Genomic DNA, 57,220 nt, shown 5'->3' on the forward strand with positions numbered 1-57,220 from the left:
ACCATACTTTTCACTCTTTAGTAATAAGGTACACAGCAATGATTTCCCAGAATGCAATTTCTCTGTGTCAGCGGGCTGTGTTCCCGTGGGAAACGCTGGTGACTGACTGAGAATGTGTTGCACATTCCTTAAGCTCAGGACTTATGGGTAGTGTAGTTTTGTGGATCTTGGTATAAGGTAGTCTTGTTTCCCAGAAGCCAGGAACATGAGGTTAGCTAGGTTATAAGGTAAAGGAAGTTGTAGCCTAAATGTTCCCCTTGTAGAGTTTAACATAGGGCAAGCTGTCTAGGAGGGCCTCTTGGAAAATGGCCCACTACATGCTCTGTGCTCAGACAAGATGTATGGATGACTTTATCATCTACATGGTCAATCAGTCAACAGATCAATGATCATGGCTCTGTCTCCCTCAACTAGTTAGTCTGGGGGGCGGGGGGTGTTAAAGTGCTGTTTAAAGAGAAACCTTATAATAATAATACCTATCCCTTTACTTCACTCCCCCTTTAGAAGCTAAAGCATGTTTGTATGGATATATCGTGGGATATATGGACGTCTCATGTTTGTGAAATGGCTGCAGTTTGGGCCGACAGGAAAGGGCGGAGTCACATAGTGTTTACTGATCAATGATTGGGAGAACATAGGAAGTGACCTCATTGACTGCCCTCTTGCAACCTATCGGCTACTCTTTAGTTAGTTTTAACCCCAGTTTTAGAGCATTTACTCCCTGTTGTCTGCTGTGTTGTGAAGGCACCAGATGAACTAAGACCACTGGACCAAAACACACTGAGGCTGGAATTTAACTTTGATTGAATTCCACCCAGAGGGTCCAAACACGACTGTTTCATATACAAGTGGTCAGGTTGTGTACAGGTCAGTGTGTCTGTGAGTGGGAGCAGGATGCAGTTGTCCCTATACTCTGATCTAGGGTCAGTTGTGTCTTTCCCCCCTAATGGCTAAAGTTAAGATTTGGAGAGCATAAGCTGATCCTAGATCTGTACCAAAGGGCAACTTCTACTCAGAGTGTGAGAGTATGTAGCATGTACATAGATGATCCGTCAGTCTGTATATAGGCAGTGTACAGGTTGGATACGGCAGCAGACTCAGTCAGGCTCTGCCGGTAACCTTATTTTGAAAACCAGAGCAATATTTCTGTATTAATAATAGGACCAAGGCTGTATGATAATATAGTACGTGTATCTATCAGGAGGGAATTAGAGGAGCCTGCTAAAAAACACAGACTAATGATCAAATGGTAGAGTTCCGGACAGATTCATCCCTTTTTCAGTGACGTAATAAAGTCAGGCGAGTAAATGGAGAGTATCACGCTCAGCCTCCCTATCACTGTCTTACTGTGGTGTGGTGGCATGTAGTGGTCACACAACATCTTCACTGTTTCCCCACACAGTTTAAGGGGAGTGGAGTGTGTGTGATGTGACGCGAGTGTGTGAGCTTACGAAGAGGTTCTGTGTGTGTGCATCACAGAGCTCGCGCAATGATGGGTGAAATAGTTGTGAACACTAAATAAAAATACTTAGTTTGATGGAGTGTTTTTCTCATGAAATACTTTAAATAATTTGTCTTCCTTTGAAGCCTTGATACAGTAAGTGTGTGTGGTTTATTACAACCTCCCAGTTGTCCTTTTGACGGGGCCTGTCTTTGTGGAGGATTACAGGACATGGGATCACACTCCTGTACCAATACTACTGACAGCATCACCATGAAACACAAGGATTTCCAACAACAGCCATGGAGTCCAGTGGAGGCTGCTGAGGGGAGGACGGCTCATAGTAATGGCTGGAATGGAGTCAATGGAATGGCATCAAACACATCAAAGACGTGGTTTCCATGTGATTGTTACCATTCCATTGACTCCATTCCAGCCATATTTATGAGCTGTCCTCCCCACAGCAGTCTCCACTGATGGTGTCCTTGTTTGTTGTAATTCTGCCAATGTCTCTTAACAGAATGACATGCGGAGGTCACTAAGGGCCTGATTCAAACTTGAGATAAGTAGACTTAACATGGACTTAAGTCAATATATTGTTTTACTTAAGTGCATGTTCATTCAACTTACATTATCTCAAAGGGCATTGTAAATGAGCCAGGGATACTTATTACAAGTACTATTTTCAGATACCTGGGTTAAATGCATGGGAGTGTATTTGAGTATTTTCAAATACTTTCCAAGTGTATTTCCAAATATATAAAAATATTAAACTACTTGTCTTTTTAAAAAAAACAATATCTTAATACTTACTTTGAATGTATGTGAAAGTAATGGAGATATTTGAAATAGTATTTGAACCCAGGTCTGCAGGTATCCATGGTGATGCTGAACAGTACTATGTTATGCCTGTTGGACCAGTTACCCCATTCGTGTTTGTTACCCCTTGACACTGATCTAAGGTTAGTTTTGCAGTTTCCCCCGATGGTTAACGTTAGGGGTTCAGGAAGCTGCGCTTGCTGATCCTAGATCTGTGCATAAGGGGGATCTGCCAGTCAACGCAATGTGTTACTCTTGACCTTACAGTGAAAAATAAAACCTGTTCTCTGAAGGAGTCTGAGTGTTGGGACACTTCCCTGGTCTTTTCTCCTGAGTCTGCATGGAAGGCCACAGCCCTGGTCTGCCCGGACCAAATACACATCCTCATTCATATCCCAGTTATTTTCCTCCATTACTTTACTCATCAACGGTCTCTGGAGCTAGTCCTCTTGACCCTCTGGACATCAACACCTAGCCCTTCCACCCGCCTGCACGCTATGGACATGTTTATACTGTATGAAAGGACTGAATAGATATAAGCAATAGTGAATTATCTCCACCTCGCCCTCCAACAGGCTAAAACAATGTCTTATACCTATACAATCCTTTCAGGTCTACATAGGGCATGTACGCACAGGAGGCTGCTGAGGGGAGGACGGCTCATAATAATGGCCGGAACCGAGCACATGGAATGGTGTACTTGATAACATTCCACCAATACCACTCCAGTCATTACCACGAGCCCGTTCTCCCCAGTTAAGGTGCCACCAACCTCCATATAGTGTACTTCTCATGGATGTCTGCCCTTAGGAATGTGCATTGGTTTGGATAGTGTGGCCCCCTGGTGTCAGAGACAAAACATTACACGTGATCCACTTTTCTTTTCTCCGTACATTTGTACATTACTGCTACTAATAAACAAGTCTGGAAATTGATGTCATTCACTTTGGTCTCCCTCGTGTATAATTGACAGACCTGTGATGAAATGGAAGTAATTGTTTGTGGTTCATGACGCTGGAAATGGTGATCATGCTGATCATGCTGGCGAGATGTAGAGGAGGATGCAGGTGATGATGACTTCTGCTGTCTGTCTTACCACGGATCCATCCTGGTTACAGGCAGTTTCCTAAAGACAGAGAGCCGTCCTAAGCCATAGTAGATCTGTTAATGTTCATTTTCAAGCGTTATTTGTACAAGGAAGTGTCATTGAGATGAATCAATCTCCATTCCAAGGAAAACCTCCATAGGTAAAATATATATTTCAAATCAAAATCAAATCATATTTTATTGGTCACATGCGCCGAATACAACAGGTGCAGACATTACAGTGAAATGCTTACTTACAGCCCTTAACCAACAGTGCATTTATTTTTTACAAAAAAAGTAAAAATAAAACAACAACAAAAAAAGTGTTGAGAGAAAAAAGAGCAGAAGTAAAATAAAGTGACAGTAGGGAGGCTATATATACAGGGGGGTACCGTTGCAGAGTCAATGTGCGGGGGCACTGGCTAGTTGAGGTAATATGTACATGTGGGTAAAGTTAAAGTGACTATGCATAAATCATTAACAGAGTAGCAGCAGCGTAAAAAGGATGGGGTGGGGGGGCAGTGCAAATAGTCCGGGTAGCCATGATTAGCTGTTCAGGAGTCTTATGGCTTGGGGGTAGAAGCTGTTGAGAAGTCTTTTGGACCTAGACTTGGCACTCCGGTACCGCTTGCCGTGCGGTAGCAGAGAGAACAGTCTATGACTAGGGTGGCTGGAGTCTTTGACAATTTTGAGGGCCTTCCTCTGACACCGCCTGGTATAGAGGTCCTGGATGGCAGGAAGCTTGGCCCCAGTGATGTACTGGGCCGTACGCACTACCCTCTGTAGTGCCTTGCGGTCGGAGGCCAAGCAGTTGCCATACCAGGCGTCTGATGCAACCAGTCAGGATGCTCTCGATGGTGCAGCTGTATAATTTTTTGAGGATCTGAGGACCCATGCCAAATCTTTTCAGTCTCCTGAGGGGGAATAGGCTTTGTCGTGCCCTCTTCACGACTGTCTTGGTGTGTTTGGACCATGATAGTTCGTTGGTGATGTGGACACCAAGGAACTTGAAGCTCTCAACCTGTTCCACTACAGCCCCGTCGATGAGAATGGGGGCGTGCTCAGTCCTCTTTTTTTCCCTGTAGTCCACAATCATCTCCTTTGTCTTGGTCACGTTGAGGGAGAGGTTGTTGTCCTGGCACCACACGGCCAGGACAACAACCTTATAGTAGGTTCATTCTAATGCGATGTTGTCGCAATCATTGTTTAACCTTTTTACCATTATCATACTTCCACACCACTGTAAATATTGGTACAAGCCCTTGTACTCTGACCCATGAAATAGGTCCAGATAAACAGTTTTTTGATGGAAATAAAATACAGACAACCAATCTAAAAAGCTGGCTGATATCAGACCAAGTGGTACAACGGGAGCTGTGGACCCAAGAAAAACAACAGGTGCAGATGCTCATATCATCTGGCCATACAATTTCAGACTAAGGGGTCAAAAATAAGATGTAGCTTCAGGATGCTCTGGACATACGGTATATTATAAATTGCGTGATTCCAGCCCTCAATGCTGATTGGCTGACAGCCGTGGTATGTCAGACCGTATACTAGGTGTATGACAAAACATTCATGTTTACTGCTCAAATTACGTTGGTAATCAGTTTATAATAGCAATAAGGACCGAGGGGGTGTGGTATATTGCCAATATACCATGGCTAAGGGCTGTTTTCAGGTACTCTGCGTTGCGTCGTGCATAAGAACAGCCCTTAGATGTGGTATATTGGCCATATACCACACCCCCTCGGGCCTTATTGCTTAATCATACCCTGTAGTTCTGTTATGAGAATTTTGTTATCTCAATGGTTGAAGTCAACTACTTCTTAAGTCTTTGAATAATTCCCAAGAGGTTGTAAATCTATTGGTTTAAATAAATTAAACAAAGACTCAATCCTGCAATGGTCAGTAGGTTTATTCATTGAGAGCACTCAATGAAAATCATACAATGCACAATGTTTTTATACCTTTACTACGCCCCTAAATGGGCCAATGAACAAGCTCCTAGTCCATATATAGGCAACTATCACATTTCTCTATAAGCTTGATGAAGCAACCTAGTCGTCTTTTCCTGTGTCTATTTCACACTTCTTCTTTTTAAGACCCAAATAGTCTGTTGCTGAGCAAATATGTATCTTACACAGACACCTAAAATGGGGACATGTTCTTCAGTGTCTAGTTTCAAATCCTGTTTCCTGCTAGCATAGATATGAAAATAAGCCAAAGCCCTTGTTTTTCTTCTAACTAACTTAACACATTATCAGATTGTAGTTTTATGATTCTATTACATTCCTATAATTTTCAGGGTGTAATACTTTGGGGCTCCTGAGTGGCGCAGTGGTCTAAGGCATTGCATCGCTGTGCTAACTGTGCCACTAGAGATCCTGGTTCGAATCCAGGCTCTGTCGCAGCCGGCCGCGACCGGGAGACTCATGGGCGGCGCACAATTGGCCCAGCGTTGTCCAGGGTAGGGGAGGGAATGGCCGGCAGGGATGTAGCTCAGTTGATAGAGCATGGTGTTTGCAATGCCAGGGTTGTGGGTTTGATTCCCACGGGGGGCCAGTATAAAAAAAAAAATATGTATTCACTAACTGTAAGTCGCTCTGGATAAGAGCGTCTGCTAAATGACTAAAAATGTAAATGTAAAAATGTAGTCACATTAACAAATTCCTCTATCAAGTTCTCAGTATCCACTCTCTAATGCCTGACATACTGAGACATGGAGAGACATGGTGAGACATGGAGAGACATGGTGAGACAAGAGGGAGCATGCAGAGTCACACGGTATGTCCCAATAATATCTCCTTCCACCTGAAGTGTGCACTGGTTCACTTACTTACTTAGGCCTTTGTATTCCTTGAGGTACACAGGCCATCGATTTTCAGGCCATCGATGAATCGCCTCCATCCCTTTCGGTCTTGTGCTTTCCGCTCCAGGCGTTGCCATGTCAGACCCTCTGCCTTCATCTCCTGCTCTGTGCTTTGTCTCCAGGTGGGTCTTCCTCTTTTGCGTTTGCCTTGTGGGTTCCATGTTAGATCCTGTTTTGCGACCGATTTATTGTTTTTTTCTGAGTGTGTGATCTGTGTGTGTGTGTCGTTCACTACAAAATGTAAGCGCATTGGATTGGTGTAGGCATGGGCTAGAGGGAGTTTCCACCATATTTCTTATACCAGTCATTTTCTTTTAAGTCAGTGAAGGGAAGTGAACTAGTGCATACTTTGGGAGGAAGGAGAGATAATTGGGACGTAGCCACAGTCTTGATACCTGAGAACTAGAGGCAGTTGTGTCACCTCCAGACTTGTAGCTAGATTCTCAGTCCAGTGCAATGTGGCGGACTGACGACAGGACTGAATATCATTGACTGAAAGCATGACACTAAATTTACAAGTCAATATAAGATTAACATGAAACAATAATTGACAGATGTTTTCCTGTTTTTGAACAGTAGATAAGTGTCACGCCCTGACCTGGAGAGACTGTTATTATTTGGGTAGTTTGGTCAGGGTGTGAAAATCTATGTTTTGTAGTTCTATGTTTGGCCGGGTGTGATTCCCAATCAGAGGCAGCTGTCGCTCGTTGTCTCTAATTGGGGATCATACTTAGGCAGCCAGTTTGCCTGCCTGGGTTGTGGGATCTTGTTTGTGTTTCGGTGTGTTTGGCTTGTTTGTTGTATAGCCTTCCGACGTCACGTTACCTTTTGTTGTTTTGTCAGTGTTTATTGTTTTAATAAACATGTATGCATTCCACGCTGCGCCTTGGTCTAATCCGTCTCTCAACGATCGTGACAATAAGATACGATTTTGTGGAAATCATGTTGAAGTTTTCTCTTGTAGATTATGTGTTATATGTGTTTGTACAGAGGGCGGGAATAGTCACAGTTAAGACTATGTCACGCCCTGGCTCTAGGGACTCTTTTAAGTTGAGCCAGGGTGTGTAGAGTTTATGTTTTGTGCTCATTGTGTCTAGTCTAGTTTTTGTATATCTATGTTGGCCAGAGTGGTTCTCAATCAGAGGCAACGAGTATCAGCTGTTGCTGGTTGTCTCTGATTGGGAACCATATTTAGTCAGGTGGTTTTCCCACAGTGTTTGTGGGATCTTGTTCCTGTGTAGGTTTGTGTTTTGCACCTTTGGACGTCACGTATCGATTTTGTTATTTTGTTAGTGTAATCATTAAATAAAAAAAGCATGTTCGCAAATAACGCTGCGCATTGGTCCTCTGTTCCCGACGATCGTGACAGAAGATCCCACCATAACTGGACCAAGCAGCGTGAAGAGTAGGGAGGTTGGACGTTGGAGCAGTGGAGTAAGAGTCTCGACTGGGCCAAGCCAAGTGAAGAGCAGAGAGGTTGGACTCTGAAGCAGTGGAGTGAGTGTCTGGCTAGAGACATGGAGGCCTGGTCCAAGAGGAGAGCCGCCCAGAAAATTTTTAGGGTGGGGCTCACGCCGTGGACGACGGGGCAGCAGGAGGCTGCGATAGAGCGGTCCAGCGGGTTGGCAGAGGAGGCCGCCAGGTTACGGGGGCCACTGGTATTAAAGGGGAAGGAAAGTGTAGAGGCACGGCGAGAGGTACTGGGGTGTGTTACCAGTCCGGTCCGGCCCGTTCCTGATCCCCGCGTAGGGCCAGTGGTGTGTGTCCCCAGTACGGTCCGGCTTGTTCCTGTCCCTCGCACCAAGCCTATGGTGCGCGTCGCCAGCCCGGCCCGGCCTGTTCCTGCTCCCCGCACCAAGCCAATGGTGCGCGTCGCCAGCCCGGCCCGGCCCGTTCCTGCTCCCCGCACCAAACCTGTGGTGCGCATCGCCAGCCCGGTCCGGCCTGTTCCTGCTCCCCGCACCAAGCTAGTGGTGCGCGTCGCCAGCCCGGCCCGGCCTGTTCCTGCTCCCCGCACCAAGCCAATGGTGCGCGTCGCCAGCCTGGTCCGGCCTGTTCCTGCTCCCCGCACCAAACCTGTGGTGCGCATCGCCAGCCCGTGCCCGTTTCACCGGTGCCTGGTCAGGTACCGGTCAGCTGCACCACACCGGAGCCTGAGCAATCCGCTCCACCGAAGTCCAGTCCAGCTCCAGCCAGTGGGGCTGGACCAGACCAGGGGCACTACGGGGGGGTTAGTAGAGGGTGGTGGTCAAGCCCGGAGCCGGAACCGCCTCCGAGGAGGAATGCCCACCCAGCCCTCCCCTGTTCGGTGATGTTTAGGCGCGGTCGCAGTCCGCGCCTTTAGGGGGGGGGGGTACTGTCACGCCCTGGCTCTAGGGACTCTTTTAAGTTGAGCCAGGGTGTGTAGAGTTTATGTTTTGTGCTCGTTGTGTCTAGTCTAGTTTTTGTATATCTATGTTGGCCAGAGTGGTTCTCAATCAGAGGCAACGAGTATCAGCTGTTGCTGGTTGTCTCTGATTGGGAACCATATTTAGTCAGGTGGTTTTCCCACAGTGTTTGTGGGATCTTGTTCCTGTGTAGGTTTGTGTTTTGCACCTTTGGACGTCACGTATCGATTTTGTTCGTGTAATCATTAAATAAAAAAAGCATGTTCGCAAATAACGCTGCGCATTGGTCCTCTGTTCCCGACGATCGTGACAGACTATTGACAAACCATTATTTATTAATGTCCAATGTCCACGCTCAACATACACCCAATAAGTCCTTTACTATGGTCACATGTGCCCTGACCTCATCCTTTATAAACAGTGCCTCAGAGCTAACCAACTCCACAGACGCTTGCAGGTCCAGATGAAGACAATGACGAAGATGACGTTGCTTCCTCTCCAGCTGATTGTGATCGTCTGTCTGTCTTATGGACAGACAGATGATTCTGCCAATAAGCAATCCATCAACAGCGGTGACCCTTCCTCTACCCTTTTCTCTGACCTGTCTGCCGAGGTGGCGAAACTGAGGAGGGAGGTTGAGGACCTGAGAAAGTCACACAACTGTAAGTCTCTTCAGATTTGTATATATTTTACAAATATCCGCTAACTTTAGCCGCTCACACTTTATTTGGATAGTCCGGATTTTTCATCTGTAGATGCTCTACAGATGGTCATACTATCAACAAATCTGTTGATAAGCAACTGCTTGCTAAGGATACGGTTAGGGTTAGGGTTAGCAGATAGTTACTGATAGTCTGTAGATAGTTCTGTAAATCATGGACTATCCAAATAAAGTGTTATCCTTTTGCCACTGTTAGTTCCAAATTAATGCGAGTGATAGGGGCAATTTTTAAAATGTCAAATCAACTGAAATCAACTCCATTATTTGTTTTGTTATACTCAGCTGTAGGCGTAGCCTTTTCAGCTGCACTGAGACCTCCTATCGTGGACACGGAGGGCTACGGCCAAACCGGGCCCTTCCAGGCAGACACCAACCTGGTCCACACTCACGTCATCACCAACGTCGGTAACGCCTACAGCCCCAGGACAGGTCAGCCTTACATACTGTATGCCTCATTGAAATATTATTGCGATTTACATAGACAAATCTCACTGTATCCAAATCTTAACATATAATTCTTTCTTTGTCTGGCTGAAACAGTCCCAGGTAACATATTGGCTTTATAAGCACTACATATAAATGGGTCACAAATCATCTATAACCGTATTTCATGCTCTATAAAGGATTAATAAATGTGAACAAATAAATTGATGGTTATGTAACAGAGTTATGCCACATTATGAATCTTTATAGAGCATGATATATGGTTATAGATTTGTGAGGCATCTATGTAGTGCTTATGAAGCCTATATGAAGGCTTTATGAAGCCTTCATAAGATACACTTCAAATAAAGCGGGACCACTTTAGGGTAGGCTAACTTGTCGTTATAAATTGTTATAAATGCTTTATAAATGAGACATTTGTATGAATGGTAATGCTCATACATGCTTATTAATGTTTACAAATAATGAAGTTATTGTAATGATGAACTGTGTTACCTACTTGTTAATAGTTTAAATAAAAAACTAGTTGAATAATGCTTATTAATTACAATGGTACTCAAGTGGCATGCAGTAGGTTTTGATGCCATTTCCGAGTGGTGAAAAAGAATAATAGCCAGTGTATTTCCTCTGATACAGGTGTTCACTATTCTCTTAGAAAAAAAGGTGCTTTGGCTGTCCCCCTTTCCACGGAGGGTTCTACATGGAACCCAAAAGGGTTATTTTATGGGGGCAGCCGAAGAACCCTTTTGGAACCCTTTTTTCTAAGAGTGCACTTGTTTTTCCTTGTCCACCCATACAGGAGCATTCACAGCCCCAGTAAATGGAGTCTACTACTTCACCTTCACATCCTATACCTGGAAAAATGAGGCCAACATCGGGGTGGCCCTTTACAAGAACAATGAGCAGGTGGCGCTGGTCTATGAGTTTCAGGACAAGGGAGACAATGAAGACTTTGCGTCCAACGGAGCCACTCTGCAGCTGGCTGTAGGAGACGAGGTTTACATGGTCCTACCTTCTGGTTTCCAGGTGACCGGTAATGCTTTCAAAAACCTCAGCACCTTCAGTGGCTTTCTGATCTTCCACGTGTAAGGAGGAAGGAGGGTTCGGAAGGGTGCACCCCTTAACTTCCACACATTATATTCTCTTTTGCTGTTATTTACATGTGTGTGAGGCAATAAAAGCAATATTAAAAGCAGTAATCGTTTCTTTAGTGAATTTATGGTTTGCAGCAATTACTCCTTTTGATCATGTTATCAATTTAGATTAATTTAATTTAGATTAGATTAAACCGGGATATGGCATCAGGTGATTTAAATATATTTTTAGTAAATCAGATTAAGATTAGGAACCCGGATCCACCTAAAGCCCTCGTGACACTAATGATCTCCAAATATCATGGACTATACTTTTATTAGTATTCTTGAAACAGTTACAGACAAATATTGCACATAAAATTATATTTTATAACAACAACTTTACATTGTACAAAAAAATTGAAAGTTGCTGTCATTGGGGTGAGACTCGTGGGTTCTTGCTGACAGAGGACAGGGCTGTATCAGCTTCAGAGCCCACTGGTTCTGATGCCCAGGGGTTCCGACCACACAGCAGGAAAGGAACAGCACAGTCCCGGAACTGGAGAGAGAGATACACTGATACACAACACACTCAGAGGAACAACATGGACTACAGTAGCTAGATAATGCTAATTATTAAACAGTGCATAAAAAAATGCATATTTCATCTTTCAAATTCTGATTCTATGATGTATCTCTTATTCTCTATAGAGCACGCAATTGTACCTATGCTTACGAATATGAAGACGACAGGATCGTGTGTTTGTAATTATGTGTGTCTGTGCATGTTATACACAACTCTTAGCCTAGTGCTTAAGAGCGTTGGGCCAGTAACTGAGAGGTTGCTGGTTTGAATCCCCAAGGTGGAAAAAAATCTGTTTTCCCTTGAGCAAGGCAATTAAACAACAACTGCTCCCTGGGCGCTGACACATTTCAGTTGAATGCATTCAGTTGTGCAACTGACTAGGTATCCCCTTTCCTTGTGTACTGTATGTATGGACACTACCGTTCAAAAGTTTGGGGTCACTTTGAAATGTCCTTGTTTTTGAAAGAAAAGCATTTTTTTTGTCCATTAAAATAACATCAAATTGATCAGAAATACAGTGTAGACATTGTTAATGTTGTAAATGGCTATTGTAGCTGGAAACGGCTGATTTTTAATGGAATATCTACATAGGCGTACAGAGGCCCATTATCAGCAACCATCAGTCCTGTGTTCCAATGGCATGTTGTGTTTGCTAATCCAAGTGTATCATTTTAAAAGGCTAATTGATAATTAGAAAACCCTTTTGCAATTATGTTAGCACAGCTGAAAACTGTTGTGCTGATTAAAGAAGCAATAAAACTGGCCTTCTTGAGACTAGTTGAGTATCTGGAGCATCAGCAATTGTGGGTTCGATTACAGAATCAAAATGTCCAGAAACAAATAACTTTCTTCTGAAACTCGTCAGTCTATTCTTGTTCTGAGAAATGAAGGCTATTCCATGCGAGAAATTGCCAAGAAACTGAAGATCTCGTACAATGCTGTGTACTACTCCCTTCACAGAACAGCGCAAACTGGCTCTAACCAGAATAGAAAGAGGAGTGGGAGGCCCCGGTGCACAACTGAGCAAGAGGCCTAATACATTAGAGTGTCTAGTTTGAGAAACAGATGCCTCACAAGAGGCGACCCCTGGGATGCTGACCTTCTAGGCAGAGTTGCAAAGAAAAAGCCATATCTCAGACTGGCCAATAAAAATAAAAGATTAAGATGGGCAAAAGAACACAGACACTGGACAGAGAAAGATTGGAAAAAAGTGTTCTGGATAGACAAATCGAAGTTTGAGGTGTTCGGATCACAAAGAAGAACATTTGTGAGACGCAGACCAAATGAAAAGATGCTGGAGGAGTGCCTGATGCCATCTGTCAAGCATGGTGGAGGCAATGTGATGGTCTGGGGGTGCTTTGGTGGTGGTAAAGTGGGAGATTTGTACAGGGTAAAAGGGATCTTGAAGAAGGAAGGCTATCACTCCATTTTGCAACGCCATGCCATACCCTGTGGATGGCGCTTGATTGGAGCCAATTTCCTCCTACAACAGGACAATGACCCAAAGCACAGCTCCAAACTATGCAATAACTATTTAGGGAAGAAGCAGTCAGCTGGTATTCTGTCTATAATCGACTGGCCAGCACAGTCACCGGATCTCAACCCTATTGAGCTGTTGTGGGAGCAGCTTGACCGTATGGTACGTAAGAAGTGCCCATCAAGCCAATCCAACTTGTGGGAGGTGCTTCAGGAAGCATGGGGTGAAATCTCTTCAGATTACCTCAACAAATTGACAACTAGAATGCCAAAGGTCTGCAAGGCTGAAATTGCTGCAAATGGAGGATTATTTGACGAAAGCTAAGTTTGAAGGACACAATTATTATTTCAATTAAAAATCATTATTTCTAACCTTGTCAATGACTACATTTCCTATTCATTTTGCTATATTTCCTATTCAAACTCATTTAATGTATGTTTTCATGGAAAACAAGGAAATTTCTAGGTGACCCCAAACTTTTGAACGGTAGTGTATGTGTTGTCCCTCACCTGTCTGTTCATGAACACGTATATGATGGGGTTGTAGACAGTGCTGCTCTTGGCCAGGTACATGGGCACGGTGGCAATGAGCGGGTTGATGTGGAGGCTGGGGTCAAGGATCACGGAGAGGGCGAAGGCCGCGTAGGGCAACCAGCTGAGCAGGAAGGCCATCACCATGACTACCACCATACGCACGACCTGCATCTCCACACGGGTGGTGCTGCCGCCCTCCAACACCTTCAGCTTGGACACCTGGGACACACACACACATGGGTACACACACACACACAAACCCACACACACAGACAAATGTATAAACACACACACACAAACACACCCACACACACACACATCCCGTGCCCACCTGGCGTAGTGTGAAGAGGATGCGAGCGTAGGAGACCATGATGATGGAGAAAGGTATGGCGAAGCAGAGCAGGAAGTAGAGGATGATGTAAGACATGTTTCCTGGTTCCCTGCTGTACCAGTTTGGGGCGCAGGAGGTCCTAACCCCCTCCAGCTCAAAGCTGCCCCAGCCAAACAGAGGCGGGGTGTTCCATACAAACGACCATACCCAGGACAGGACCACCCCTCCCACTGCGTGCCTGTGTTACAGTAGAAATACATTACAGTTAACTTCATCACACATTTATCCTTACTTCTATGCAACTGCTATCTTCTCCCTCTGTTTATGCACAGTTACCAGAGTTAAATGGAATACTGTTGAACTCTACTTGACCTGGTCTGGAACATGACCGCCCCCATTGGTCGACACACCACCACATAACGGTCCACAGCTATCACGGCCACTGAACACAGACCTGCAATACCTGGGAAGGACAAAATCAAACACATACACTACATGTACATGCAATAACCCAGCAAACACATCCATTCAATTGACATCAATAGGCCTAGTGGATTTGACAAAAATAACTCTCCCTGTATAGCCAGACACTTCCATTTACTACCTCTAAACTGTTGTATTGAATTTAATTGAATTTATTTGGGTGAAAACATATACAACTAGACGTACAATGTATTCCCAGAGAATAGGATTTACAAGTATTTATTAAAACATGTGTTTCCAAAGTGGTCCTCGGTGGTAACTCACCAAAGAAAGAGTAACTCACCAAAGAAAGAGTAAATCACCAAAGAAAGAGTAACTCACCAAAGAAAGAGTAACTCACCAAAGAAAGAGTAACTCACCAAAGAAAGAGTAACTCACCAAAGAAAGAGTAACTCACCAAAGAAAGAGTAAATCACCAAAGAAAGAGTAAATCACCAAAGAAAGAGTAACTCATCAAAGAAAGAGTAAATCACCAAAGAAAGAGTAACTCACCAAAGAAAGAGTAACTCACCAAAGAAAGAGTAACTCACCAAAGAAAGAGTAACTCACCAAAGAAAGAATAAATCACCAAAGAAAGAGTAACTCACCAAAGAAAGTGTAACTCACCAAAGAAAGAGTAACTCACCAAAGAAAGCCACAGCAAAACCCTCCAGCACGCAGCCCAGCCGCCCCATGCTGAAGTAGCCCATAGCGTTGGTGACCATAGTGGGCAGTCCCCCGAACAGAGCACAGCCCAGATCTGCCACTGCCAGGTTGACTAGGGCGTAGTTCAGAGGCTGGCGCAGCCTCCGGTGTCTCACCGTCACCACGATGACCAGGACGTTCATACAGACCCCGGGCACTGAGAACGCACCAATGATCACAGCCAGGACTGTGTAGCCCGTCCTGGAGAGCAGCGCGTCATTGACCGAGCCCAGGGAGGAGGAGATGTTTCCATGGAGATCGGGGAGAAGCTGTCGGTGGTCCATTCTGTTCTGTTTGGGGCAGTGGAGTCGAGTGGTGAGGACTACCTACCTGGCCAGACACCTGTGTTATAAATATCTAAGAAACACACCGGAAGGGCATAGAGTTGGCTCTTAGCCCAATGGTATTCCTATAGCAAATCAATTAAAGCACAAAAGGAGTCCAATAGCAGATCTATAGTAGATCAAGCAGTCCAATAGCAGATCTATAGTAGATCAAGCAGTCCGATAGCAGATCTATAGTAGATCAAGCAGTCCAATAGAGGCCCTATATCAGTGTAGTATGGCAGCCTGGTAATGGCTCTATGGACTCAGAGACTCAGAAGCTGGACCGCTCTGTCCTTATAAAGCTACTCAGCAGAGAGAGGCTGTGGATGAAGAGATGAGACCAACTAAATCCCTAGATCCGGATTGAGGGGTCAATCATTCAGAGGGGCTAATTCCTTGAGGGATCTCTGTTTGCACTTTCTTTGATTCTGAGGGGCTAATTTCCTAAGGAATCTCTGATTGCACTTTCCTTGATTGCTTTGCTGCATAATCCACTGCTAACTAGAGGAGTGGGAGAGGGTCCGTTGTTCCCAAGGACCACCTGTCAGTCAAACTGGCTTTGTGTAACACTGTCTTTATGTGACATAAGTGGAACTTTCGATAACAATGGGACACTGGGATTGACTAGATATGCTTATGTCCCTTCATGGGTGAGTGGGGTTTTATCAAGGGTTTTATGATTTCACAGTAACTGAACCAATGATAGATTATAGAAATGTCCTAATGTAAACATGTGGTATCCAGAAAGAGGCAAAAGGGTTCTAGGAATTGAGTGTGTTTGTGTGTGCGTGTGCGTGTGCGTTGGTGTGTGTGTGTGTGCGTGTGCGTGTGTATGTGTGTGTGTGTGTGCACAGTATATGTCTACAGCTGACCTTAACCCCATATTCCTAACAGACGGAAGCAGCTCCAGATCATTTAACATGTTTATTGATATTGGATGAAAATGTGTTGCACTCTACAGACTTAGATTAAAGGTGTTGTTGCGAACAAGCTAGCTAACTGCGGCACGGTCCAAGGACACAACACTATACGCTAAATGCCATTCAGGCAGCCCAAGGTTATTGGGATACATACTGCCAGTGTTAAAAGAAACAGACAAACTCTAAATGTGCTAAAAAGAAAACCAACATAGAACAGATGACATTTTCATTCTATAATAGTAATAGGTGAGTCAGACAATGATACTCTCCTCTACATCACATTGTGTCCTCCCTCTGTGAGAATCTTAATGAAGGACATCAGTGAGTGTTACTGACTCATTTACACCATGTTAGTCACTGATTCAGACACCTTACCTGGTAACACCCCCAGAGGTGGGATAGTACAGAATAATGGAAAGACTCTCTCAGTGAAAGTGTGTGTGAATGTGTGTAGATGTGTGTTATTGACAGGGTCAGAGAATGACAGCTTTCCTCCTTCCCAGTCTAGCTGCACTCTGATCCTCTTGGTGTTCTGTCTCACTCTGAGGGGAGTGAATTGCTTATTTGGATCATGTGTTTTTATCTGTTGTGTCTAAAAAACACTATTTGTTCCCCCTTTAAGTCTGTGAACATTACTGTATTTACACATGAGATATTGTTTTTCAGCAGGAAAATAAAACAAATAGCTGCAGTGTGTCTTTAAAATAAATTACAGCCGTTTTCTTTACAACATCAAATACGTTTCAGTGTGTTTATCAAAAAGGAGATGGTACATTTACAGATGTGAAGTTTTAATAGGATTTCCAATAAGTAATGTTCACATATAGAACACAAAACATACAACACATAGCATCATATACAGTCATGTACAGTGGCTTGCGAAAGTATTCACCCCCCTTGGCATTCACCCCCCTTGGCAATTACATCTGCAAGTCTCTTGGGGTATGTCTCTATAAGCTTGGCACATCTAGGCACTGGGATTTTTGCCCATTCTTCAAGGTAAAACTGCTCCAGCTCCTTCAAGTTGGATGGGTTCCTCTGGTGTACAACAATCTTCAAGTAGTTGTCCATTCAATGAGTTGGTCTGATGTGTGTACTGTGATGTCATCGGCCTCCCCCCTTTGCTTGAGGAACAATAGAGGAGCAATAGAGGACAAAATAGGAAAGCCCCCCCACTTTTTCTGTATTGGAGAGTCATAGTGATGTCATGGTCTACACTATATAATACCTTATTATACCCCTTAAATACTTACTGTCCTGAGCTATTTCCTGCATCTTCTCCCACACTCTGAACTGTAGGTTGCCCAGGTGCTTTGCTACATCTATCAGCGCTCCTGAAACCCTCTCTGGATCTGGCAGTGTCCACTGGGTTCTGGAAGAACATTCCGGAGTCTGTGCTGCTGTGGGGTTGGGTACAGAACCCCAGAGAAGAGAGAGACATAATAAAGTCCCCTTACCTTTTCACTGTATCCTTGTAGTTCTGTAGGGAAACAAAATAACACATTAATAGATGTATTGATCATAGAAAATCAATCTAAAACATATGAATGTACTAATACAATGTTTATTTCATAATTGAAAGGGCAGTTGATTTATCAGAGGTAGATTAGTCCTTACCTGCAGGAATGAGATGTCCTCAGCTCCCAGCTCTTCCTCTATGGTTCTGATTGTGTCTGGAAGTGATGATATCTCTCTGCTCAACTCCTCAATCTTCTTCTTCATCATCTGACTTCTGCTCCTCTTCCTCCTTCAGTGCATCTATCCTGGCTCTCTCTTCCTCATGTAGAAACTAATGAAGATTCTCAAACCCCATCTTAATCAGTCTCTCTGTGTGCTGGGCCAGGCTCTGGAGACAGCAGAGAGGAATGTCAAAGATATCATCAATAATTGATCATCCATAATTCCACAGGGTTATGGTAAATGTGTAAAGTATCATTCCATCTCAGCTTCACTCTGTATTCTTACCTTGATGTGGTTGGCTGTTTGATCACAGGTCAGTTTAACTTCTCTAAAGACCTCCAGCTTCCCCTGTAAGGGCTTCAATTAAGTCTTGAGTTCCTTCTGGAATGAATCAACTTATAAAGATATACTGTGTGTAAAAGGAGTGGATTGGCACACAGATCTTTATTCAAATGTGACTGTATGCACATAAAAAAAAAAAAATTAGGTGGGTGCTAATATTCTTCCTATTTCACACATAGACAAGTGTGTTTTTTGCATATACCAACTCTAACTGAGACACCCTATGAGAGTGGGGCCAGGGTCTGCCACTATCAATAGCTAGGCTACCTGCCACCCACATACTGTAGGTCAACTAGTGTTAAACACATCTCCTTCCTTATGATCCTGTGCAGCTTCATCTATTGGGCAGCAGTCATGGCTTTTATGCATTTTTGAAGTTTGACACACAAAACAGATGGGCTGTTTATCCTCCTTACAGAAGAGCTTGAGTTTCTCACTGTGCTGACTGCAGAGCACCTCAGACCCTGCTGAAGCTCTCTGACTTCTATCCTGTAAGAAGGCGTCACACAGGTTCATTAAAACCAGGTTACGGGGGGGAATTCCATTGATGATTTTTTCCTGCAGACTGGACATTCCCGAGATGTCTTCTGTTTCCAGTATTCCTCCAGACAGGCTTTACAGAAGCTGTGGCTACAGAACAGGACCACTGGATTCTTGAAGATATCACAGCATACAGGACAGGAGAAATCATCCTCTGAGAGAGAAGCTTTAGATGCCATTTCTCACTACTTATCTCTCTGTTATGACTTTTGAACTGAAGGTTTACTTTTGAAATGTTGTCTGAACTTCTAAATCTATGTTTTGATGCCGGTGTTCCTTAGTCTTCAATTATTGTTTTGATTCTTGATTGTTTACAAAGATTATTGGTCCTACCACAAGACATTTAGCTGAATGCTGAATAGCTGCATGTTACAGTGCTGTTCTGTTGTGAGCTTTGCTCCTTCCTGTCAAGCAGGAGTAGGGCGGAGCTCTCAGCAGAAGTTGTCATTTATATCAGCTTGAGTCTGTGCAGGACATATCCACTAGATGTCAGTGTTTACTTAAATATAACTGGATTTTAACGCTTCAAAATGCTAGGCGTATGAAACTTACCAAAGAAACTGATCAACTTTTTCTCCTCATCTGACTTGACTTGACTGTTAGCTGAATTCTGACTATCTATGTCTCTGGTCAGTTCAACTCCATGGACAGCAACTGTATGGAAGTGCGAAGCAGTCAACTTCAGCATCTGAAACTCCTACATTGGACTAGCTTTTACATTCAGTCTGCCAAGAGCAAGATGGTGACTCCAACCCAACAAACCAACTCCCCAAACAAGCTCCCGGGATTCTCTGTGTGTGTCTATATTTGTATGTGTGTTTGTGTGTGTGTGTGCGTGTGTGTGTGTGTTTGTGTGTGTGTGTGTGTGTGTGTGTGTTTGTGTGTGTGTGTGCGCGTGCATGTGTGTGTGTGTTTGTGTGTGTGTGTGTGTGTGTGTGTGTGTGTAGACAGTATATGTGTGCAGCTGATCTTAATTTAACCCCATAATCCTAACACTGATGGAAGAAGCTCCAGATAATTTAACATTTTTATTGGATGAAAATTTGTTGCACTCTACAGACATATGTTACATGTGTTGGTGTTCACAAACTAGTTAACTGAATCTTGCTCCAAGGCCACAACACTATACGGCAAATATTTTTCAGGTAGCCCAAGTTGATTGGGATACATGCCAGTGTTAACATAACCAGAGACAAAATCAAAATGTGGTAAAAAGAAAACCCAAAAACGAACAGGTGACATTTCTATTCTATAATAGTGATGACTACCATAGTTTGACCAATCTCAGTTAACCCAGAACTAAAATATTGGATAATTTGGTCAGATGTTAGAGATTATTGTCTGACAGGTGAAAGTGTGAGATAAATAGTATTAATATCGATTATTGCATAGTAACAGTGATTATTGTAGTAATAATAGTGATTATTGTAGTAATAATAGTGATTATTGTAGTAATAATAATAATAATTGTAATAATAATAATATAATAATATGCCATTTAGCAAACACTTTTATCCAAAGCAACTTACAGTCATGTGTGCATACATTTTTACGTATGGGTGGTCCTGGGGATCGAACCCACTACCCTGGCGTTACAAGCACCATGCTCTACCAATTGAGCTACAGAGGACAATATTAACAGTGATGAATGTAATATAGTACCATAATAGTGGTGATTATCTGACAGGTGAAAGTGTTACAGCAGGAACGTTCTTAAAGGAGGAAGGTCCTCTATACTACATCACAGTGTGTCCTCCCTCTGTCAGAATCTTATTGAAGGACATCAGTGAGTGTTACTGACTCATTTACATCACATTAGTCCCTGATTTAGACAGAGACAGTATCCACTGATACAGAGACGTTACCTGGTAACACCCTCAGAGGGAGGGGAGAAAAGCCAGTGCAGATGAATGGAAAGACTCTCTCAGTGAAAGTGTGTGTGAATGTGTGTAGATGTGTGTTATTGACAGGGTCAGAGAATGACAGCTTTCCTCCTTCCCAGTCTAGCTGCACTCTGATCCTCTGGGGGTTCCGTCTCACTGTGAGGTGAGTGAGTGGCTGCTTTGGTAAATGTGTTTTATAATCCCCACCACCAAACAACACACCCCAGGATCCATGCCAATATCCACAGTATCCCTTCCTCTGGACAGACTCTGTGATCACACCCAGGTCCCAGACTTTATTCTTCCTAACATCAATGTCCCAGCTGTGTGTTCCTGAGTTAAAACCCTTAGAGCCCAGGACCATTATATGGCCATCAAACCTCTCTGGGTTGTCTGGAAGCTGCTGTTCCTCATCACTGTATCTCACACTGGTCAGATCATCAGACAGGATGAGATGTGGGTGGGCAGTGTTGGGGTCCAGAGTTACTGGAGCTGGATGGAGAGAAATCAAAAACATTAGATTAATTCAAATCAAGGGGGAATACATTCCTCTATATGATATATGATGTGTTTGTGTTTTGTGTTCTATATTTTCACATTACTTATTGGAAGATCTTCTGAAAACGTGCAAAGCAAATGTACATTATGAAGGTAATTCTAAATATCATTCACTGTCTATGTTTTCAGTTTTTGAGAGTTATAGTGGTGTTCCAATATACACAGTGCACAAAACATTAAGAACACCTTCCTAATATTTTTTGGCAATCAGAACAGCCTCAAATCGTCATGGCATGGACTCTAGAAAGTGTCGGATGCGTTCCACAGGGATGCTAGCCCATCTTGACTCCAATGCTTCCCACAGTTCTTTCAAGTTGGCTGGATGTCCTTTGGGTGGTGGCTCATGGGAAACTGTTAAGCGTGAAATCCCCATCCGCGTTGCAGCAGTTCTTGACAAAGACTGGTGCGCCTGGCACCGACTACTATACCCCGTTCAAAGGCAATTAAATATTTTGTCTTGCCTATTCACCCTCTGAATGGCACACATACACAATCCATGTCTCAACTGTCTCAAGGATTAAAAATACTTCTTAAATCTGTCTCCTCCCATTTATCTACACTGATTGAAGTGGATTTAACAAGTGACATCAATAAGGGATCATAGCTTTCACCTGGATTCACCTGGTCAGTCTATATCATTGAAAGAACAGGTGTTCTTAGTGTTTTGTACACTTAGTGTTTAATACCCATTATATCTAAAAGACCTACTCACTGTAGGGAACTCCTCCCTGCATCTTCTCCCAGACTCTGAACTGCAGGTTGCCCAGGTGCTTTTCCACGTCTATCAGCGCTCCTGAAACCCTCTCTGGATCTGGCAGTGTGCACTGGGCTCTGGAAAAACATTCAGGAGTCAGTGCTGCTGTAGCCTTACATTTATGACTTTTAGTTTGGCGTAATGTATTGAGGCACTGTTATTGTCACTAAGAACCGATGTGGATGTGGTGGAGGAGTCAGGCGCAGGACACAGAGGTTACGTCCAACAGACTTTAATAGTCCAACGTAAATGAGAAAACCCGACCTCGACTAAAACCAAGAGGCGAGGGAAAATTACGCAACACGCGTAAACACTAAACACAAAACAAAACAGAGTGCAAACACGTAGCTCCGACAAAGTGGCAGTCATAACAACACACAATCAGTCTAGTGCAAAACAAGGAACTTATAAGACAAGTAATCAACACACAAATGGACACAGGTGTAACAGACAGACAAAAGCAATCAAATAACGAAACATAGAGCGGTGGCAGCTAGTACTCCGGGGACGGCGAACGCCGAAGCCTGCCCGAACCAGGAGGAGGAGCAGTTTCGGCAGAATCCGTGACAGTTATTTTGTACCATGGGGACTTTTATTTTGAAAGCAATAGTATTCCCAGGGTCACCTGCTCATGTCGGGAGAGGGTGGAAGAAAAAAAAGACCAGAGTGAATCTTCATGACTGAGTAATAGTTTTCAGTTATAACCCTTGTTTGATTTTTTTCTGCTGAACACACAAGTCCTCCGGTGGAGATAGTGTTAATTACCTACAACAAGAAATAAGGGTTACAGACTGGTGGAATTGGACTGTGCCCTTGTTGTGTTCTAGACACAGTGCCCCACTCAGATGCAATGCTGTTACTTTAACTACCCTGTGCATCCCCGCCCTGTCCCAGATGAACATTATGAGCTTCAGTCAGTGTCCTCCACCTACGTATGTGACGTGGTGAGGTAGGACCCAGGAGCAGAGAAGAGAACCAGACGAAGAACCAGTGGTTTAGAATAAACGTAAATACTTGACTGGGAAAAAGTTCAACAGTAGGTACAAAGTAAAACTTGTGAAAATAACAAACACTATGACTCGATAACTCACTCAGGAGACAAACACACATGGCAAATGAATCAAACTTCTGCAAAGGGTAACAGAAAACACACCTCTCTAAAACAAAATCATAATTAGGAACTGAAAACAGTGTCATTATAGTCTCTAGGGCGGTCTCTGCTGCCCTCTGGTGACAGTTGGAACCATGACAACATAGGGCAACTTGAACCTGACCTTAGCAACATCCCAGACCTGTGTGTGGCATGTACTGTGTCCTCAGTCAAGAAAGGTGTCACATTCATCCGTGTATCTAACACCACCATTAATGACTGTCATATCCCAAGGGACACCTTGCTAGGAGAGTTTAATTCTCTTGTCAGTCAGGGAGATGAGGAATAGATTGTAGTCGAGACCACCTTGAACAATGTGCAGGCACAACCACAGGCTCTCCCAAAACTTCATCTCCAGCTCTCACCAGTGGACAGTGAGTAGCTCCAGCAGCTGGAGAACTGGACACACAGATCTCATCAAACACAATATCAACACAGGAGAGTCCCCGCCCATCCGTCAGCGTGCATATAGGACTGAGCCTAGGTGAGGAAAGAGCTGGACAGGCAAGTTGAAAAGTTGTTAGTTCACAACTTTATTGAGGAGAGCAGATTTTGCTTTGATTTCTGGAAGTTGAATGCAGTGACAGTGCGAGATGCATATCCCCTGCCACGGACATCAGATGCTTTGGACAGCTTATCAGGTGCATGCTGGATCAGTACAATGGACTTAACTAGTGGTTCCTGGCAGGTTGAACTAGCTGAGGAAGACAGAGAGAAAAGTGCCTTCATGACTGGCAAAGTGGTGCCGATGGGCCTCACAAATGCTCCTCCCACTTTTCAGAGATTAGTGGAGCTTGTACTCCGTAGCCTACATTGGAAAGTGTGCCTCATCTACCTTGATGATGTGTTGGTTTTCAACACGACCTTCATGGAACACCTACAGACTCTCAAAGAATTGTTCATGCAGTCCCAAAAGGCTGTCTTGAAGCTCAATCCAAGCGTCATCTTGCTTGCACCCAAGCCACGTTCCTTGGACATGTCATATCCAAGGATGGCCTGTAGCCCAACTCGAAGAACCTGGACAAGGTCAGGGACTGGCCCACACTCAGAGCGACTACTGAAGTGCGAGCCTTTACAGGCTTGTGCTCCTACTACAGAAGGTGTGTTAAGAAATGTTGATTCTGTTGTGGCTCCATATAATGCTCTGACAAAGAAAGGAATTAGATTCCACTGGAGCTCCGAGTGTGAGGAAGCAGTTCACACACAAAAAAACGCTCTCACTAACCCTCCCATTGTGGCACACCCAGTGTTCACAGAGCCGTTCCTACTTTACACTGACGCATCAAAGGCTGCCGTAGGGCAGTGCTTGCACATCGCCAAGACAACTGGGAGTGTATCATAGCATAAACCAGTCATACCCTCTCATCATCAGAAAGAAAGTGGGCCACCTATGACCATGAATTATGGGCTGTTGTATGGGCTGTCAGAAATGTTAAGCATTTCCTGTCCAGCAGTTCATTCACAGTTATAACAGACCACAAGCCTTTTGTCTGCCTCAAGAAATGTCCAGGGGATAGTAACCCCACAGGAAGGAGAGGAAGTTGGATCTTGGAATTGGATGTGTATGACTATGTTATGGTACACAGGGAAGGAAAACAACATGCAAACGCAGACGCCATGTCACGGAGACCTGAACACACAGAAATCAGCAAAGAGGTACAGTGTTTAATCACCCACCTTAGCCCTGTGTCTGCGCCTCCTTCTCTACCTCCTCGTCCTCCCCTATTCCTACGTTTGAGGCCCTACACAACGCTGCACACCTTGCTCCTATTTCAGACACTTCTGAGACACTAGCCATCAGTGGCGTGTATTCATGGATGCCAAGGCCAATTGACCAATATTTTTTTATATATATTTTTTTATGTATCTTTCGTCTCTCTGTGTTTCATAATTTTCCTTCAATTTGCAAGAGGCTGAATGTATCTCACAGGCGAAAGCATCTGAGCAAGCGAAACAGTGCCCCTCTGTCTGATGCTGTCTGGTCCAAACGAGAATGCAATGGCAAGCATTTCAGCCAGGTAGCCGAGGACAACAAAAAATAAAAGCGTGTACTGTATGACAGAGTGATAGACCGTTTCGTCAACATGAAAGAGAGTAGGATGGTATTAGCATTTCTCTACAAGTAGGGTGAGTCAACAACTTCTTCTACTTGCACAAACACGCACGCACACACACGCACACAGAAATCAGAACCATGGACAGCCACCTTATATTTAGCTTACGTTGATTGGACTAAATCGTTTTTGTTACTAAGCAAATGGTGCTGTAATAATAATAATAATAATAATAATAATAATAATAATAATAATAATAATATGCCATTTAGCAGACGCTTTTATCCAAAGCGACTTACAGTCATGCGTGCATACATTTTTACATAATAGTGGAGGGAGCTCCTGTTTTCTTTGTGACTTGCGGTAACTCTCTGTGGCTCTAAATCTAAATAGTTGTTTAGTGTTCCGAATATGTCGGAAACATTAACTTGCTTGACCATGCTGTAGGTCATGTCTGTACATGCAATATGCTTTGTGGACTTCACTGGACAGAGGTTGCTATCCGGTTTTGTGATAAAACAAGGTTGTGGTTGAATTTATTCTGCCACTGTGTCTTCTTATTGTCTCGGCCTTTAGGCCTATATATCACGGTCGCAAGGCATATGAATTAACTGAATTTATTGAGCAAATAACGCAATTATCACAACACAGAGGTTGTAATATGTGTTATGGCCATATTAAAACCTATGTGTTGTGATAATTGCGTTGTTTGCTCTATAACCTGTTAGTTCATATGCATTGACACAGTGATATATAGTCCCAAAGGCCGAGAAAATAAGAAGACACAGTTACAGAATAAATTCAACCACACCTTGGTTTCATCATAAAACCAGAGAGCAACATCTGTTCATTGAAGTCCACAAAACTTGGATGTAACAAACAGTTACATGACCTACAGCATGATCAAAGTTATCGCAATTCTCAAAGAAAATAGGCGCTGCCTCCACTATTTCAGCACCATTTTAACTTCAACATTTCAACATCATCTAATGCTTAGTATAATACGATGACAACTAAATGATACCAAAAACGATTTAGTCCAATCAACCTAAGCTAAATATGATGGGTCGGTCCATGCTACTGATTTCTGTGTGTGTGTGTGCGTGTGCGTGCAAGTAGAATAAAACCTGTTGACTCACCCTACTTGTAGAGAAATACCAATGCCATCCTCCTCTTTCATGTTGCCTGAACAGTCTATGACTCTGTCATACAGTACACGCTTTTAGTTTTTGTTGTCCTAGGCTACCTGGCTAAAATACTTGCTCGCTAGCCTAACTTCCATTCATCGGCAAGGATGCGCCAGGCCAGCTAGTTAACATTAGCCAGCCAACTACATCTAGCTACATGTTGAACTTCCATCCTGTCAGCCAGGAACACAAAGTATGGATTTGTGGATGGATCAGAAACGCTGTTATAATCATTGGCCAGTACAGAGATTTAAGTTCAAGTCCCTATTTCTTTCCAAGGCTAATTTAGGAAAGGGACAATTTGAGCTAGCTAGCTAGCCACCGGAGGACAACTACACAACGAGATGCAACAAGTCAAGTTTTCTGTCTGTGACGTTTGGCTTCTAATGTGATTTGATTGGTTTGAAGCCAAATCCAAACTGGCTTCATTTGACACTTTTTTTTGGTGTGCCAGGACCATTCACAGTTGAGCTCACTCAGTTTAGCTCAACGCTGATTGGCTATTTATCGTTTTATTTTTATCAAGGGAGGCCAAATTCTCCCTGGCTTCCCTTGCATTCAATGCTACGGGCAGCAACAATGTCATACTCTTTTTGACAAGTCAGGATAGATGGGCTATACATACAGAGACAGAGGGGCACTGTTTCGTTTGCTTGGATGCTTTCTCCGGTGAGATACATTCAGCCTCTTGCGAATTGAAGGACATTTATGAAACACAGAGAGACGAAAGATACATTATTTTGTATGGTTTTTCTTGGTCATGTTTGGTGGGAAGCCTGGCTTCCCTTGGCATCCATGAATACATGCCACTGCTTCCAGAGGCACTCATCCCAAAAGCAACTGACTCTCCTTCATGGAAATGTGTTCAGTGGACATTTAGGTGCTGAGCGTACTTTGCTGAGAGCTCGTAAACTGTGTTATTGGCCCTACATTCACAAAAATGGTGTCAGACCTCGTAAAACAATTATGCAAAGTACTGTGCATTGAAAAAACACGCACATCGCCATATCATGCTCAGTGCGTTGGCATGGTAGAGAGGCAGAACCGGACCCTGAAGGACCAGCTTACAAAGTACATCAGTCAGTACGGTGGGGAATGGGACAAATATATCCCTCAGGTGGAGCTGTACTTCAATTCAAGTGTGCACTTGAGTACAGGCTTCACCCCTTACTTTCAAGCTCATGGCAGAGAGCCTCGTCTGCCAGTGGATGTCCTGTTTAACGGTAACTCATCTCTCGCACAAACAGCCCCCTCAACACCCACTGCTTATGCCCAGGATCTGACCACATGACTCACACACGACCCCAAGGAGGCGGACCAGCAATCTACAATGGCAAAACTGCAACAGAAACATCATCATGATCGAAAGGTGTTTTTTTGCCCATACAAGGAATGGGACCTGGATTTCTTGGATGACTCAGCCCAGCGCATGAACAAACTTGCACAAAGATGGAAGCGTCCATACAAGGTGATGAAGAGGTCACATCAGGCCAGTAAGACATAGACCCACTCCCACCTCATTGTCCGGGACTCTGCCTTACCGCCCACCAGCCCGGGCGCCAGACTCTATCCCATTCCGTGTGCTAGTCCATGCCCCGGCCATTGCCGCTGGGGATCAGGAAATACCTCTAATAACTCCACCTGCCCAGGGTTACCCTAACCCCAGACATGATGCTGAACCAAACGGGCCACCTCCTGTAGTACAGGCCCCTGCCACAACAAGGTGTGGCCGTACAGTCAAAAGCCTTCCAGGTTAAAGGACTTTGTTACTTAGAATGATTAGCCTCAGCCCTCCTACAGTTGTTTTCTGTCAGGTTGACAGGGTGTTCTCAAGTTGTCATTGAAATGGGGACGTTTCCTTTTGTAGGGGGACACAACTGTAGCCTTACTTTTGCTATGATTTGTATTTTGGCATAATGTATTGAGGCACTGTTATTTTGTACCCTGGGGACTTTTATTTTGAAAGCAATAATATTCCCAAGGGCACCTGCTCATGTCAGGAGAGGGTGGAAGCAAAAAAAGAGGCAGAGTGAATCTTCATCACTGATTGGCTGCATCTCCTGGTCCAGGAGACATTAAACCACAAGTAATAGTTTTCAGTTGTTTTTTGGTGGTGGAGATAGTGTTAAATACCTACAACATGAATTAAGGGTTACACTAGTGTGGGGTTGGGTACAGAACCCCAGAGAAGAGAGAGACATAATAAAGTCCCCTTACCTTTTCACTGTATCCTTGTAGTTCTGTAGGGAAACAAAATAACACATTAATAGATGTATTGATCATAGAAAATCAATCTAAAACATATGAATATATTGCTACAATATTTATTTCATAATAGATAGGGCAGTTGATTTATCAGAGGTAGATTAGTCCTTACCTGCAGGAATGAGATGTCCTCAGCTCCCAGCTCTTCCTCTATGGTACTGATTGTGTCTGAAAGTGATGATATCTCTCTGCTCAACTCCTCAATCTTCTTCTTCATCATCTGACTCTTCTGCTCCTCTTCCTCCTTCAGTGCAACTATCCTGGCTCTCTCTTCCGCATATAGAAACTGATGAAGCTTCTTATACCCCATCTTAATCAGCCTCTCTGTGTGCTGGGCCTGGCTCTGGATACAGCAGAGAGGAATGTCAAATATATCATCAATAATTGATCATCCATAATTCCACAGAGTTATGGTAAATCTTTACAATATAATTATATCTCAGCTTCACTCTGTATTCTTACCTTGATGTGCTCTGCTGTTTGATCACAGGTCAGTTTAACTTCTCTAAAGACCTTCAGTTTCTCCTGTAAGGGCTCCAGTGCAATCTTGAGTTTCTCCTGGAATGAAACAACATTATAAACAGATGCTGTGTGTAAAAGGAGTGGATTGGCACACAGATCTTTATTCACATTTCACAATATGTGCAGTACATGCTGTAAGCCAAGTAGTGTTAAATACATCTCCTACCTTATGATCCTGTGCAGCTTCATCTATTGGGCAGAAGTCATGGCTTTTATGCATTTTTGAAGTTTGACACACAAAACAGATGGGCTGTTTATCCTCCAGACAGAAAAGCTTGAGTTTCTCACTGTGCTGACTGCAGAGCACCTCATACCCTGCTGAAGCTCTCTGACTTCTATCCTGTAAGAAGGCCTCACACAGGTTCATTAAAACCAGGTTACAGGGGGGGAATTCCATTGATGATTTCTTTCTGCAGACTGGACATTCCCGAGATGTCTTCTGTTTCCAGTATTCCTCCAGACAGGCTTTACAGAAGCTGTGGCTACAGAACAGGACCACTGGATTCTTGAAGATGTCACGACATACAGCACAGGAGAAATCATCCTCTGAGAGAAAAGCTTTAGATGCCATTTCTCACTGCTTATCTCTCTGTTATGGCTTTTGAACAGAAAGTTTAGTTTCACTTTTGAAAACTCTCTTGATGAAGGTTTACTTTTGAAAACTGAATTTAGAAATCTATGTTTTCCTGCTGGTGTTCCAACTGTTGTTTAGATTCTTGATTGTTTTAAAAGATTATTGGTCCCCCTATAAGACATAAATCAGTTTAGCTGAATGCTGAATAGCTGAATGTTACAGCGCTGTTCTGTTGTGAGCTTTGCTCCTTCCTGCTAAACAAGTAAGTCAGGGGTGGAGCTCTCTGCTTAGTTGTAATTTATATCAGCTTGAATCTGTGCAGGACACTTCCACTAGATGTCAGTGTTTGGTTAAATATAACTGTCTTTTAAAGGTCCAATGCAGCTGTTTTTATCTCAATATCAAATAATTTCTGTGTAACAATTTCAAAAAGAATCAAATATAGCTTGTTAGCAAAGAGCAATTTTTCATGCAATAATTTTGCTATGACTGTCTGGGAGTGGTCTGAGTGGGAAGGGGAAAAATGAAAACAAGCTGTTATTGGCAAAGAGGATTGGTACTCTATTTGTAATTGGTCTTATTGTCACCAGGCAGGCCAAAACTCCATCCCACTAAAACAGGCTGACATTTCAGGCGGTCTTTTCAAGCAGCTCTTACACTAAAAGGGCATTATCATAATGTCCACAATTTCGCAGTATTATTCTAACCACATAGCGTAGAAACATATATAAAACACAGGAAATTCATATTTTTGACTGCACTGGGCCTTTAATGCTGCAAAACCCTAAGTGTATCTATGGCTCTGGAAAATTCAAAACCATGGACAGCAACTGTATGGAAGTGCAAAGCAGTCAACTTCAGCATCTGAAACTCCTACATTGGACTAGCTTTTACATTCAGTCTGCCAAGAGCAAGATGGTGCCTCCACCCCAACAAACTCCACCCCAGATAATATTGATAATATTTTGACTAATTCTTTGAATAATGTGGATAAAACAGGTACACTTTATACTGACATTTCTGACCACTTTCCAATATTCCACTTCTTGAGGGCAGCTGGAAATGAACAGGTGGGAATGGAGAATATTTAACAAAAGTATTATGAGCATTTTAAGATGTTGAGTGATGATATTTCATGGGAAATATTTCTAATCATCCCAATGTGGAGTCTGGTTACCAGACTTTTCTCAAATCCTTCAATTCTGTATTAATCTTTCAATCCTCAATTTAAAAAAAGTAAACTTGGAAAATAATCAATCAACTGTTGAATAAGAAAAAGGCTTCTACATCTCAATTTATTGTTGGAAATAAGACCTATAGCGATCCTGATGTTATCTCATGTGAATTTAATAACTTTTTTTGTGAATGTGGGTTCCTCTCTGTCAAAGAAAATCTGAGAAATGTATGGAAATCCCTTGGATTATATGAAGGGACATTTCCCTTCTCTGCTTCAGTTTGATCCACCTGATGTAATGGAGGTGATGGAGGTAATTGGTAACTTAAATCTATCAGCAGCTGGTAATTTTGAGGTGCCTCTTTGGTGAAATCAGTGTCTTCCTTGATTATTGAGCCTCTAACTGGTATTGTTCCAAAATATTTGAAAATTGCCAAAGTTATCCCCATCTCTAAATCTAGGGATACAAGATATTTAACAAATTATCACCCAATATCTGTACTATCATGTTTTTCTAAAATACTAGAGAAACTGGTGTATAAAATAATTTGTAAACATTTTTTTCTATATGAGCACCAATATTCCACAGATATGACTGTTTTACAACATGTGGATAAAATCTTTACAGCCCTGAACAACGAATATGCTCTTGGCATTTTTCTACATTTATCAAAAGCTTTTGACACGGTTGATAATGAAATATTACTTATTAAATTGCAATATTATGGTTTTCATGATTATACATATAAATGGCTATATGATTATCTTAATGATAGAGAACTATTTCTATGTGCAAATGGCTGTGCATCTACCAGGGCCAAGATATTATTGTGGTGTTCCACATTGTTCGATCCTTGGACCGTTGTTATTTCTAATATATATTAATGACCATGCCTCTGTGTCTTCTACCATACTTCCAATTCATTTTGCTGATGATACCAACTTGATTTTATCACACAAGAATTTCGATTCACTAATCAATCAAGCTAATTCAGGCATGGCCAAATCTGAATAGTTCCAGACAAGCAAATTTTATTTAAATGTTAAAAAACCCAACTACAGTGTATTCACTTGTAAGAATGAGAAATATTGTAAAAAATAAAATAGAATCTCAATTGTTGGGATTTAAAAGGACCAGGTTTCATCAAATCAAAAAATCTAATACATTTGTATTTGTCACATGCGCCGATTACAACTGGTGTAGACTTTACCGTTAAATGTTTGCTTACGAGCCCGACCCAATGATGCAGAGTAATAACGCAAGAGGAAAAAAATTAAATACACAAGAATGGAGCTACAGTTGAAGTCGGAAGTTCACATACACCTTAGCCAAATACATTTAAACTTAAAATGTCCTGTCTTAGGTCAGTTAGGATCACCACTTTATTTTAAGAATGTGAAATGTCAGAATAATATAATAATATTTCTTTCATCACATTCCCAGTGGGTCAGAAGTGTACATACTGTCACGCTCTGACTTATGGGACTCTTATATGTTGAGTCAGGGTGTGAATATTCTATGTTGTGTTTTCTATGTTTCAGTCTAGGCGTTGTATATCTATGTTTGGCCGGGTGTGATTCCCAATCAGGGACAGCTGTCGCTCGTTGTCTCTGATTGGGGATCATACTTAGGCAGCCTGTTGGCATGCATTAGTTGTGGGATCTTGTTCCGTGAGTAGGCTTGTATTGTGTTTAGCCTTAGGACTTCACGTTTCGTTGGTTTGTTGTTTTGTTTAGTGTGTTTATCGTTGTAATAAACATGTACGCATTTCACGCTGCGCCTTGGTCTGACCCGTCCTTAAACGAACGTGACACATACACTCAATTAGTATTTGGTAGCATTGCCTTTAAATTGTTTAACTTGGGTCAAACGTTTCGGGTAGCCTTCCACAAGCTTCCCACAATAAGTTGGGTGCATTTTGGCACATTCCTCCTGACAGACCTGGTGTAACTGAGTCAGGTTTGTAGGCCTCCTTGCTCGCATACGCTTTCTCAGCTCTGCCCACAAATGTTCTATAGGGTTGAGGTCAGGGCTTTGTGATAGCCACTCCAATACCTTGACTTTATTGTCCTTAAGCCATTTTGCCACAACTTTGGAAGTATGCTTGGGGTCATTGTTCATTTGGAAGACCCATTTGCGACCAAGCTTTAACTTCCTGACTGATGTCTTGTGATGTTGCTTCAATATATCCACATAATTTTCCTTCCTCATGATACCATCTATTTTGTGAAGTGCACCAGTCCCTCCTGCAGCAAAGCACCCCCACAGCATGATGCTGCCACCCCCGTGCTTCACAGTTGGGATGGTGTTCTTCAGGTTGCAAGCTACCCCCCTTTTCCTCCAAACATAACGATGGTCATTATGGGCAAACAGTTCTATTTTTGTTTCATCAGACCAGAGGACATTTCTCCAAAAAGTACGATCTTCGTCCCCATGTGCAGTTGCAAACCGTAGTCTGGCTTTTTTATGGCGGTTTTGGAGAAGTGGCTTCTTCCTTGCTGCGCAGCCTTTCAGGTTATGTCGATATAGGACCTGTTTTACTGTGGATATCGATACTTTTGTACCTGTTTCCTCCAGCATCTTCACAAGGTCCTTTGCTGTTGTTCTGGGATTGATTTGCACTTTTCGCACCAAAGTACGTTCATCTCTAGGAGACAGAACGCGTCTCCTTCTTGAGTGGTATGACGGCTGCGTGGTCCCATGGTGTTTTCTTATTTTTGTATTTATTATAATGTTTAAAAAAAAAAAAAAATTGGGGGGGGTAGATCAGCTTGATATTGCAGATAGATTGTAACTTCCATCAATGTAATTGTCTGCATCACTTCCAATCCCCCATGTTTTTTATATATATATTCCCCTTTATTACTTTCCAACCCCGCCGCCCTTTCCCTACTTGGGGTAAACTAGTGAACAACAATGCTTAGGCCTCTACTTCCAGCTAATACTTACTATCTACATTTTATCTGCACAGTCAATTTTACAATAATTATATTTTGTTCATTTTTTTCTCCTGAACGTCTTCTACTCTCAACCTCTCCGATCATTTTCATGATGTCCATCCGGTTTACTTCTATATGCCATATCTTTCTAAATGTGCTCTTTCCCAAAAGCTCCCAACATACAACCTACATACTTATTATGGACACAGTATGCTTACATTATTAGTTATCTTGTTATTATTTTGTTGTTAGTTGTTATTAGTCCCATCATTCAGCTCCATTCAACACCTCCCATCTATCTCTTAATACCATCCATATAGGATTTCTATTTGCCATATATATTTCAACTGTACTGTGATGTTTTACAAAAATTCTGAACCTTTCTATTCTCATTGTTTCTACAGATAGTGAATTAAAAATAAACATTTTTTCTAAAAGTATTATTATATTATTAATCGATTGACTATGACTATTCAGATCACCCAGTAATGCTATCTGCAAGGTTAGCTCCAGGTAAATATTGCAATCCTTTAGCCATTCCTGGACCTGTGTCCAAAAACAAGCTACAAATGGACAGTACCAAAACAAATGATCTAATGATTCTGTCTCTTCGCAGCAAAATCTGCAGAGCTGGGAAGATTGTATGCCCCATATAAATAACATTCTATTGGTAGCAAGAATTTTATATAATAATTTAAATTGAAAGATTCTAATATTTGAATCCGGTTGTTGTTTTGCGTATCAGTTCATAAACACTATGCCATGGGATCGGTACGTCAAAAATCTCTTCCCAACTATTTTGCAATCTATATGGGATGGCTGTCAATCCTTTGGTCCTTAAATAAAACTGATATACTTTTTTATTTATCACAGTTTTCCTTAACCAATTATGTTCTTTAATGCAAGGCCGACAGACAAGTTCCTTACTTTCTCCCCCTTCCACTTTACTCTTCCATTTTTGCGGTAAGGCTGCAATTATTTGGTTGTAATTTTGGGTAGAGCAGACATTTCCATATGTTTTTGTTAGCTGCATGTGTGACAGAACTCCACCAGTCCTACCGATGATATAATGTACGAAGATTATACCTTTTTTTAACATTTTGTCAAAACAAAAAGGTTTTTTGTCAATTAGTATATTTGAGTTTAACCACAATATTTGTTGCATTATTTGTTCTGTCGTTTCTGGAGGATTAAATTGAAATTGCAACCAACTTTCTATGGCTTGTTTTAGAAATAGTGATATTTGGGAGATGATTTCCTTTTCAACTAACTGAAAGTGAGTGGTTGTAATCTGAATAAAGGGAAAAAGGCCATTCTTGAACATTGGGTGAGACAATCTTACTAATTTGCTAGAGAACCAGTTCGGATTTAAGTATAACTTTTGTATGACTGAAGCTTTTAGTGATAGGTCTAATGCTTTAATATTTAATAATTTCTGTCCTCCGAATTCATATTCATTATATAAATATGCCCGTTTAATTTTGTCTGGCTTGCCGTTCCAAATAAAATTTTATATATTTTTCTCATATAATTTAAAAAACTGTCCGCTAGGCGTAGGCAAGACCATAAGCAAATAGGTCAACTGGGATAATACTAAAGAGTTAATCAGGGTGATTTTTCCACAAATTGACAGGTATTTACCTTTCCATGGTAGCAAGATCTTATCTATTTTTGCTAACTTTCTATTATAATTTATTGAAGTGAGATCATTTATTTCCTTTGGGATATGTATTCCGAGTATATCCACATCACCATCAGACCATTTTATTGGTAAACTACATTGTAATGTAAAAATTGTATTTTTTAGTGATCCAATACGTATATATAGTACATTTGTCATAATTTGGTTGTAATCCAAAGAGGATAGAAAATGTATCTAGATCCTCTATGAGGCTGTGGAGGGATTCTAGTTGTGGATTTAAAAGAAAACCTGAATCATCAGCGCACAATGACACCTTTGTTTTTAAGCCCTGGATTTCTAATCCTCTGATATTATTGTTGGATCTGATTTTAATTGCTAACATCTCGATGGCCACAATAAATAGATACAGTGGGGAAAAAAAGTATTTAGTCAGCCCCCAAATGTGCAAGTTCTCCTACTTAAAAAGATGAGAGAGGCCTGTAATTTTCATCATAGGTACACGTCAACTATGACAGACGAAATGAGAAAAAAAATTCCAGAAAATCACATTGTAAATTATGGTGGAAAATAAGTATTTGGTCAATAACAAAAGTTTCTCAATACTTTGTTATATACCCTTTGTTGGCAATGACACAGGTCAAACGTTTTCTGTAAGTCTTCACAAGGTTTTCACACACTGTTTCTGGTATTTTGGCCCATTCCTCCATGCAGATCTCCTCTAGAGCAGTGATGTTTTGGGGCTGTCGCTGGGCAACATGGACTTTCAACTCCCTCCAAAGATTTTCTATGGGGTTGAGATCTGGAGACTGGCTAGGCCACTCCAGGACCTTGAAATGCTTCTTACGAAGCCACTCCTTCGTTGCCCGGGCGGTGTGTTTGGGATCATTGTCATGCTGAAAGACCCAGCCACGTTTCATCTTCAATGCCCTTGCTGATGGAAGGGGCATTGAGGTTTTCACTCAAAATCTCATGATACATGGCCCCATTCATTCTTTCCTTTACATGGATCAGTCGTCCTGGTCCCTTTGCAGAAAAACAGCCCCAAAGCATGATGTTTCCACCCCCATGCTTCACAGTAGGTATGGTGTTCTTTGGATGCAACTCAGCATTCTTCGTCCTCCAAACACGACGAGTTGAGTTTTTACCAAAAAGTTATATTTTGGTTTCATCTGACCATATGACATTCTCCCAATCCTCTTCTGGATCATCCAAATGCACTCTAGCAAACTTCAGACGGGCCTGGACATGTACTGGCTTAAGCAGGGGGACACGTCTGGCACTGCAGGATTTGAGTCCCTGGCGGCGTAGTGTGTTACTGATGGTAGGCTTTGTTACTTTGGTCCCAGCTCTCTGCAGGTCATTCACTAGGTCCCCCCGTGTGGTTCTGGGATTTTTGCTCACCGTTCTTGTGATCATTTTGACCCCACGGGGTGAGATCTTGCGTGGAGCCCCAGATCGAGGGAGATTATCAGTGGTCTTGTATGTCTTCCATTTCCTAATAATTGCTCCCACAGTTGATTTCTTCAAACCAAGCTGCTTACCTATTGCAGATTCAGTCTTCCCAGCCTGGTGCAGGTCTACAATTTTGTTTCTGGTGTCCTTTGACAGCTCTTTGTGACTGTTTAGGTTGTGGACAGGTGTATTTTATACTGATAACAAGTTCAAACAGGTGCCATTAATACAGGTAACGAGTGGAGGACAGAGGAGCCTCTTAAAGAAGAAGTTACAGGTCTGTGAGAGCCAGAAATCTTGCTTGTTTGTAGGTGACCAAATACTTATTTTCCACCATAATTTGCAAATAAATTCATAAAAAATCCTACAATGTGATTTTCTGGAGAAAAAAAATCTCAAATTGAATTGTCTGTCATAGTTGACGTGTACCTATGATGAAAATTACAGGCCTCTCTCATCTTTTTAAGTGGGAGAACTTGCACAATTGGTGGCTGACTAAATACTTTTTTCCCCCACTGTATGCCGATAGTGGACAACCTTGTTTTACTCCTCTTGACAGTTTAAAACTTTCTGAGAAATAGCCATTATTTACTATTTTACACCTAGGGTTACTATACATGATTTTGACCCATTTTATAAGAGATTCTCCAAAATTGAAATGCTCCAGGCATTTATATATAAACCCCAGTTGTACTTTATCAAATGCCTTTTCGAAGTCTGCTATGAATAGCAGGCCTGGTTTCCCAGATTACCCATAATGTTCTATTGTTTCCAATACTTGCCTTGTATTATCTCCAATGTATCTTACATGTAAAAAACCTGTCTGATTAGAATGAATAATATCGGACAATAACTTTTTAATTCTATGCGCTATACATTTTGCTACAATTTTTGCATCACAACACTGAAGTGTAAGGGGCCTCCAATTGTTTAAATGGACTGGATCTTTATATTTTCCACTTGTATCCTGTTTCAGTAATAATGAGATCAGACCTTCTTCTTGAGTGTCAGATAATCTACCATTTACCTAGGAGTGGTTAAAACATGCTAATAACGGTCCTCTTAGTATATCAAAAAAGGTTTGGTATACCTCGACTGGTATGCCATCCAACCCTGGAGTTTTCCCGGACTTAAAGTCTTTAATTGCATCCAGAAGTTCCTCCTCTGTAATTTCACCTTCACATGAGTCGTTCTGTATGGCTGTTAATTTTACATTATCAATAGAAAAAACATCTCTACAATTAGCTTTAGTTAGAGGAGATGGAGGCGACTGAAATGAAAACATATGCTTAAAGTACTTTGTTTCCTCCTTCAAAATATAATTTGGTGAGTCATGGGTGACTCCGTCAATTGTAAAAAATACAAATAAAAAAATTAAATAAAAGTAACCAGTTTCATTTAATTCTTTTTGGTAGCATTCCTATGTTGAAGATTAAAAAAGAATTTTGTGCATTTTTCCCCATATTCCATCCAGTTTGCTTTATTTTTATAATATATTACACTTGATCTATCTTGAATAAGTTTCTCCATTTCTTTTTGTTTTTCCTCTAATTCATTCTGAGCCTCTATGTTACAGTTTTTATTACCATCTATCTGTTCTGTTAGACTTTCTATTTCCTTTGTTAGTATAAACTCTTTTGACCTAAATTGCTTTAGTTTTCGAGATGAGTACTGAATTGCATGGCCTCTAAAGGCACATTTAAAGGTGTCCCATACAATAAGGGGATTTGCTGTACCTATGTTATGTCGGAAAAAGTCAGTTATAAATTCCTTTGTCCTAGTTAAAAATAAATTATCATCCAAAAGGTTTTGATTAGATTTCCAATATCCTCGCCCACGTGGAAATTCAGTAAGAGTAATGTATATGCCTATTATATGATGGTCCGACCGCATTCTGTCCCCTATCAACACTTTTTAAACTTTTGGTGCCAACGAGAATGAGATAAGAAAGAAGTCAAGACGACTAGCTTGATTGAGTCTCCGCCATGTATATCTCACTAGATCAGGATATTTAAGCCTCCATATATCTACTCGTTCTAATGTATCCATGACATTCACGATTTCATTAAGAGCATGTGGGTGATTGTTTGTGGTGTGATTTCCTTTACGGTCCATTCAGCTATTTAAAACAGTATTATAATCCCCCACCATAATAATATTGTCTTGAATTGCTTGCAGGGTTGATAATTTATTATATTGTCAAAGAAGTGTGGATCATCATTATTTGGTCCATAAAGGTTAATGAGCCATATCTGTTTATGGTCCAATAACTTATTTAAAATAATCCATCTACCTTGCGTATCTATTTGGACAATTTGCACATTCGGATCGAAATTACTATTAATTAATATCATCACCCCTTTTGAATTTCTTTGCCCATGGGAGAAGTATATTTCGCTCCCCCATTCCTTTTTCCATGCAACTTCATCTCCAATTGTTGAATGAGTTTCCTGTAAACAATAGATATTATATTCCTTCTCTTTGAGCCATGTAAATATTGTTCTTCTTTTGTTATTATCAGCTAAGCCATTACAATTATAACTGGCTATACTTATTTCACCTATGGTGTTTATACTTGCGTACTATAGTTTGTACAGATGAACGTGGTATCTTCAGGCGTTTGGAAATTGCTCCCAAGGATGAACCAGACTTGTGGAGGTCTACAATTATTTTTCTGAGATCTTGGCTGATTTCTTTAGATTTTCCCATGATGTCAAGCAAAGAGGCACTGAGTTTGAAGGTGGGCCTTGAAATACATCCACAGGTACACCTCCAATTGACTCAAATGATGTCAATTAGCCTATCTGAAGATTCTAAAGCCATGACATAATTTTCTGGAATTTTCCAAGCTGTTTAAAGGCACAGTCAACTTAGTTTACGTAAACTTCTGACCCACTGGAATTGTGATACAGTGAATTATAATTGAAATAATCTGTCTGTAAGCAATTGTTGGAAAAATTACTTGTGTCATGCACAAAGTAGATGTCCTAACCGACTTGCCAAAACTATGGTTTGTTAACAAGAAATTTGTGGAGTGGTTGAAAAACGAGTTTTAATGACTCCAACCTAAGTGTATGTAAACTTCAACTGTAGTTTAGTGAGTGTGCGTTGGGTCAGTACAAGATCGAGTCAGTGCAGATAGTTTGGGTGCCATTAATTGACTATTTAGCAGTCTGGCTATTTAACAGTCTTATGGCTTGGGGGTAGAAGCTGTCTTGGAGTCTGTTAGTCCAAGAGCCGATGCTCCAGTACCATTTGCTGGACGGTAGCAGAGAGAAAAGTCTATGACTTGGGTGGCTGGAGTCTTTGACCATTTTTAGGGCCTCCCTCTGACACCGCCTGGTATAAAGGTCCTGGATGGCAGGGAGCTCGGCCCCAGTGATGTACTGGGCTGTCTGCACCACACTCTGTAGTGCTTTTTTTTTTTCACAGGGTAGGCCTGTGGCGGTCATTACATTTTGTCAGCTTGTCATTGTTCTGAAAACACATTTAGTATCTCCAGGCCTCCACGCATAAAAGCTGCTGATGCGCGCCTTTGGAACATCTACATTTTAAAAAGTTGAATAAATCAATTGAATATACACCATCACAATACATCCATTATTTATTTTAGGCAGGTCCAAAGAAACATTATGATATGAAGAAAATGTATTTCAAAAGAATAGAATATGAGTTGGCCTACTGTATGTTATCTGGCTATGTACAATGCCATAGGCTGTAGGCTTGTTCATTAAGCAGACAAGATATGCCAACACAATCTCACACTCAATCCTATGCTTATAAATCCCGTGCCATTATTTTATATTATATGATTTTATAGTAAGAGTAATATATTTGAACTTAGCCAAATAAAATATAAAGGATATTTTTCCCATTCCGGAGCTAGAGTACGCATATGGAGTGGCTATGTTGAGCGCAAAAGTGAACATTTGAAACAGGTCCTACAGTGCCTTGCAAAAGTATTCATCCCCCTTGGCGTTTTCCTATTTTGTTGCATTACAGCCTGTAATTTAAATTGATTTTTATTTGAATTTCACGTAATGGACATACACAAAATAGTCCAAATTGGTGACGTGAAATGAAAAATAAATAACGGAAAAGTGGCGGGTGCATATGTATTCACCTACTTTGCTATGAAGCCCCTAAATAAGATCTGGTGCAACCAATTACCTTCAGAAGTCACAGAATCAGTTAAATAAAGTCCACCTGTGTGCAATCTAAGTGTCACATGATCTGTCACATGATCTCAGTATATATACACCTGTTCTGAAAGGCCCCAGAGTCTGCAACACTACTAAGCAAGGGGCACCACCAAGCAAGCGGCACCATGAAGACCAAGGAGCTCTCCAAACAGGTCAGGGACAAAGTTGTGGAGAAGTACAGATCAGGGTTGGGTTCTAAAAAAATATCTGACACTTTGAACATCCCATGGAGCACCATTAAATCCATTATTAAAAAATTGAAAGAATATGGCACCACAACAAACCTGCCAAGAGAGGGCCGCCCACCAAAACTCACAGACCAGGCAAGGAGGGCATTAATCAGAGGCAACAGAGAGACCAAAGATAACCCTGAAGGAACTGCAAAGCTCCACAGCGGAGATTGGAGTATCTGTCCATAGGACCACTTTAAGCCGTACACTCCACAGAGCTAGGCTTTACGCAAGAGTGGCCAGAAAAAAGCCATCGCTTAAAGAAAAGAATAAGCAAACACGTTTGGTGTTCGCCAAAAGGCATGTGGGAGACTCCCCAAACATATGGATGAAGGTACTCTGGACAGATAAGACTAAAATTGAGCTTTTTGGCCATCAAGGAAAATGTCTGGCGCAAACCCAACACCTCTCATCACCCACAGTGAAGCATGGTGGTGGCAGCATCATGCTGTGGGGATGTTTTTCATCAGCAGGTACTGGGAAACTGGTCAGAATTGAAGGAATGATGGATGGCGCTAAATACAAGGAAATTCTTGAGGGAAACCTGTTTCAGTCTTCCAGAGATTTGAGACACCTTCCAGCAGAACAATGACCCTAAGCATACTGCTAAAGCAACACTCGAGGGGTTTAAGGGGAAACATTTAAATGTCTTGGAATGGCCTAGTCAAAGCCCAGACATCAATCCAATTGAGAAACTGTGGTATGACTTAAAGATTGCTGTACACAAGCGGAACCCATCCAACTTGAAGTAGCTGGAGCAGTTTTGCCTTGAATAATGGGCAAAAATCCCAGTGCCAAGCTTATAGAGACATACCCCAAGAGACTTGCAGCTGTAAATGCTGCAAAGGGTGGCTCTACAAAGTATTGACTTTGGGGGGGGTGAATAGTTATGCACGCTCAAGTTTTCCATTTTTTTGTCTTATTTCTTGTTAGTTTCACAATATAAAATATTTTGCATCTTCAAAGTTGTAGGCATATTGTGTAAATGAAATGATACAAACCCCCCAAAAATCAATTTTAATTCCATGTTGTAAGGCAACAAAATAGGAAAAATGCCAAGTGGGGTGAATACTTTCGCAAGCCACTGTATATGCTGGATTTAGAGTTATTTGGCAACTTTAGTTGTGAATGATACAAACCTTAGAATGCCTTAGAAATCCAAATATTTGGGCTTTTGATGATTTGAGAAAGTCGCATAAAAAAGTAAAGCAGTTCTCGCCATCTCTCATCAAGTGATCATTAGACGCATCAGACTATTCTCAATGTAATATTGTCTTTGCTAATATATAAAATGTGTTTCGATTTAGAATAGCCCATTATCAAATGGGCAGGAACAGGGGCAAGAGAAAAAATACATGTCATCCATATGCACTTGTCACGCCCTGGCTCTGGGGACTCTTATATGTTGAGCCAGGGTGTTAGTTTCTATGTTTAGTGTTCTATGTTCATGTTCTAGTTCATGTGTTTCTATGTTGGCCGGGGTGGTTCCCAATCAGAGGCAGCTGTGGCTTGTTGTCTCTGATTGGGAACCATACTTAGGCAGCCTGTTTTGCACTTGTCATTTGTGGGATCTTGTTCCGGAGAGGTTTGTGTTTTGTTAACCTTAGTACTTCACGTATCGTTTTGTTGTTTTGTTATTGTTATAAAGTACTCATTAAAAGATGTACGCATATCACGCTGCGCCTTGGTCCGTTGCTTACGACGATCGTGACAGAAGATCCCACCAATTAAGGACCAAGCAGCGTGTCCAGGAGCAAACGCCGGAGATAACGCTAGTGGATGTCCTACTAGGTTGGGGGAAGATCACCGAGGAGGAGGCCGTCCGCTACCGGAGGGCGATGAGGGAGGATGTTCAGGCAGGAGAGGAGAAGCGGCGCCAACCGGGCCGTCGTCGGACAGGCGAGAGGCAACCCCAATAAAAAAAATTGGGGGGGCACACGGCATGGACGACGGGGCTGCTGGAGGCAGCTACAGGGCGAGTTTATGGACTAGAAGAGGAGGCCACCAGGTTACGGGGGCCATTGGTCAGGAGGGAGAAGGAGAGTGTGGAGGCACGGCGAGAGGAACTGAGTAGGCAGCAGAGGGAGCGGAGGTTTATGAGGAAACCCAGTCCCGCTCCTCGCACCAAGCAAGTGGTGTGTGTCACCAGTCCGGTCCGGCCCGTTCCTAATTCCCGCACAAGGTCAGTGGTGTGTGTTCCCAGTACGGTCAGGCCCGTTCCCGCTCCCCGCACTAAGTTAGTGGTGCGTGTTCCCAGTCCGGCCCGACCCGTTCCCGCTCCCCGCACTAAGTTAGTGGTGCGTGTTCCCAGTCCGGCCCGACCCGTTCCCGCTCCCCGCACTAAGTTAGTGGTGCGTGTTCCCAGTACGGCCCAACCCGTTCCTGCTCCCCGCACTAAGTTAGTGGTGCGTGTTCCCAGTCCGGCCCGGCCTGTTCCTGCCCCTCGCACCAAGTCAGTGGTGCGCGTCGCCAGCCCGGCCCGGCCTGTTCCTGCCCCTCGCACCAAGCCTGTGGTGCGCGTCGCCAGCCCAGCCCGGCCTGTTCCTGCCCCTCGCACCAAGCCTGTGGTGCGCGTCGCCAGCCCGGCCCGGCCTGTTCCTGCCCCTCGCACCAAGCCAGTGGTGCGCGTCGCCAGCCCGGCCTGTTCCTGCTCCCCGCACCAAGCCAGTGGTGCACGTCGCCAGCCCGGTCCGGCCTGTTCCTGCTCCCCGCACCAAGCCTGTGGTGCGCGTCGTCAGCCCGGTCCGGCCTGTTCCTGCTCCCCGCACCAAGCCAGTGGTGCGCGTCGCCAGCCCGGTCCGGCCTGTTCCTGCTCCCCGCACCAAGCCAGTGGTGCGCGTCGCCAGCCCGGTCCGGCCTGTTCCTGCTCCCCGCACCAAGCCAGTGGTGCCCGTCGCCAGCCCGGTCCGGCACAGCCCGTGCCTGTTCCACCGGTGCCTGGTCAGGTACCGGTCAGCTGCTCCACACCGGAGCCTAAGCAATCCGCTCCACCGATGTCCAGTCCAGCTCCAGCCAGTGTGGCCAGACCAGACCAGGGGCGCTACGGGGGGGTAGCTAGAGAGTGGTGGTCACGCCCGGAGCCGGATCCGCCTCCGAGGCGGAATGCCCACCCGGCCCCTCCCCTGTTGGGTTTAGTTGGCGCGGTCGCAGTCCGCGCTTTTGGGGGTGGGTACTGTCACGCCCTGGCTCTGGGGACTCTTATATGTTGAGCCAGGGTGTTAGTTTCTATGTTTAGTGTTCTATGTTCATGTTCTAGTTCATGTGTTTCTATGTTGGCCGGGGTGGTTCCCAATCAGAGGCAGCTGTGGCTTGTTGTCTCTGATTGGGAACCATACTTAGGCAGCCTGTTTTGCACTTGTCATTTGTGGGATCTTGTTCCGGAGAGGTTTGTGTTTTGTTAACCTTAGGACTTCACGTATCGTTTTGTTGTTTTGTTATTGTTATAAAGTACTCATTAAAAGATGTACGCATATCACGCTGCGCCTTGGTCCGTTGCTTACGACGATCGTGACAGCACTCCAATAGCGAATGGAGGCCACATTCCCGCTGGTTCATTCCATATCTGGTAGCTTACTCCGGTTATTTCGCTGCGCAACAGGTAATATTCCGCACAACTCTGTATGCCATGGGCTCTCCAACCCTGTTCCTGCAGCTACCCATTGCTTAATTTGGGAAATCAAGTGAAATCTGTTCGGGAACATCGATAGTAACATGTTTTCAAAACTAAACAGATTTAATTAAACTGCTGACAGCTCCTCTTTCTGCGTGCTGGAGAAAGGAATGAAGAAGTGAAGGAAGGAGATGGAAACGCATGGTGGCGAGATATTCTGTAGCTAAAGGTAATGTTTCAGCCTATTAATTATGAAATATAGAAAATGCCCTATTACTAGGCTATTCAAAATAAAATGCAAATTCATTATAATGTAGGCTAACTCTGAATTTGTTTAATTTAGGCTAGACCAATTATGTACCAAAGATATCTTAAATCAGTATTTTTAAAAATGTTTTTCTGCCTTGTGTAATATGTGGTATGCTATGTCACAAATGTAGAGAGTAGGCAGGAGGCAGTAGCAGGTTTAGAACTACTGAATTTATTAACGCACCACAGCTTAAAGCGGGACGAAACCCACAGTGCTAAATATACAGTACTCAGGAAAACTGTAGGCGTGATTCCTCTCAGGAAAACAAGCCACATTTACAATGACCGATAAAGACAAATGACAGAGGGAGTATATATACAGTGATAGAGTGGGCATTGGAAACAGGTGTGTGTAATGAGGAGACAAGTCTGGGGTTAATGAGAGAAGGGCGTTTGCCAGCAGCAGGTTCGGCAGCAGCTAGAAGGCCAGTGACGCCGAGGGGGAGCCAAAGCGAAGGCTGGTGTGACAATGTATCGTATAATGGCACAATCATTATTTTAATTCAGAGTGTTTTGGGGGGCTTGGGCTCATACAGTATACAGGCCTATATGTATGCATAAGCTCTAATATGCATATGAGTGTTTTGAATTAACCATCACCTAAAGCGCTGTCCATTTTGTTGTGTAAGGCTTTGAAACAACATCCACAAGGTTTTCCACTCAGTTTCAACTTGTTGTTGAACTTCTTTCTTCAAATTGATCAATCACAGTGAGGAGAGTTTTAAAAGCACAAACTGTTTTGATGATAAGTGTTTGATATGATTTTCGATTGCCTTTGCATTGATGTCAGAGTGGTTAGAAGGACAATAGAGTACTGAGTACCAGGCCATTAGGACCTGATGGTCGTTAGTGAGTTGGATACTACCAACACATGTCCAGAATGCATAAGAGGAGATTACCGCGACTCAACGGTCACGTAGAATTTTTACTGCGGTCATGACACGACTGCCTGTGTGGCGGTAATGCGGTCACCGCAACAGACCTAGTCAAGGGTGGTGCATTTGCCATACCAAGTGGTGATGCAGCCAGTCAAGATGCTCTCGATGGTGCAGTTGTAAAACTTTTTGAGAATCCGAGGGCCCATGCCACATTTTTTCAGCCTCTTGAGCGAGAAGAGGTGCTGCCGTGCGCTCTTCACGACTGTGCGGATGTGTGTGGACCATGTTACGTCCTTAGTGATGTGGACGCCAAGGAACTTGAAGTTCTCGACCCGCTCCACAACATCCCCGTTGATGTGGATGGGGGGGTGCTCTCCCCTCTTTCTACTATAGTAAACGATCAGCTCCTTGGTCTTACTGACGTTGAGGGAGAGGTTGTTGTCCTGGCACCACACTGCTAAGTCTCTGACCTCTGACTCATTGCCGTACGTGATCAGGCCTACCACCGCCATGTTGTCAGAAAACTTGATGATGGTGTTGTTGTCGTACATGGCCATGCAGTCGTGGGTGAACAGGGAGCACAGGAAGGGACTACGCACACACCCCTGAGGGGCCTCCATGTTGAGGGTCAGCGTGGCGGAGGTGTTGTTGCCTACCATCACCACCTGGGGCCGGCCAGTCAGGAAGTCCAGCATCCAGTTGCAGAGGGAGGGGTTCAGTCTCAGGGTCCCTAGCTTGGTGATGAGCTTGGAGGGGACTCTGGTGTTGAATGCTGATCTGTACTCTTTGAACAGCATTCTCACATAGTTATTTCCCCACTTGTCCAGGTGGGAGAGGGCAGTGTGAAGTGCAATCAAGATTGCGTCATCTGTGGATCTGTTGGGGCGGTATGTGAATTTGAGTGGGTTTAGGATGTCTGGGGTGATGGTGTTGATAATTACAGATGAGAATGCTACAGGGCGATAGTCATTTAGGCAGGTAACATTGGAGCTCTTGGGAACAGCGACAATGGTGGTCAGTTTGAAACATGTTGGGATTACAGATTGGGACAAGGACAGAATAAAATGTCTGTGAAGACACTTGCCAGCTGCACTGCACATGGTTTGAGAACGCCCCCTGGAATTCCATCTGGCCCAGCGGCCTTGTGATTATTAACCTGTTTAAACGTTTTCCTTCTGCAAAAACAGGGGCTTTCACGCAAGGTACAGTGTTATATTCTTCGAAGCGAGCAGAAAAGCCATTTAACTTGTTTGGGAGTTCTGCATAGCTGGGTAACTCACGGCTGGATTTCCCTTTGTAATCTGTTATTGTCTGCAAGCCCTGCCACATTCAACGCGCATCGGTGTAGTAGGATTGTACCTTCCTCCTATATTGTCCTTTTACATGTTTGATGTCTCGTTGGAGGTCGTAGCGGGCTTTCTTGTATGTGTCCATGTCCGTGTCTCGTTTCTTGTAAACTGTAGCTATAGCCTTTAGCCCAGCGAGGATATTGCCTGTAATCAATGGTTTTTGGTTTGGATACGTTCTTATAGTCACTGTGGGGACGACTTTGTCTCAGCACTTATTGATTAAGCCTGTGACTGTTCTGGTAAACTCCTCAATGCTATCGGATGAATCCCGGAACATATCCCAGTCTGTACTCGCAAAACAGTCTTGTAGCCTCGCGCCTGCTTCATCTGACTACTTTGTGTTGAGTGGATCGTTGGTACTTCCTGTTTGAGCTTTTGTTTGTAAACAGGAAGCAGGGTAATGGATTCATGGTCAGTTTTGCCGAAGGGAGGATGAGGGAGGTCCTTGTATGCGTTTCTCTGGGTAGAATAAAAGTAGTCTAGAGTTTTAGAGCCCCTAGTGGCAGAGGAGACGTGTTGGTTGAAGTGAGGTAGGACGGTTTTAAGTCTCCCCGCGTTAAAGTCTCCCCTGCCTCTGGGTGAGTGGTTTCTTGTTTGTTTATGACCCCATACAGTTCATTGAGTGCCAAAGTGGTGTTGGCTTGTGGAGGGATGTAGACAGCCGTGATAATTACGATTAGAACTCTCTTAGTAGATAAAAGGGTCTGCAGCTTACCATGAGGTATTCTATATCAGGTGAGCAAAAACTAGAGATTTTACTTCACACTTGAAGCAGCACACCAGTTGTTATTCATGAAAAACACATTCCTCCTCCTTTCGACTTCCCCGAAGCCACTGTCCGATCCTGCCACTGCATGGAGAAACCACTGAGTACTACATGCATAGCTTCATCATCTAGCCACATTTCAGTAAGTCATAATATTGCAGCTTTTCAAGTCTCTCTAATAGGAGACGCTCGCACAAAGCTCATCCATCTTATTCTCGAGTGACTGGACATTTGCCAATAGAATGGAGGGGAGCACCATTCGGTTTTCTCTTCACTTCAATTTCACCAGGACTCCACCTCGTCTCCTGCGTCTACGCCTGCAGTGTTTTGGTAGCCCATGGATCAAAGGAATAGGGTCTGGTATGAACAGTGGAACAGCTTAGTCAGAGTTGAAGTCTTATTTGAAGGCGAAATCAAGGTTAGTAACTGTCGATCTGATGTCCAGAAGTGCTTGGCGGTCATACAGTGGCTTGCGAAAGTATTCACCCCCCTTGGCATTTTTCCTATTTTGTTGCCTTACAACCTGGAATTAAAATGGATTTTTGGAGGGTTTGTATCATTTTATTTACACAACATGCCTACCACATTGAAGATGCAAAATATTTTTTATTGTGAAACAAACAAGAAATAAGACATAAAAACAGACAATTTGAGCATCCATAACTATCCATAAGCCACCTTTTGCAGCAATTACAGCTGCAAGTCTCTTGGGGTATGTCTCTATAAGCTTGGCACATCTAGCCACTGGGAATTTTGCCCATTCTTCAAGGCAAAACTGCTCCAGCTCCTTCAAGTTGGATGGTGTACAGCAATCTTTAAGTCATACCACAGATTCTCAATTGGATTGAGGTCTGGGCTTTGACTAGGCCATTCCAAGACATTTAAATATTTCCCCTTAAACCACCCGAGTGTTGCTTTAGCAGCATGCTTAGGGTCATTGTCCGGCTGGAAGGTGAACCTCCGTCCCAGTCTGAAATCTCTGGAAGACTGAAACAGGTTTCCCTCAAGAATTTCCCTGTAATTAGTGCCATCCATCATTCCTTCAATTCTGACCAGTTTCCCAGTCCCTGCTGATGAAAAACATCCCCACAGCATGATGCTGCCGCCACGGATGGTGTTCTCGGGGTGATGAGAGGTGTTGGGTTTGCGCCAGACATTTTCCTTGATGGCCAAAAAGCTCAATTTTAGTCTCATCTGACCAGAGTACCTTCATCCATATGTTTGGGGAGTCTCCCACATGCCTTTTGGCGAACACCAAACGTGTTTGCTTATTTTTTTCTTTAAGCAATAGTTTTTTATGGCCACTCTTCCGTAAAGCCCAGCTCTGTGGAGTGTATGGCTTAAAGTGGTCCTATGGACAGATACTCCAATCTCTGCTGTGGAGCTTTGCAGCTCCTTCAGGGTTATCTTTGGTCTCTTTGTTGCCTCTCTGATTAATGCCCTCCTTGCCTGGTCCGTGAGTTTTGGTGGGCGGCCCTGTCTTGGCAGGTTTGTTGTGGTGCCATATTCTTTCAAATTTTTTTTATTGGATTTAATGGTGCTCCGTGGGATGTTCAAAGTTTCTGATATTTTTTTATAACCCAACCCTGATCTGTACTTCTCCACAACTTTGTCCCTGAACTGTTTGGAGAGCTCCTTGGTCTTCATGGTGCTGCTTACTTGGTGGTGCCCCTTGCTTAGTGGTGTTGCAAACTCTGGGGCCTTTCAGAACAGGTGTATATATACTGAGATCATGTGACAGATCATGTGACACTTAGATTGCACACAGGTGGACTTTATTTAACTAATTATGTGACTTCTGAAGGTAATTGGTTGCACCAGATCTTATTTAGGGGCTTCATAGCAAAGGGGGTGAATACATATGCACGCACCACTTTTCAGTTATTTATTTTTTAGAATTTCTTTAAACAAGTTATGTTTTTCATTTCACTTCACCAATTTGGACTATTTTGTTTATGTCCATTACATGAAATCCAAATAAAACTATTTAAATTACAGGTTGTAATGCAACAAAATAGGAAAAACACCAAGGGGGATAAATACTTTTGCAAGGCACTGTATGTGATAATAGTATGAACTTTCTGTATAAAAAAAATGATGATGAACATGATAAAAGTCACTAAATAGCAAAGTTGGGTTGGAACTCGTAAGATGTCGCCATTCTCGGTCATCACTATCTTTGTCATTCCACTAGATTCCTAGGGGTTGTAGATGATGAAAAGTTGTCCTGGAAAGATCATATTCACTTTGTCTGCATCAAAGTGGTGAAGTCTGTTGGTATCATCAGAAAGATTAGTGGTTTGGTTCATCAGGCTTGCTTCCTAACACTATGCTACATCTTAATTTATCCATATCTCATTTACTGCAATACAATGACTATCATTATCAGACAGGTGAGAGTGTTACAGAAAGTATTGATAGGGATTCTTATAATACAGTATTAAATGATGATTGTGTGACAGGTGTTACAGCAGGAGAAGGACTGCTACTCTATCATCTCTTTCTAACAATCTTAATGAAGGACATCAGTGAGTGTTGCTGACTCATTTACATCATGTTAGTCCCTGATTCAGACAGAGACAGTATCCACTGATACAGTCACCTTACCTGGTAACACCCCCAGAGGGAGGTGGAGAGTATGGGGATTCCAGAATAATAGAAAGACTATCTCAGTGAAAGTGTGTGTGAATGTGTGTAGATGTGTGTTATTGACAGGGTCAGAGAATGACAGCTTTCCTCCTTCCCAATCTAGCTGCACTCTGATCCTCTGGGGGTTCCGTCTCTCTGTGAGTAAAGTGGATTGCTTATTTGGAACATGTGTTTTATAATACCCATCACAAAACCACACATCCCAGGATCCATCCCATAAACCACTTTCTCCCTTCCTCTGGACAATCTCTGTGATCACACCCAGGTCCCAGAATGTATTCTCCCCAACATCAATGTCCCAGCTGTGTGTTCCTGAGTTAAAGCTGGAGATGAACAGTCACTGGAGCTGAACAGAGAGAACACAAGTACACTAGATTAATTCAAATGAAGGGGGAATACATGACTGTATATGATATATGATGCTATATATGTTTTGTGTTCTATATGTGAACATTACTTATTGGGAAATCCTCGTAAAACTTCACATCTGTAAATGTACAATCTGCTTTTTGATAAATACACTGAAACCGCGGCAGGTAGCTTAGTGGTTAAGAGCGTTGTGCCAGTAACCGAAAGGTCGCTGGTTCTAATCCCCAAGCCAACTAGGTGAAAAATCTGTTGATGTGCCCTTGAGCAAGGCACTTAACCCTAATTGCTCCTCTAAGTCGCTCTGGATAAGAGCGTCTGCTAAATTACAAAAAAAAAAAAAAAACGGATTTGATGTTCCATGAAAATTGATGTTATGTATTTTAAAGATGCACTCCAGCTATTTTTAAAAAAACTTTTCCTGTTGAAAAACAATATCTCATGTATAAATACAGTAATGACTAAAAACACTATTTTGATAAAACAATTTTTTTACCCTTAAGTCTGTGAACAACTGCAAACTTCTAGGAGTTGTCCATTCAATGAGTTGGTCTGATGGGTGCACTGTGATTTCATCGGCCTCCCCCCTTGAACAATAGAGGAGTAATAGAGGACAAAATAGGAAAGCCCCCCATCTCCACCACTTGTGCCATGTCATGAGGATACCTGCACTACATATTGAGATGAGCCTTTGTTAAGTAAATCAGGTGATAAATGAGGTGAAAGGAGACTGGAGTGCCATCTTAAAAATAATTCACTGTCTCTTTTTCTGTATTGGAGAGTCATAGTGATGTCATGGTCTACACTATATAATACCTTATTATACCCCTTAAATACTTACTGTCCTGAGCTATTTCCTGCATCTTCTCCCACACTCTGAACTGCAGGTTGCCCAGGTGCTTTGCTACATCTATCAGCGCTCCTGAAACCTTCTCTGGATCTGGCAGTGTCCACTGGGTTCTGGTACAGAACCCCAGAGAAGAGAGAGACATAATAAAGTCCCCTTACCTTTTCACTGTATCCTTGTAGTTCTGTAGGGAAACAAAATAACACATTAATAGATGTATTGATCATAGAAAATCAATCTAAAACATATGAATGTACTACTACAATGTTTATTTCATAATTGAAAGGGCTGTTGATTTATCAGAGGTAGATTAGTCCTTACCTGCAGGAATGAGATGTCCTCAGCTCCCAGCTCTTCCTCTATGGTTCTGATTGTGTCTGGAAGTGATGATATCTCTCTGCTCATCTCCTCAATCTTCTTCTTCATCATCTGACTCTTCTGCTCCTCTTCCTCCTTCAGTGCATCTATCCTGGCTCTCTCTTCCTCATGTAGAAACTAATGAAGATTCTCAAACCCCATCTTAATCAGCCTCTCTGTGTGCTGGGCCTGGCTCTGGATACAGCAGAGAGGAATGTAAAAGACATAATCAATTATTGATCATCCATAATTCCACAGAGTTATGGTAAATGTGTAAAGTATCACTCCATCTCAGCTTCACTCTGTATTCTTACCTTGATGTGGTTGGCTGTTTGATCACAGGCCAGTTTAACTTCTCCAAAGACCTTCAGTTTCTCCTGTAAGCGCTCCAATGCAGTCTTGAGTTCCTCCTGGAATGAAACAACATTATAAAGAGATGCTGTGTGCTAATGCTTAGTCTTCAATTGTTGTTTTGATTCTTGATCGTTTACAAAGATTATTCGTCCTTCTATAAGAAATATCAGTTTAGCTGAATAACTGCATGTTACAGCACCGTTCTGTTGTGAGCTTTGCTCCTTCCTGTTAAGCAGGAGTAGGGTGGAGCTCTCTGCAAAAGTTGTCATTTATATCAGCTTGAGTCTGTGCAGGACACTTCCACTAGATGTCAGTGTTTTACTTAAATATAACTGGATTTTAACGCTGCAAAATCCTAGGTGTATGAAACTTACCAAAGAAACTGATCTAATTTTACTTGACTGTTAGCTGAATTCTGACTATCTATGTCTCTGGTCAGTTCAACTCCATGGACACCAACTGTATGGTAGTGCAAAGCAGTCAACTTCAGCATCTGAAACTCCTACATTGGACTAGCTTTTACATTCAGTCTGCCAAGAGCAAGATGGTGCCTCCACCCCAACAAACCAGCTCCCCAAACTAGGGCCAGGTATTCTGCTACAGAACATGTCAAAGTAAGTCAGAGATGTTCACGAGTACAAACTTTCCTCTGCAACACTATCATCCAGCTTTTCCCCCTCCCTCCCTCCCTCCCTCCCTCCCTCCCTCCCTCCCTCCCTCCCTCCCTCCCTCCCTCCCTCCCTCCCTCCCTCCCTCCCTCCCTCCCTCTATCAGCCAGGCAGGAGTAGAGGAGAGGAGCAGTGTTTGGTGTTGTTAATCTGTCTCTCCTCAGAACTCCAGAGTGAGGATCCTCAGAGTGCTCAAAGCTGGGATTCGGACTTTGTGGCCGCAGCCTGCGAGGAGACAGATAGGCCTGCCTGTTTTATATGTAAAGCTGCCAGCCATAAAGCACGTGCCCGCTGGGTATTTCACACAATTATTTTGTTGCTGCCAAACTGTGGTGGGGTCCCAGCATCTAAGAGGCTTTGCATTCTGGGAGCAGAGGAGAGGGAACAGACGCTGAGTATTGTGGGTAAATTTGGACGGGCATCAGGCAGGCCTTTCTCAGTCTTGCGTTTCTCCCACAGCTAACTGAGTCCTGCACTTCGGTGATAGAAAGGTACTGGGAGAGGAGAGGGCTGTTCTCTTTCTCCATCCCTCTCTTGTTGTCTCCATCCCCCCTTTATAAGAAGGTCTGGGATAATTAGTGAGCAGTGATATGGTCGGTAGGAGACAATGTTTTTGAACCCCCCCCCCCCCCCCCGCAAGGCACTTTCACACTAATTGCTCCAGGGTAGCCAATGTGACCCCACTCTCTGAGGGTGTCTCAGCGGGAGTTGGGATATGAAAAAACACATTTCCAATTCATACATATAATACACACTTGTAAATGTGTGAAATAGGACAAATATAGGAACCCACCAAATTGTTATTGCATCAGCCAGAAGCCTCTTTTCCCATATTAGTCATCATATTGTCTTCTTGAGGATTTAGTGGATGGCCTTGTTTTCGTCTCTGGGTCAATGTTTTGCAATTGAACAGATAATGAAACAAGCAGTGAATAACTCTATAATGGACCTACTCTCCAAGGATGGTGATTTTGAATGGTTTCAAAGAGGTACATTACCATCCCGTACCACATCTTCACAATTTACCCAAGGCAGCTGCTGTCAACACAAGACGTGCCAGCACACCTACACATCAAAGTCTTATGTGTTTATTACATTCAGGCCCCAGTAAACTGTTAGAGATGGAGTCAGAGATATCTCTGCCATGTTTTGTCACCCGGGTGATACACGGCTGCCTCGCGTCACGATGCAGAATGCAACGACAAAGACGGGATATCTCATTTCACTCAGACTCCTTTTAATTTCCTGTTACACGGAGCATTGGTTTGGCTCTCCGGGCTAACAGCTCCCCTTTGAAGAAGGATTTGGAAATATACATTTTAATAAGGAGCATCGAAGCACAGCCAATGAGAGAGCAAAAGGAGCTAAAAGAAGATTGCATATCTGAAATTAGCTGATGGAGGGAAGGTGGGAGAATGAAAGAAAGAAGAAAAAATAATGGAGTGATTTGTAACAGCAAGGTGGTTTTTGTTTAATTGAAGAGGCCGGAAAAAAATGAAGCGGAATGTGATGCTTTGGGCAAAACATTTCAGTGTGTCCTCTGAATATAGAACAGTCCAGGTTCAGTTTTAATCTTCTCACTGTAATGCAACTCTTGGAAACCTTGCTGTTTGACGCTTGTTATTTTTTTCCACATAATGAATCAGAGACAGGCTCTGAGTGTAATTTATTGTTGGAAGACATGTTGCTGCCTCAGTCATTTCACAGAGTACGTTTTAGGAAGAAAGAGTTACACATATGCTTGGAATGAGTTACCTTATGATAATAAGTTCAGCACTGGGGTTTTCATGTTTCTAATATCATCCTTGTATCAAACTGAACCAAGGCATAAATTAATATGTACCTGTGTGTGTGTGTGTGTGTGTGTGCGTGTGTGTGTGTGCGTGCATGTGTGCATGTGTGTGTGTGCGTGCGTGTGAGTCTGTCTGCTCAAGGATGACTTACTATTCAAACATGAGAACTTAGCCAGTCTCCTGAAGTTGCTGTGAATAATCTTAACATGGTGTACCAGCGCCAGTCTCTCTTCCTTAATCGCTGTGGAAGGAAGAAAAAGCTAAAGAAGAGAGGAAAGGAAAAAACGTTTTTAGTTTTGAAGGTTGCCAGGAAGATTTAAAAAGGCAACAGCATTAGGTAGGCTTACACTGAACTTCCAGAACCACTTTCTGTTCAACAAAACTCTCAGCATATTTCAGTAGCCTCTTTTATAGCATTACCAGGCAAGATCCCTCTTTCTCTCCAATCTCTCTTTCTCTCCCCCATCCCTCTATCTACATCCCTCTCTCCCCCATCCCTCTATCTACATCCCTCTCTCCCCCATCCCTCTATCTACATCCCTCTCTCCCCCATCCCTCTATCTACATCCCTCTCTCCCCCATCCCTCTATCTACATCCCTCTCTCCCCATCCCTCTATCTACATCCCTCTCTCCCCCATCCCTCTATCTACATCCCTCTCTCCCCCATCCCTCTATCTACATCCCTCTCTCCCCCATCCCTCTATCTACATCCCTCTCTCCCCCATCCCTCTATCTACATCCCTCTCTCCCCCATCCCTCTATCTACATCCCTCTCTCCCCCATCCCTCTATCTACATCCCTCTCTCCCCATCCCTCTATCTACATCCCTCTCTCCCCCATCCCTCTATCTACATCCCTCTCTCCCCCATCCCTCTATCTACATCCCTCTCTCCCCCATCCCTCTATCTACATCCCTCTCTCCCCCATCCCTCTATCTACATCCCTCTCTCCCCCATCCCTCTATCTACATCCCTCTCTCCACCATCCCTCTATCTACATCCCTCTCTCCCCATCCCTCTATCTACATCCCTCTCTCCCCCATCCCTCTATCTACATCCCTCTCTCCCCCATCCCTCTATCTACATCCCTCTCTCCACCATCCCTCTATCTACATCCCTCTCTCCCCCATCCCTCTATCTACATCCCTCTCTCCCCCATCCCTCTATCTACATCCCTCTCTTTCCCATCCCTTTTACTCTCTTTCTCTCCCCCATCTTCCTCCTCTTTCTGTTCTCAGTACCATGCTACAGGCATCCATTACTGTCACACTGTAGTGTGTTAAGACAAAGGACTCAGTAACCTATTCAGTTGGTGTGGAGCAGGAACAGTTGAGAGAGACAGTGTCAATAGATCAGGTGCAAAAATATCTGGTATTTAAGTGATGAAGAAGACTGGATCCGGAGTTGAGTATTTACAAAATGTCCAGATGGCAGAAAATTATAACAATAGTTGACAAAAATATATACCGTTATCTTGAAAAACAATAAACTTACTTGGCCACAATAGTATTACATTTGCATAACATTTTATTAATTTATATAATATATAATATAATAATATATAATATGCCATTTAGCAGACGCTTTTATCCAAAGCGACTTACAGTCATGCGTGCATACATTTATTTTTTTTGTATGGAATTTACCAGAGGCTCTTATTCAGAGTGGTTTCAGTTAGTGTATTCATCCTAGCTAGGTTAGACAACCACATATCACAGTCATAGTTCCACAGTCTCAGTCATGTTCCGGTCTGCTTAAGGTGGTGGCTCTCCCATAGATACCAGAGGAGGCTGGTGGTAGGAGCTACAGTATAAGAGGACAGGCTCATTGTAATAGCTGGAATATAATACATGGAATGGTATCAAACACATCAAACATACGGAAACTACATGTTTGACTCCGTTCCAAAGTTCCATTCCAGCCATTACAATGAGCCCATCCT

General features: G+C 42.9%; 3 protein-coding genes and 2 pseudogenes across 5 annotated transcripts; 1 reads left to right on the plus strand and 4 right to left on the minus strand.

Annotated features, from left to right (window-relative positions):
* Positions 1-9,033: 9,033 nt before the first annotated feature.
* LOC311113918 (complement C1q-like protein 4) lies at positions 9,034-10,965 on the plus strand. The gene is made up of 3 exons (XM_084189195.1): positions 9,034-9,267; positions 9,609-9,755; positions 10,570-10,965. The coding sequence occupies exons 1-3, from the start codon at positions 9,069-9,071 to the stop codon at positions 10,857-10,859; spliced, it is 636 nt and encodes a 211-aa protein (XP_084045321.1). The 5' UTR covers positions 9,034-9,068; the 3' UTR covers positions 10,860-10,965.
* Positions 10,966-11,067: 102 nt separating this feature from the next.
* Positions 11,068-16,882, minus strand: LOC311113919 (parapinopsin-like). Its single transcript, XM_084189196.1, has 5 exons — positions 14,879-16,882; positions 14,143-14,233; positions 13,771-14,008; positions 13,416-13,658; positions 11,068-11,402 (listed from the first exon to the last, which is right to left on the minus strand). The coding sequence occupies exons 1-5, from the start codon at positions 15,219-15,221 to the stop codon at positions 11,277-11,279; spliced, it is 1,041 nt and encodes a 346-aa protein (XP_084045322.1). The 5' UTR covers positions 15,222-16,882; the 3' UTR covers positions 11,068-11,276.
* LOC311113913 (E3 ubiquitin-protein ligase TRIM35-like) lies at positions 16,524-18,924 on the minus strand (annotated as a pseudogene). Its single transcript has 6 exons — positions 18,521-18,924; positions 18,149-18,244; positions 17,801-18,029; positions 17,641-17,663; positions 17,437-17,555; positions 16,524-16,558 (listed from the first exon to the last, which is right to left on the minus strand). The product of its transcript is annotated as an E3 ubiquitin-protein ligase TRIM35-like (transcript).
* A 1,314-nt stretch (positions 18,925-20,238) lies between these two features.
* Positions 20,239-29,928, minus strand: LOC311113915 (E3 ubiquitin-protein ligase TRIM35-like). Its single transcript, XM_084189194.1, has 6 exons — positions 29,285-29,928; positions 29,059-29,154; positions 28,709-28,939; positions 28,549-28,571; positions 21,899-22,017; positions 20,239-21,120 (listed from the first exon to the last, which is right to left on the minus strand). The coding sequence occupies exons 1-6, from the start codon at positions 29,687-29,689 to the stop codon at positions 20,573-20,575; spliced, it is 1,422 nt and encodes a 473-aa protein (XP_084045320.1). The 5' UTR covers positions 29,690-29,928; the 3' UTR covers positions 20,239-20,572.
* A 21,282-nt stretch (positions 29,929-51,210) lies between these two features.
* Positions 51,211-52,873, minus strand: LOC311113914 (E3 ubiquitin-protein ligase TRIM35-like; annotated as a pseudogene). Its single transcript has 5 exons — positions 52,778-52,873; positions 52,428-52,658; positions 52,268-52,290; positions 52,101-52,219; positions 51,211-51,239 (listed from the first exon to the last, which is right to left on the minus strand). The product of its transcript is annotated as an E3 ubiquitin-protein ligase TRIM35-like (transcript).
* Between the last annotated feature and the right edge of the window lie 4,347 nt (positions 52,874-57,220).

Source organism: Coregonus lavaretus (genome assembly GCF_964263955.1).
Source record: "Coregonus lavaretus genome assembly, contig: HAP1_SCAFFOLD_3861, whole genome shotgun sequence".
Taxonomy (NCBI): domain Eukaryota; kingdom Metazoa; phylum Chordata; class Actinopteri; order Salmoniformes; family Salmonidae; genus Coregonus; species Coregonus lavaretus.

What these genes read in the sequence shown, in the direction of transcription:
- LOC311113918 (XM_084189195.1), top strand. Translation starts at nt 9,069, where the DNA reads ATGAAGACAATGACGAAGATGACGTTGCTTCCTCTCCAGCTGATTGTG. An exon ending in CCTGAGAAAGTCACACAACT is followed by an intron (nt 9,268 to 9,608) that starts GTAAGTCTCTTC and finishes TGTTATACTCAG; the next exon opens with CTGTAGGCGTAGCCTTTTCA. An exon ending in CGCCTACAGCCCCAGGACAG is followed by an intron (nt 9,756 to 10,569) that starts GTCAGCCTTACA and finishes CCACCCATACAG; the next exon opens with GAGCATTCACAGCCCCAGTA.
- LOC311113919 (XM_084189196.1), bottom strand. Translation starts at nt 15,221, where the DNA reads ATGGACCACCGACAGCTTCTCCCCGATCTCCATGGAAACATCTCCTCC. An exon ending in GCGGTCATGTTCCAGACCAG is followed by an intron (nt 14,009 to 14,142) that starts GTCAAGTAGAGT and finishes ACTGTAACACAG; the next exon opens with GCACGCAGTGGGAGGGGTGG. An exon ending in ACGTGTTCATGAACAGACAG is followed by an intron (nt 11,403 to 13,415) that starts GTGAGGGACAAC and finishes CTCTCTCTCCAG; the next exon opens with TTCCGGGACTGTGCTGTTCC.
- LOC311113915 (XM_084189194.1), bottom strand. Translation starts at nt 29,689, where the DNA reads ATGGCATCTAAAGCTTTTCTCTCAGAGGATGATTTCTCCTGTGCTGTA. An exon ending in AAGCTGCACAGGATCATAAG is followed by an intron (nt 29,155 to 29,284) that starts GTAGGAGATGTA and finishes GTTTCATTCCAG; the next exon opens with GAGAAACTCAAGATTGCACT. An exon ending in AGGACATCTCATTCCTGCAG is followed by an intron (nt 28,572 to 28,708) that starts GTAAGGACTAAT and finishes GTTTCCCTACAG; the next exon opens with AACTACAAGGATACAGTGAA.